This window comes from Sylvia atricapilla, chromosome 6 (assembly GCF_009819655.1).
Source record: "Sylvia atricapilla isolate bSylAtr1 chromosome 6, bSylAtr1.pri, whole genome shotgun sequence".
Classification (NCBI taxonomy): domain Eukaryota; kingdom Metazoa; phylum Chordata; class Aves; order Passeriformes; family Sylviidae; genus Sylvia; species Sylvia atricapilla.
In genome coordinates this window covers 33,526,675-33,595,024 of record NC_089145.1, presented here as the reverse complement: position 1 = coordinate 33,595,024, position 68,350 = coordinate 33,526,675, and the positions used below count along the sequence as shown (strand labels likewise).

Here is a 68,350-nt window from a genome sequence, read left to right as displayed (position 1 = left end):
CAAGGGGTTTGAAAACCACTAAACATATTCTTGGTTTACCTCCTGGTTCTGGAACTGTTGGGAGAATATAATTGGATACAAAAATGTCACTGCTACCAGAACAACTCATATGATATCATGAGAGATTAATTACTTAGCATGGAAAAATTCATATGAGATGGGTGAACTCTAAAAGGAAAACTGAATAAATTATCCTGGTTCTACTTAGTACCCTAGAAATTTGAGTTAGGGAAAAGAATGTTACAAATGGTAAATGCTGTGGGGTCCAAGTGGGATGTGAGGACCCAAGGGGGTGCACAAGACATTCCACTGGGGTGCAGGAGGAAAATATTCTTTGTACCATTAACAGATAACAGAAAAAAAAATTAAATTTGTGTCTGTTTCATCTTTATCTCATTCACTTTCTAATTATGTTTTTCAATATGTTTTATAGTGTACAGAATGTGTTACTAGAGCAGCACTCATACATTAGTTATACATTAATAAATATACATAGATTGGATGTGCCCATTCAAAATTTTTACTAATAGAGGTGTGCAATCAAAAAAGTTTGGAGACCACCAGCCCAGAACACTTAATGCTGGAGGCCCATTCCAACTAGGCAATAATAAAGAATAGGATGCAGTCCAAAATATGAACAAGGATGTCTGAACAAGAAAACTTAACAAAAACCCAAAACACAACAACAAAAAACAAAATGCAACAACCCCTTAAGACATACTCAGCAGAAGGAATTCTACGACTGTTATGTCAGGCATAAAAGCAGCTTTTTAAATATAAAAGGGACTTAAACAAAGTAAAGTTTGTGTAATGGAGTGTAATGAAGGAGGTAGAAAACATCATGAAGGAAAATAAAATCAATTAACAAAACCTCAAATGTAAAAAAAATATTAAAAATCTTACTGGGGAAAAAAAAGCGGATGCATATTACAGTGAACTAAACAAACCCCCAGCAAAAATAGGAGAAAACAGAGGAAAGAGATAAAGAGAATAAAGAGAATTAAGAGCGAGAGGGAAGGGAAAAGGATGGAGGTTATTCTGACATACATTCACATCTGTCTTGATTGGTGGGCTCCAAAACTCATTGCAATCCAAAAGTTTTTGAGCAATCATCTACTAATTTTTAATTTGAGAGAGATGGGGAGGGAAGAGCAAATTAAAGAGGTGCTCTTAGAGATCACTCAGCATTCTAATTCCCAGTGTACTTCTACAAATCCTCCTGGGAGTCTGGGCTACAGACTCAGCCTTGCCACGTTGTGGATGTGTGACAGAAGTGACATGAAGTGCCAACCAGCTAATGCTCCACTACTCCCAGGATGCACCTGCTTGGCTTGAGCAGTAACTCAAAAGATGTTTGTACATTGGAGGCTCCATTTTACCAGCTAGTACAATCACTGCTGGAAGTCACACAGCAACATTTATGACTGAGAAGGAAATCTAATTACAACATTGGTTTTTAGAAAGTGGATTTCTATGCAGAACAAAAATTAACCACATACAGATATTTCAAAATCAGCTTTCAACAAAAGATCTGATTTTTCAGAAGTTTTTTTTCAATTTTGTTTGATTATTATGGAGCTGTAAAAGAGAGAGAAAAGAGAAAATATCCAAGTCATTCAGTATGTGCCAAATAAGTTAAACAAAAAGTACACTTTCATTCCAGCACTTAGAAGCCAGTCTACAGGGAGTCCATCACATGAACCGCGTACTAAGTTTAGAGTTTGAGTTTGGGTGCATTTATTTCTCTTATTTTAATGTCATGAACACATACTGCACCCAATATAAATCTCACATTTCTACCTGATATATTAACATGAATGTTAGATGAATGCTTAATGTCTAAGTTTTATCTGTCTGCTCTGCCCTAGCAAAATTCACAGCTCCCATGTTAATACACAGGGGAAGTTAAATGTTTCAGAGAACAGAATCAGCAAAAAAAGTGAATCACCTCAGTCAGCATTGTCTTTTCTCTGATCCTATCCTCTAAAATATTAAATTTCTCCTGTGGATCATCACCCAGTTTAGCATAAGATGATGCTTGAAGGTTGAGGCTAAATGAGGACAAGGGTATTTCTGAAATACCATTCATCTTCAAAGCTTAGGTGCTCTCTTTTGCCAGTTTGGATTCACAGCCTGAAACCACTTTCTAAAGGCTCAAAAAATACATCAACTTTATTTTCCATTGGCTTTTTAAATTTCAGTAGCTTATTCATAAATAGTGTAAGTAATCCTCCTATGTTCTGACTGAGGTAGAAATACATATCACTACCTCTCAGAATTGAGTTAAAGGCAGTTCTGGACAGAAGATAATACAAGAGTAATTATGGGTAGCTATACACAGGATTGAATCTCTCACCATACCCTAATGATTAGGTGCATCCTCCAAAAGAGGAAATGAGAGGTAATTTGGGCTGGTTTCTCTATCTATTCTTCCCTTTCAGTACTTCATAAGTAACTGCATTACATAAGTACTGTAAACTGGCCTTGGAGATGGTTCTCTAAGCTGTAGGCTGGAGAAGATGGACTCTGGTTTCCTCAGGTATTTTCCCTTCTTCACCACAGAGTTTTCCAAGGGTCCTGCAGAACAAGATGATACATTAATCTCCACATATGAAAATCTCTGGAATAGGTTTGAATAAAATTAAAGTCCAAAGCATCACACCCAGAGCATGTCCCTGTAGTACCCAGAGTGATACTAAAATCCCTGCTGAAGAAAGTATATGCAGTCATTTAACTTCTACTTTATCAGTAACTATAAGAGAAACATTCCTGACTTCAGGTTCTTGACTTTACCAGCATGGTATACTTTCACTGAACTGTCTTTGCCCAAAGGGTTCAGGGAGATTTAAAAAAGGAAGTTGAAATTCAAATGTGATGTCATATAGCATCATAATGCTTTTTCTCCAGTGGGGCTTGTGCCTTTACTTTCACCAATATTACTGCCACAGGAGTAACAGGTTTCCACAACCATGTTGGAGAGAAGTATCATTCCTGGGTGCATTGTTTTCCTCTAAGTCTTTCAACATCAGCATCTCCTCAGCCCTATAACCTCATTCTTACATTCAAGTCTATCTCCACAATATAACCTTGCCTGCCCTATCCTCTTGTTCTCAATCTTTTCTAATTAATTAGGTTTTGACACTGAGTTCAAACCTTGTCAAATGCGTATATATCTACCTTTTCCAAGTAAGGTACCTTCTGTAAGTACAAGGTATCATAACTCATTTTCAGTGCAATATCTTCCACTGTACATATTCATATTTTAGGACACAATCCTCTGGATTATTAAGGTTTATGTGACATGCTCAAGAGCAATTCATGCAGTTAAAAAACGAGAAAACGTTGTTCAGACCTGAAAAACAAGGATTAACAGAGTAAACTATGAAATACAACAGCCTACAATTGAGAACTTGTCTGATGCAAAGCTGTCTCTGTTGCCTAGCACAGGAGCTTGCCACTGCATGCATTCTGAGCATGCTGCCTCCCCAGGCCCTTCAGTAACACTTGGCTTAATTCATCAGGTTCTACTGAAGCTGAGGGAGGAGAAAGAGATCCATAGAGGGCACACAAGGCTATGCCTAGGGGCCAGCCAAGAAACACCAGCACAATGAGGCAAAATAATCTCCACACCATGCTGTTGGAGTCTGCCATCTGAAACCACCGACATGGAAAAGAAGGGCTGATTTTGACTGCAAGTGTATATATATATATGTATATATATATATATATATATATATATATATAAACCTCTTTTGTTTGAATTGGTCTCTCTTTTTTTTTTTTTTTTTTTTTTTTGGGAGAGAGGTAGATATTTTCAGCCAAGAAAGATCTGTTTCCTCTATTTAACAAAAGTATGAGTTTAAAAATACCAAGTCACACATGCCTTCTGGGGTTTCTTCCTGAGGAAGAAAGGGAAATACCAGATTCACTTCAATGAGTAGCATTCTAGAGCAGAATGACTTAAATTTAAACTTTTAACACAGCTCTTCAGAGATAAGTTTCAATGTCCCTTCAATGCATGATAAAATATGGCTATAGATGAAGAATAAAATTAATGTTTGGAAGACAATACGTTTGGAATATAGTGGATTAATAAAATCCCAAGAACTAGACTATGGCTAATCCATAAAGCTGCAGAACATCTCAGGTTGACAACACTGCTTATTTTCTGGCTTAATGAGGAATAGCTTGCACACAACTAGTAGCAGGTTAATTGAGTTTGCATATCTGCTGGTTCTTTTCATTATCACCTACTCCCTGTGATGAGCTTTGAGACTATGTGCTTTATTTAACAGATCCATCAAGCCTATTATCCACCAAGACTATTAACAGCTATCTCCCCGATGACTGAGATGTGTTGTGAGCTGTCAGAGTATTTTATTTCTGCCTTGCTCATTCAGCAGACTGGAAAACTGCAGATACATTTATAAGTATGATAGCACCACACAATTGAAAACACAACCTGCCATTTTTTTGATGGTCTTGTGAGAAGTTCAACAACTAAATAAATCTAGAAAAAGGATGCAATGGAAAAATAAATCATCATATATAAAATACTGATATATTTCTCAATGTTTCATTTTTAATAATTCATAATTGACATTTTGTGGTAAAAATGCAAACTGCTCAGGAAATTCTTTTAAAATTAGAATCCGTGAACTCTCCGCACTCTTGGTTATCAGATGACTGCTGTCAACTAGTTGTATATACAAGATGATAAAGGCGTTAAACATCAAGGAGAGAGAAGGAGAAGCAAAAGTTGTGGTAGCAAAAAGCAGTATTACTCAGCCTAATGAGATAACTGGATATGGTACAGTGTTACTGAGTTAAACATATTGCTGTAATTCAGATGCTAATGAAATACATGACCAACACACAGGAGGCACCTCTTTAAAGTCATGACAAAGTAAACAATGACAAAAATAAGAATATCTCTGGGTGTATGGGAACATATACAGTTCCATTTCTTCAGACAAGTTCTGCTTACAAGGCATTTAAAGTACGATCCGTAAGAATGTTTTCTTGAACAGTATAACCTTACCTAGAGAGTGTTGCTCATGAACTAATTTTATAGTGATCACACGAGTCATACTAACACAATCACATGATCATACTAACATACTAATGCAGTTTTCATCGAGATAAGAAGGTGTGGATCAACTAGCTGAATTTTTACTGCCTTATGACATCATACTGCAAAGTACATAAATATATCCACTGTGAGTAAAACCGGAAAAATATATGGAAAACAGCCTTCCTTACCTTGACAGCACAGGTGTATGGCTTTTTAAATGATCATATTTTCTCCAGTGGGAACTCACCAAAGCAGGAAACCAAGGTGAATAAAATGATCAACACTAGCCTGTCTCCTCTTGTGTCACCTGAACACCACCAGCTACACTGTAGCCAAAACAGGGTCATGCCACAGTGACAGATGTGGTCTCAGCATGTGGCTCATGCCTCAGGAGGGCTGCAAGGAATGGAGGGACTTGTGTAGACAGCAAATGTCTTTGAGGAACTGAGGGGCTCCTGAACCTGACATTCCCCAACACTGACACCTGTAAACTGGAAACCATAGCAGGAAATACCTTTGGCTCATGGAATCCCATGGCTGGGCTATCTGGAGGTGCTGGGCGAGGACAGAAGTGTGTAGAGCACATCAGCATCAGCCAGAGACTGCACATCTCAAGAGGCATTGATGGCTGCCCTGGTAAGACCCTTGTATGTCACCCATTCTGAAGAGCTGAAGATGCAGCCTCAGCAATGGTTTGGTGGAAGCATTTTAGTGAATACGGCAAATTTCTTCTGATCTCAGCTACAGAAAAAACATGAGGCACGGAAACTAAAGACAGATACTAATGCATATGCATGCTGTGCTTTGGTTAGTGAAAACTTCTGGAGGAGAGACATAACACACCTGAAGATATTGAAAATTATTCCTTCCATTCCTTCCATGACAGGGATAGAAAAATAAGGTGGCCTAGAAAATTTTGCAGTGATTTTCCAGAAAACTCTGCTGTGATCACTGTGAAAGAGTATATTCTTCATGTCATTCACATGGCATGAGGCTGAATCAGGTGAGGTTTAGACTGGACATCAGGAAAAGGTTCTTCCCCCAGAAGGCGGTTGGGCACTGGAACAGGCTCCCCATGGGAGTGGTCACAGCACCAAACTGGACAGAGCTCAAGAAACATTTGGACACTGCTCTCAGGCACACGGTGTGACCCTTGGGGATGGTGCTGTGCAGGGCCAAGAGCTGGACTTGGCAATTCTTGTGGGACCCTTTCAACCCAAAATATTCTGCGTTTCTGTCATTTTGGTACAGGCATACCAAAGAAACAGGAAACAACCAGACAGGGAGGAAAACACATCCCAAAACATCTATGCAGAAATTCCTGCTTATATTCATTATACAAGCATTTCCTCAAATCTTCCAATTTCCTTGTCTTTGCCATCATTTTGCTAGATGACAGGACGTTCTATGACTTCCAGGGAATGTTCAGTGTGTATTTCTGTTAGTGCATTCTGTTAGTGCATTCTGTTAGTAATTTTTAAAAGGCATTTAACAAATGCTTTCATATAGACACCTTTTTTGCAATTCAACCATGTTTATGCTTCAGAAAATTCTGTTAAAATCCACTTAGACTATATAAAATCACATCAGAATGAAATGCTGTAAGACGTTCTAAGGAACTTTCTTCTTGTAGTGGTATTTCAAAGAAAGTCTCTGCCACAAAACAAGTTGAGCATTTAGTTTAACAAAACATCTTATAGTCAGTGTAAATATATGTTGATTTGAACTATGTCGACATTTTTTTTCACAGTGTATATGAAGAAGTGGGGTTTTTTCATAAATTTATTTCATCACTGAAGTTGCTAAACAAATATTTTGGTTGAAAATTAAAGTATAAGGATGTCATGATATTCACAGTTTTAATGCTGCTGCCAAGCTTGACAGCTTGACAGCTGAAATTTTAAACACTGAGTCAACTTCAGCAAAAGAACAAATTCAAATGAAGAAAATGCACAGGACATAACAAAATAGCTGCACTATATCTTCAGTCTCATATTTGCTGAACAGGCCCTTAACATTAATTTGGAGATGGTTTGAATTTTTTCTTCCAACAGAAAATAAAAAAAACCTTCACTCTTAACAAGTACCCACAGAAATAATATTGCAAATTAGTGCTTAATTTCTGATTGCCTTTCCTAAACAAACTAGTTAAATAGCTAATTAAATCTGTCTTCAAACTTCTCAATTACGAATATATTTAAGATGTCCCAAATCTGGCTTCAAGCTAGAACAAGACAAAAAAGTACAGTCTTTTTTGTCCTATTGGGTGAGGGAGTTCCCTATTTTAAGCAGATTTTACAAGGGTATGTGAAATGGTGATTGTCCAAAAATTTAATAAAAACACTATGAACACATTCAAGTCTTTTCTCTGAATTACCCAAAAGATTGTTATGAATAATTGTTCCTTGTCTTCAAGATTGCTAATTTGAAAAGATACTGATAACCATAGTGCATAGAGGCATATCTGAAAGAAAAAGACCCTACCCAACCCAAAACTTTCGTGGATACAACAGCACATAAACATCAAAAATCAAAACCCATAACCTGAAAGTCTGCCTAATGCCACAGGGCTGTGTGTCTCAGGAGAGACCTTGATGTACATGGCTGACATTGAGTCAGGCAGTGGCAGCTTGAGACTTTAGTGTTACAGTTACCCTTATAAGCCTTATACAGCTTTCTGCTTATGAGCACATTAACTGTTTTTCACATTATCTCTCAGATAGAAGGCTCACCTTGCAAGGTGAAGCTTAGATCTTTCCCTTCAACTGCGTGTTGAATGTGGCCATTTCTAGACTGCAAAAGCTGCAAAACTCATTCAGCAAAGTTTGCAAGCTGAGAAGTTCCTATCTATAGCAAACTGAGGCAGAAGGCAGAGGGTAGGGGAAGATTCCACTAAGGCTTTTCTGATTGGCTTGACGAAGAGAGCTTGGCTTTGCAGGCATCAGTGTGAGAACAGTAACAAACAGTTGCATCCCTTGCGTCTCAAAGGAGAAAAGTAGGCTAAGGTGGACAAAGGTGCCAACTGGGAAAATATTTTATCAAAGCAGATGTATTTATAGCTCATTTACAAGATCTTGCCAGAAGAAATATGGAACTGTTGTTACATTCATAAATTAAAGCTAAACCACTGAGGTACATATTTAGCTTACTGCTACACATTACTGGGCATCTCCTCATACTGTGCTCATGGTGTATTACCCACCCCTGATCTAATGGTCTGACCACTTTATACCTATTGCCTTCCTGATCCCAGTCACTTGCAGTCACACAATCCTTTACACAAAATTTGGGTAGCACTTTTTAGGACAAATTTATATGTGGGTAAATAGAGCATCTTTCTCTAAGGTCTAGGAGAACCAAAATAACTACTCTTGACCCAAAGCTTCATTAGCTTGTGTAAAACATGCTTTCCTTTAGTAGTCTCTGTTGCTGGCAGAATTCAGAAATATAAGAGAGCAATTGTATTCTCCACACTTCCTCCTCCTCCATGGCAGAGGAACATTAGCAATAACAATAATTTGCATTGGCCCTTTATTCCACTGTATTCATTTTGGAACACTCTAAAGCATAATTTCTAAATGTAATAAAATAAATGTAAATACGGTAACTTAAATTTGCAGGACAAATTCTTTCATGTTGTTTAAATTGAAAGGTTTTTTGCATATTTACATAGAAAGAAAGCATGAGTACATATTCATCCATAGTTCCTTATAATTAAATAGTATCAAAAACCTGGTTTAATAATTTACAAAATAGGCTTTACCTTATATTTATATAAAATCTCAGGCTTCATACTGACAAAACTAAACACGTTTGTGATTATAGTAAGAGATTCTCTTCAGAATCAGCTTGATACAAATTTACCATTACACAAGGTATGCATGTGTACTTCCACAGATATTTGTGTTTCAACAGATAAAAATTAACATATTATACCTGCTGTGTTTGCTCAGTATTTGTTTCCAATTTACAGTGATTGTTTCAGCTCAAAGTTACAGGAAGGTACTGAGCACCGAGATGAGTCAGGAGCAGCAGCTGTCCTCAGTGTCTCATCTCATTACGCAGCCCAGACTGACAGAACGCCAGTGGGTGAACACTGCAGGAGCAGGGAGCAATCTAGGACAACTGTCCCATCACTGAAGTATCTGTGTATGCAGGAACAAGATTAGTTCATAGTACATTAGAGATCAAATGAGATAAAGAACTGAGCCTGTGAAAATTTCTTAACATTTCTTAGCTCTGAGTAAAACCAGCAGGTGCCTCAAACATGGACAGCCTGAACAAGGAAAGAAAGAGAATGATGCTACTGCTTTTACCAGGACAGGAAGGCAAGGTATTTAGAACAATTCCAATAGCTTGAGCTTTATGAAGATTACAGTAAATCACCCACTTCTGCACAGAGGTAGGCCATTTTTCAAAACTGGAACTCAAGTGGTAGTGCAGCATCCAAACACGTTTGATCAGAGCTGGTAACAGTTTGATCTTTTCCTTTTATGTGAAACTCCAAATTTTTAAATCTTTTTCAGTGTTAATTGGATCAACAAACAAAACAAAACAACAGAAATTTTAAACAATCAAATATGTTGGGTATTTTTTTGGTGTGGGTGGGGTTTTTTGTTTGATTGGTTGATATTTTTGGTTTGGTTTGGTTTTGGTGTTTTTTAACAATGCAGCTTTTACTTTCTATTTCATCCCCTGACTTCCTAAAATGTATAATTCATGCCAGGGAAAAGTACATTACTAAAGGCAAGTGCTTGAACAGTTTTTATTTGTTGTTTGTTTTTAAAAAAGCAACCTACAAATTGCAACATCAATGTAACAGTTTGGGAAAAGCACTTCTCTGGAAAAATTATCATCATGTCTAGAGAACCCCATTATTTTCAAAAACAATATCCCACAGAAGTTTCCAAATAATGCAATTCTTTTTTTTGTTTGAAAACGCAAATTTAATCTTTTAAAGTTTATGTAAAACTTTGCTTTGCTGACAGGAAAACAGTTATGTAAAAACAGTTTATGTAAAACTGTTGCAATACTTTAGATACAAAATTATAATACAGAATTGGACTGGATGCCATGGGTTCTGGCCTTGTTCTCCACAAGATACCTCACTACTACACATCAACAGAGATAAGAGAATCCAGATCAATACACAGTAGGCTATCAGTAAAAAAAGTCTTGCAAAACAAGAACTCAAAATTTTCTTGAAGGTGAAAATGTAGCATTCTCCTCTAGAATCTGTATGAAGCCACAAAACTCCTAATAGACACTTTGTCTCAGTAAATATTTTAATCAAATAGTAATTTTCAGTATCTTTCTTATATGCAAAACCATTATCTCTTCTTAAATTTAGCCACTATTAAGTTTAATTCAGAGCTATACAGATGAAATACTTGGATTTGCATGGGTTCTCTTCAAACTTAGATCATACATTACATTGCTTAATTAAAACACAGCAGTTTTTAATTTAACCCTGATCACATTTCCAGGGGTTGTCAGTGACAGCCAGCCAGAAAACCTGTCCACAGCTGGACTTTTTTCACCCCAGTTAGTCCTGTTTCAATGTTCTTGAATGTGTCCTCAGCAGAGGAGGATTATCGGTGAGTTGATTTTTGCCCTCTCTGACTCAGCTTGCAAAACACGGTCTCATTTTAGAAAACAGGGTACTGCCCAATAGGACATGACTGCTGCTGCCAAAAATCACTCTGAGAAAATAGGGCAAGCCTAAACTGCTGTGGCTTGTGGTCAGAAACAGAATCTTTGTGCCTCTGTACTGAGCTTCTTGCTACCCACTTCTGCTGCCCCTGAACTACTTCCTTTCTTTCTTTACAGTAGTTAAGATACGTTCTGTCCTTAACGACTGTCCCATCTAAAAATAAGTGCTCTTGACACACAAGAGATGTCAGACTAGCACAGCAGGATGCTGAAGCGTCTCTAGATGCGTAGCAGGGCTTCTCTTACAGAGGGCTGCAGCAATTTAGGAATTCACACTTGATAAATGCAATAAGGGCGGCTTCTTTTTATCTCTTGCAAACGGTGCCAAGACTGATGTATTCCTGATCCTTATTTGGCAATCCAGCTTGCTTCTTTTATGCTGTTCTCTGGAATCACAAAATTCTAATGTCTGATTAAGCAAACATGCACTGTGATTTTATATAGCTTTTTTCACTGACATCTATAGGTGAACTATGTCATTGTCAATAGCTCAACCTTTTGTTTTGGTCTACATTTTCTTGAAACATACTTGTACAGACACATACTCTGCTCTAATAGTGTTTCTAAAGCAGAAAGATAATGCCTGAACTCTGGAAAGTTTCTCACCTATAGCTAAAACAACGCCTCTTCAGCTTCTTTTTGAATCTCTTTTTCCAGACATAGCGATACAGCAACACACTACTCTGTATTACACTTAATTAATGCTATTATTTAATTCAATTATCCTTGCCCTTGTTCCTTTCTCAAGGTGAAAGAAAACCATAATGGCAGCTAAATTAAACACACTTTCTTAATAGCAACATATTACATTATCCTTTATATTGGTTAAATTAAGCTAAAGCCCTGCCAGAACAAGGCTCGGAGAGACAATCTGTCCTTGTTACCTACAAGTTTGGGGGAAAAACTCACTTTCTTGTTACAGTAGTATTGTTTAGTCTGAAATACTACTATTTAGGAACTGAGAGGGACTAACTGCAGTAATTGTTTCTCTCTCTTCTATTCTTTTCAATGTAGCAATTTTCCAGAGGCTCATGTTTGCAAGTTTTGGAAATTTTAATACTGTACTTCTCCAGGTATCTCCCAAGAACTTAGGAAAATACATTACTTACAGAGGAGACTTAGCTGCAAATCTTTCAAGAACGTTCTTTTGCAATTTCCAATGGAAACTGTGTTCTTTGAAAACATTACAGCATATGAACATTACACTGTTATTGGGCTTTTCCAACAGATACCTATGCAACCAGCACTTCCAGAAAAAGGATTGTAAAAGAACTATGCTTGAGAAACCAAATAGCAAAGGAAACACTAAGGGCTGTAAAAACAGCTTCCAAAACTCCCACAAAAACATTCATTTTCGACTGATTATCTCTCCTGAGAGCATTACCATGTTTGGCAAAGGAAACTATGCTGCTATATATCTTAACAGCACTCACAGCTTCTTGACTGCTGTCAGCTGTAATTCATTTGTTGACCAGGATGTTCACTTTTGTCTGCTTACTACAAGGTTTCAAGTGTTACCTACTTCTTGTTTCAGTAGAATTGCATGTCACCATGTTTATCCAGCATGTGATCATCACCACCTCTAGGTCTTCTTTTAAAAGAATTCAGTGATTTCAGAAACCTGGTCGCTCTTGTCCTGTCAGCAAAGCAATTCTGTTAAAAAACACCTTAATTTCTACTCTTTGTGAGAATACTTTTGTTCAGGATTCATAGCCTTTTACAGAAAATGGCAAGATCCAAGAGGGAAGGGAAATTGCCAGTGCTTGCTTCCCTTCCAAAAGAAGCTAGGTTCCTTATTGAACACACAGAGCAGCACTCGGTGTCCATCTCTAAAGCAAAAACAGTGTAGGTTAGCAAAAAAGTAACGGCCTTTATATCTTACATTTATTTGTCCCTTCTTCTTGCCTTGGCAAAACTGCTCCTGAACGTTCTATTCCTGACTTTTGCATCACCTTTGCCAATCCCTTTCAAAATCCATACAGACTAAAGCAAAAGCAAACCATGCTCTGAGAGTTACCAAGGTATTTTCTTTGATAATATCAACTCCTGCACTTACTACATTATTTCAGCCACAGATGGAAACCACCCTGTATTTATACAGCATTATCTCAGCTATATATGGATGACAGAACCCAAAGTAAATTGCTCTTTCCCTTTCTTTTTCTGGCTATTACAGAAATGAACAGGATATTACCCTATTACATTAGCACTACATCAGCATCCAAGGGTTGAGCAGTTTCTAAACCAGTCTCTGAACAAGTCTGGAAAGTAGTAACTACGTTGCTTTACAGGCTTAGTGTAAGAGGAAAATGAGGCAATTCATTTAAGGGTTGGCTAAATAAATTTGAAGAAAAATCACTAATAGCTCTTTAGTTTCACTCAAATGTCCTTAATGGATTTCTTATTCTATAGCTTTGGAACAATAAAATAAAGCAATTTTATACCTTTTCCTCCAGTTCATATCCTTAGAGGATCTTGCCCTCAGAAAGAAATTTAATTTTGTTCACTAAGTTTTCATGCACTGCTATAATAATCTTTGCAATAACGTTTAAAAATAATTTTTAAAAGCTATTTTAATAATTATTTTGTTCATTTAAAGACTGTCTTTTTAAAGTGATTAAATTTGTGTGCATTTTTAAAAAATTTCAATACACTTAGTTTAATGACTGTATATTGTTGTTCACTTGAACAGAGATGATGTTTTCCAATTGCCATTAGAAAACATACCACATAGATAAAAATTACACTTTTAGACTCCTTCACTTCTCCCACCTAATCTTTCTTGAAAGCAAATGTAAATCAATCATAAAAAAACTGTTTTGGTGCAAAAGACAAAGTTTATCCTTTAACAAAAATTAAAAACAGAACTAAAAAGCTTTGTAAGTAAAACACTCCAAACCTGACCTCACACTCCAAAGCAAAGCCTCAAGAACTTTCCAACCACTGCTTGAACAAAGACATGATTTTCATAAATTGCTGAAAATGTATTCCCCCACGTCTCTGAAAAAAGTCAAGTTTAACATGTGGAAGATGGCATTAAGGATAATGAATGACCTGCTCTGCTCAAGTTACCTCAACCAAACCTTCCACTTTTTTTACAGGTGGTGCTTGGTGCCTTAGAAAACTGCACATTAACACTGTTCAAGCTTTTACAATTGTTTGCAGTTCAACTGCCTCTTCCTGCACTTTAGCTAGAAACAATCTCCACTGCAATTCCACTCACGATTTTAGGGCAACACTGAGATCTGTCTAGGAAAACTCTGCACTTGGCTGCTGCTCTACAAGGACTGAGCCGAAGTGACCAAACACACCTGGGGCCTGCACACAGATCACAGCATGGCATAGCCACGTGTGGACACTCCATGCAACCTGCACAACTCAAAAAGGTCTCTGCAGCCCCTTTCAGCTGCAACCTGCACAACTCAAAAAGGTCTCTGCAGCCCCTTTCAGCTTCGGGTGCTTGTTAAGTCATTCCGTCCCAATTTTTTTACAGAATCTCTGTCAGTTACGTTATTCATTTCAGAAAAAAAAAAAAAAAAAACCCCAAAAAAACTAACAACTGGAGAACCCTTTTCAATTCCTAAAATAATAAAGCAACTAAATGATTGTCAGACTCAGTATTTATAGAAAATTAGCTGGAAAACAAAGATGACAACCCTCAGCCAAGCAAGTTGCTTGTGGCCTGAAGGCTGAGTATTATTCAATTTTGCATGAACACGATTGGTACTGCATGAAACTTAACACCCATATGTTCAACACGATTCGTTCATCCAAGGCAGGTAATTCAGTAATAAACAGTACACTACCTTAAATCAAAACACACATGGACAGAACACAAATTCTACATTATTATTAGTTTCTTGTTTGAGAAAACTTCATTTCAGCAAAGGAAGAACATAAAACACCATTTATCAAAGGTAAGTACTTAGATTTGCTACTCCTGAGCTCCCCTCTGAGAGAGAGGAGAGAATGATTTCAGGGGGAGGAGAAGATGAGATCCCAGCATGCACAGATTGATATGCAATAGATGCATTTCATGGAGCTTGGCACATGTTTAACTCGATACCATTTCATGTTGTACTATACTTTAAATTAGAACATTAAAAAACTTCAATGCTGTTAAAAAAGCTTGGAAGTTAATTATTCTCTAATCATTCTATCAAGTCCATCTGGCAGCTTCACAACTGCAAAACTTGAAATCAGAGTTTTCCTTTTGCCAGCAAAAGGTGTTCCTATGGTTATTGCTGTGTTTGAAAATCTACTTGGAAATTCCTAACTCTCATTAAACCACTGACTAATTTGACATGATGGCAACTGCTCATAATGAATCAGGGATAAATCCTCTCTCTGACCACTTTATGAAATGTGCACACTTAGAAGTTACCCTAAAAAAAACCCCCACTCACCTATTTTGTCATTAATATGGATACTGTATCTTTTACATATCCTGCATTCAGGGAAATTAACTTTTCTTCCTCATATGGCTTTAGCCTAGGCAATTACTGTGTCTTCTTCAAGCAAAAGAAATTTATTTCAAAACACTAATTTAGAATCCAGTGCTGTTGAAAATCTGCATCTTTCCTTCTTCCGTAAAGAATAATAAATTAAAAATAACATCAGAAGTCAATGATGAGAAATTCCTACAAGTATGTGGGCTTTTGAAATCCTGAGGATCCACTAAGGTCAAAATTCAATAAAGCTTTTGATCACTTCTAAGTCCCATGACAATTCACATTTCTCAGATGCACAATCAAACACCTTACAGAACTTGATCCTTTGCCTAAAACACCAGCTCAGTGCATACAAGCCCAGCTCTGCATAAGGAATTCTCCATGGCAAAACGCTAAGAAAACTATAAAGCATGTCTGACTAATATTGAATAGCCTTAGTGAGGCTTAATGGGTGACTGAATTAGGAGTCAAATATTAAAAACTGGTATAAAAAGCATCTTTACTGAACAACTTATAAAAAGGAAAATGCACATAATTTGATGCCATTAAACAAATTACATTATCAACAGTGACAAGAACTCAGCAGAATGTTCACCAAACATCTTCCTTGTCCCCAAAGTATATTAAGTGAAAAATATACCAGATATTACACAAGCAACCATTTAATGAAAGTCAATATAAAAATAGCAATTATTTTTCTAGCTGCTTTTTTTTCCTGTCAATTTTCCAAAATGCATTAAGGACAAGGATTCCATCAATCACTTTTCAGTCTCATTCTCAGGTTCACTGTCTCCACTATCACTGTCTCTTCCAGGATGTTCTGGCATTTTTCGATGTTCATCCATTTCATCCACACTCAATTCTCCTTCCTTCATCATTTCTTCCACTACTTCATTTCCTTCTGCTGCATCTTCCTGCATGCCCTGACCTTCACCTTCTACTTCAGTCTCTCCAGTTTGTGTTGGTTCTGGTTCTTCAATCATGGCAGGTGGGGGCAGTAAATGCTGTATGATTGAAAAAGAAAGATTTTAAGTAGCTTGAACTGTTTATCTTATATTTAGGATTTTGCATTAGATAACAAGCTAACAACAAAAACTTAGAATTCAAAGCTGTCGTGATTTGTAAACACTTCACTCCTACATATGAAAAAAACTAGAATAATGGTCACAATATTGTAATCTTAGATACATTTTTCCTGAAAAAGAGGGTGTTAAAATCTCAGGACTTACAATTCAAGGACAGAAAGCACATTTCATTATCCCAAACACTCAGACAAGTAATAGGGTCATGGTAAATCCCTACTTTGAGCAATATGCATATTTCTACCCTAATCTCATCTGCTACCATTTCAAACTCCTAGATACGTTTAACTTGGTTTTTGATGAAAAAAACAAGGCCTGTTTTTGACAACTTATACCCATAATTCCCCCTTGCAACATTTTATAAAATACTGTGAATTTTATCTGTACTTAACACAAGTTTCATGCACAGCTGTAAATGTAGAACAATTCAAATTTCACTAACAGTTCAACAACACTTAAATATTTTCACACAATACTTCTGAAAAAGTAGTTTAATGTATTCAGAGTGTTCTGCTTACAACTAAAGTTGTAGTTTGCAAAACATTATAGGCTGGAATGGCAGCCAAGTAACACAACTGGACAAAAAATACCAGGACTACATTGAACTGAAGAATATGGATGAATGCAATACAACTAACTTCAGGCTGAACAAAAACACTCATACTTCTTGCAGCCTGATGTTATTTAATGACATGATAGTTATTTCTTTGAAGTATTTTGGATCCTTTTAACGAAATGCAATCTTGAAAAACTTGACGATTGTTTACCTTTGTTTTGCCCAAAAGGCAACTTTGTAGCACATGACAAATGAAGTGTTTAATTACAGTGGCATTTAACCTTCAATGAGATGTCACTAATATTACAAATTTGCATAGGCAAATCTACAAATCAGTTATGATTATCAGCAGTGATATAAAAAGCATTTTCTATAGACTTTGAAGTTATGGGGCTTGTCTCTATATCCATGTGCACAGGAAAGCGTAGTTCCAAACCAAAGACCTTACAAAAATACATTCTTGATGTATTAAGAAAGACTTCTGCGGCTTACTTCGATGCATGTTGTGCTTTGTGACAACTACTGTATAGACTAGTGTAAAAGAAAAGTTAAATAATAATATTGTACTGAATAGAATAAAAGAATGCCAGCTTTGGTTTTTTTTCAGTAGTTCACTTCTTGGCTTATCCTGCAAGGAGAATGTGATTCATTGTCACAGTAGGAAAACAGCAGTTTTGTAACTAATTTTAGCTAGCAATGGGTAAGATTAGTTTTTAGGTTGATTAAGCTGTCAAGCAAATGCTTTTTGGTAAAATTTAGATGATACTAGCATCTGTGTATATACTTCCCTGTTTTGACAGGGCTATTCATTTACACCTAAATGTGGCCAATCTACTGCACAATCTGCTAAGTCTTCATCCCATAACATTTTGCACAGATGAAAGTTCTCCAACTATATTAGACAAACTGGCTTCAAAACAAGTCTTGTCAGGTGCTCATAGGACTGGGTTTCTTAAACAGTGCGAGTTTACCTCATTACTACTAAAAAGAATTACAGTAAGAAGTCCTAGTAGCGTTCTCTTTGCAGATCCCCCTTTCTTTACAGAACACAGGTAATTACAGCATTTCTCCAAAATAGTGAGAAAGTATCCTCTTTGTCCCAACAGCCTGGAAAAGGCTTTTTCTGGAAAAAAAAATGCTTCAAATTTGTCTGAAGCTTTCTCTCAGAAATAAAAATAAAATCCAGAAGTCACTGGGTAAGAGCTGCAGTGAAAAAAAAATTATCAAAAAGTCTGACACTCAGTTAAAGTTTTGGGTTCTGATCTCTACTGATTACACTGTTCCATATTAGATGAAACATGGAAGTGAAAGAAGAAAAGGAAGAGGATGTGACAGAGACATCCTTGCATTAAAGAACAGAACCTAGATCTCTTAGACTATCTGCTCAAGGACAGTCATGTTCACACTCTCTTCCCACAGTCACCTATACACAGTAAGTAGTGTCCTTTTACATCAATTTTGTCCACTTTTGGAAATCTTTCAGAAGAGCAAAAACCAGTAAGGGAACTTCAGAGTACTACGACAGAATATAGGTAATTCAATATATAGGTATTATATATTATATGAAGGATAATATATAGGTAATATAAACATGACACACCCTAGAGACCGACTGAAACTTGATGCAGTTGAGGGGTAGCATTTAAAGCATTTCCTTTTGGTTTAACTACCTCTAGGCTTTACAGATCCAAGTATGCTGAATAAATGCAGCTTTCTGCTCTGATCTAAGCTACCTTAATGCTCCACTCACTTAGATGAGACTATAAAGACTTTCTGCTGTGTTGTGAATTCTGCTTCAGGGACTAAACACTGACAAAATTAAGTGCAGAAGTGTCTACAACTGCTTCCAAGCCCATGCAATTTTGCTTGATGCTGAAGTAGGAATGAAAAAAAATTGCTCCAGAACAAAAAACACTACAGCTGCAAACCAACCTCGATAATAGGGTGATTTAACAGGGTTAAAATGGTTTCAAGACATGATCTGGTCTTTCTCTTACAAAACATTTTTTACATCAGTGGTGTTATAATCCCACCAGCTGAAATCCCACACTTAGCTGAAATGTAACACACAAGTTTCCTTCAAATTAATACTGGACAAGCTAGTTCTTTAGTATTAATGAATAGTATTTTTGGCCCAGCAAGAGTCATCAATGCACTCCTCATCAATTACTGATAGGTTTGGGGCCTTAAATTGAGGCTTAAACCACTAAAAGACACAGCTTTTGCTGCTGCAACAACATTTTACAAGACCTCAATATTTTCACTTCCAGTCACATACACTTCTTAATTTTAAACATAACAGAAACAGACTCAATTTTCAACAGCTTCTCATGTCATTTTTACATGAAAAATGATTTTATTTTAAATTAATTTCAAAAATTAGAAGGTCCTTACCTGCTGATGGTGGCGTGTACTCTGTATCATGTGCATATACATATTGTACACAAAATTAGCCATTTGAGGCATGTTCTTAATAACATGTATTTGGTGAGCTGGTCTTTCTCCATTCTAAGGAAGGGGAAAAAAGTTGACAGTCAGCAAACAAAGAACAACAACCGTCATTCAAAGGTTATTTAACTATATAAGAAGTCAAAAGCCCAGCAAAATTAAATAATGCTTCTCAAAGAAAAAAAAAAAATGGTAAATTCTTTGGAAAGTTAGGAAGCATAGGTCTTACATTATGGGCAACTGGATTAATCATGATACTGCAGCCTGAAGAAGAAACTTCAAAAGGGGAAGCTGGGTTCTGATTCTTAGTCCATGAAGTACATTTTGAACTTGAGTAATTTAACATATTAAAGGCACAAACTGTTTATGATCAGATTAGGATTTGACTTCCTGCCTGTCACAGCCCAGCTCCTCGCTCACATTTACTGACCATGCTTGTTGCATTCTTGTTGCACAGTTGAACTGCAAGACTCAACTGAAAGGGCTCCTTCCCAAACTTGTCAACAGCACTTAAGACCAGGGAAAGATCTGTAACTGAATTTTAGCATCCCTTCTCAAAGCTTCAGGAAGCAGAGCAGATGTGCTCCCTTGTTTCTTCGTTAAGCGTCCTGCTCTGTGTGCCCTGTGCTTAGATCCTCAACACGAACCTTTCCTGAAACATCTAGTGCAATATTACGAATTAGGTTTTTGTACTTATGAACCTAGCTCAGCAGCAAAACTCTTGTGATACTGGAACCAATTTTAAGAGAAAAAAAATTAACTTGTAATCCTGAATTACATGATTACATGTAATTTTACCGCTTTAAATGAGAAATGAGTAGCTTTATGTAGCTTTGCTTGAGAAATAACATTATTTTGTTTCATAACAAGACCAAAAACACATAAAAACTAAAAAATTATTTTGATCACAAAAAAAAAAAAATACTGACTCATTCACACAAGCAGAACTCAGGAAAAAGCAGGCACAACAGTTACTGATACTTAAGTTATACTGATAATCAACTTTTGTGGAAACATGAATTAAAACCAGCTGGTGTGTATCACGACAAAAGATAACTCTAAGGAGTTATTTGTAGTCACTAAGGTAGGAAAAGACCTCTAATATCAACAAAATCCAATCATCAAGTGGCAATGTTGAGTTCACCACTAAACCATACCCTCAAGTGCCACATCCACACCTTTTTCTAAATACTTCTGGGGGTGGTGATTCCATCATTTCCCTGGGCAACCTGGTCCAATGCCAAGAAGCAAATGCACCAGTCTAGCAGAGGAAACAGTTTCATCTCTAACAGCCCACTCAAAAAAAGTGCGCAAACACAAACACTCACTACCAAAATCCAGAGCAGCTGTTCCTACCTGTCTTGCTGTTGGAAAGCATTCTGTGGGAACAATATGGAGGTGAAGTGGTCGAGCTGTGAGTTGGCTGAAAGCTGGAGTTAGTTCAAAACAGTTCTGAAATAGCGATACCCTTGCAAAGATATAAAGTCCAAGTCTGGCTCTTGACATTGCAACGACCAATCGTCGAACATCCCTTCAGAAAACAAAATCAATCATGTTCTTTTTCACCGACGACACACTTGCAATAAAAATAACTAGAAGTACACAGGAGTCTTAATAGAAAGAAATATAAAATCATCTCACAAAATACTATCTTGTCTTTAGTTTTTCCTCCCACATATTGTTTAAGTAACTAGGAAATCCTATACAGAATGACAAATACATTGGTTCATTGTACCAATTCCACCATGAAAAACCACCCTCTACTATTTTCCTGCGCCTCAGAAGTAAAGTTGAGAAAAAAATCCCAATAGCATTTCTGTATCTTAAATGAGTAAAGATAAATTTGATAACTCATCTACCTAAGGTTAGACAAGTCTTCCTCCATCACATCCCAAACCAAAAGTGCAAACATTTATAACTACACACAATAGTGCAACTTACGCAATGATCAAACACTTCTCATGCAAAATAAATAAAAATCTCTATTACAGGACAGGCCCTATGAGAAAATTTAAGCCTGTATTTGCTCAACAAATACTACAGTCCTATCATTATACTAGGGTGAAACCAAGGTCAGCCTATCTGCAGCAAAATAAACTAATTATAGGGTAAGAGCCATTACAAAAGGATAAAGTAGTTGAGAAGAGGGTACCAGACAGTTATAAACGGAAGTCTTTCTGAACTTCATTATATACATAACACTGAACTTCCTTTCTACTACATACTCATACAGCAGAATTTTTTTGTATAATGTACTAAAAACATTTATGTATCTGATACAGAGTACAAATACTGCTATGGCACTACAAGAAGATGTTCTTACATACCTAAGGTGGCCTACAGCTTTGGTACGCACTAGTGAAAGGAGAATATAATCGTTCTGTTGGCCCTGAAATCTGTCCACAGTTGTTACCTAGAGAATTAAAAAAGAAGAAAAAACCTCTACAAGTTAATCTTTGCCATTTCAATTAAAACATGACACCAAAATTTTAACATCAGCTTTGGACTGAGATTGCAGTAAACAAGAAGAGAAAACAAAATTCTTTAACTGATTTAGTTGGCCTCTAACAAAAAGCCTGGGTTTTTTCTGGAATATGTTGGGAGGAGTTTTTTTCTGACTGTATACTGTTTTTTTAAATTCTTCTTGTTTAAATTTGGACAGATAGAACTGGGGTGCTAACACCAAAAGATTATGGAAAGCCATTGGCTTTGTAATACAATTTTAACTTACAGAATTAGCACCAGACATTTATAACTATATTCTTGGTTTTTTTCTTCAGATTTGTGATCATATGTTCTATCAAATAATTTCCACTCTGGTGGTTCTTTCTAAAGATGTGATTTTGGGGAATGATGTTATTATTGAGAACAAATAAATGACAAAAAAAAATAGTCTGTCCCACATAGCCTGTAGTCTTTTCACCTTCACCGACTTCACTCTGTCAAATTATCAACAGACAAAAACAAGGGCACTAATCTATGAAATTCCACAGAATAGTTCATAAATATGTGGTTAAACAGGAAAGACTTCCACAGATAGCTATTTAAGCATAGCTTAAATTAGCCTGGTTTGCAATATGACAATTTAAAAACACAGAAACCAGAACTACTCCAATGACTAACATATTTTCAAAGTGACCTTGTTTGGCCGTCCAATCAGAGGATTGTTTCCACATCGCTGATTGATGACATCCCGGATCAGGTGTTTCTGTCCATTATATGTTGTCAGGATACTTATCCTGTCTGCAGGATAACCAAGCAAGCACATATACATGAAGACTGCCACAACATACTCTGCCTCACCAAGATTCTAAAGTTTAAAATAAGAGAAAAAGACACAAAGAAAAAGACAAAAAAAACGGTAACTAATCTTGTAAGGTTAGAAAGAATAACATCTCTGACACTGTCAGGTATTTAGACAAATATTTTAAGGCTGAGAAATGTCCCTAGATCTGCCGATTCTTTGCTCACTTCATACAAGCCATTTTGAAAGAATAAAAGAACCACAAGTAGGTTTAATACCTTCATTCTCATTCCTTTTCAGAGAACTGCTAAAAATATCTACATCAATATTATTGTGAGGTACTGATTGAAACTTTGCAATATTTACTCAGAAGTTCCAGTCAGCTGAAAAAGCTGCAATGACTCACTCCCCAGTAAACTGCAAGTAAGAACTAGTTGCACTAGTATAAATAAAGTCTTTTCAAGTATTAATCAGGAGACAGATATCTGGATTATCAAATCCAGTTATTTCCACTGCAGGCCATCCTATTCAATTACAAATTACCAGCTGTTATTTTGTATATTGTAACTTTCTCTCTGTCATTACTTTGTGAGTCTGTCCCAAAGTACCATTCTTCTGGCTACAGGAAGCTTTGTTCTATTTCCAGACTGAAGATATTCATAGCCTATTTAAATCCAGTTTCTGTCAACAAAAATTATCTTTCAGGTTAAAAAGTTGTTCTCAAATGCTGACATTTACTCCTGCTCTATTTATACAAGGAATTTTATCCCCACTTGGCGTATGTTTGAATAGGCTGGACATACCAGCCCCATTTATTTTTTCTTACTAAGTGGGCTCTGCATTACTTGGAAAATGCAGTTGCCAGGCATATCAAACACCTGTGGGTGTAAAGCTATTCTACAAATTTTAATCCCCTTTAACTCTGGAAAGAAAAGCCCAAATTCACAAAGAGAAATAATGCACGACAGCAGTCTATTATCTCATGAAAAACTATGAATGCAACCAACATACTCTGCTAAATATCATTCAATTATCAAGATCACAAAAAAACCCCCCGTAATGGTAGGAAGTATTACAAGAGTGTGCACATGAGAGTACTGATACAATGAGAAGTTGTTCTGTGTTCTTAATCTTCTTTAGCCAAAGAGTGGTCTAAAGCAGTGCTCACACTCTCCATTATCAGGCACTTCCTTTCAGCTGTTTGTGTTCCACTGGAAAACTTTTTACTACTTGTGTGCTACAGTTTCAAAAACAAATTCAAAATAATCTCTCCAAACAATTCTGTCCTCAGTCTAGCAGTGGGATAAAGTGGATTATGATTTACCATGGCTTTCTTCTCTAGCAGCACACTAATTTGTACTGAAAAAGTACTGAGAAGAGCCCCAGCAAAACCTATGAATATATTTTTCGTAACTTTTTAAAAACATAGATTCACATAAGTCTCAGTGATCTTCAGAGGGAAAACTGAACACGAATATTATCATCAAAAAGTATATTCTTTGTTTTCCATAAAATTAAACAAAATACAAGGTGTTAATTCCATGTTTGAAACTCCTTAACTTGCACATTGCTCCAGCCCCAACTTTTCCAAAGCCAAAGTTTGCTATTTTAGGCACCATAGTTTGTTTCACCAGTTTTTAAAACAAGAAAAATTAAACAACTGAAAATATAAGCATCTCATTATAAGTGTAAAATGTTTTCCTAATTTAAGAGAAATAGATAGAGACTGTTGTTGATGGTTTGATTTCAAAATTTAGTTGAGGGTTTGAAAACTTAGTTGAGAAACTCCAAAATTATGGTTTCTTGACAATTTACTTCATCCTCAATGTGCCTATGCCCCTTATGCATATTAATAGCAGTACTGTTTTATTCTTTTATGAATGGGCATTTTAAGCATTCCTACATATAGACCAAATCAACAAAGCGACTGTTCAAACTCATATGACCTGAGATTTTTTCTGTTCAGGGGAAGTGCTACTGTTTATTTCACTATCATGGCAGTACAGCTGAATTACGATGGACTTTAATTTGCCTTTAATTTGTCAAAATGACATTTTGAATTAAATTATAACAAGTCTCATCCCTCCCATAACAATGAGAGAACAGATATTAAAGACGTTCACTGAGCAAAAGCCCCAACATAATGTTTTCATTTTCAACATTCAAAACTCGTTAAAAGGAGGAAAAAAAATCATACACATGACTCAATTATCTGAGAACATGAATTCAATGTCATTGAATGTTTAGTGTCCTTGGTAGTCTGTCTTCATTGCAGATCTAACAAGCCCTGTTGAGGTTAATAAATTACAGATGTAGCATTTTCCTTACCTGATAGAAATAAGGATTGGGTTCAGACTCCCCTACACCATTAAAGTCTTCCACATTTATAAGCTGGAAGTCATACACAAAGCCAGCATTGGCTGTTCTGAACTCTGGCAGAAGCTGCACGTGTGGCAGGTTACCCAGGTTCTTGTAGCGCCAGTTGTAGAGGTTACACAAACTGTTCAAAACCACACAGACACAAACCACAAAGAGTGAGTTACAGCAGGCTCTTTAACTCATGCAAAATAGTTCAGATGCATATGAGATTAGTGCTTCTGTAGATTTCCAGTGAAAAGAATAATTTTGCTAGGCAGTCTGTACATATATAAATGAAAATACTCTAACAACCTATCCAACAATAATATTTTTAGGTTGTGATTCTGTTTTGCTCTTTATCACAGAAAACTTCACATGCCAGTCAGTGTGGCACACTCAGCTTTAAGTCCATTCCCCACAAATTTTGCCAGAATTCTAGTGAAAATTTTCATGGGTAACAAAACCTAAGGAATATTAATGCTTCTTTACAAACAGATGGAATAAGAAAAAAAGTATTTTCTGCATTAACTGTGGTAGATTCTTACAGTAAAACGAAATTGATTGCTGTATTTATTTTGTGTATTGCCTAGTATTAACAAGATATGAACTGAAACAAACAAAATCTACCTAATTCTGAATGGTTTTGATATTTATAGGGACAGTAATTCTAACAAAATGGCTCATTCACAAATGCACAACAATATCCAGACCAGATTAAGATGCAGATAGCTCATGGAGAAGCAACTATCTGTGATCAAAAAAGACAAAGCCTAAGAAGGCATGGACAAAAAAATTCCTTGATGAAGAAATTATTTTCAAAGTGAAGGACTTCTGGTCTCTTATCACTAAGAAGTTCACTAAGATTTTGTAAAACAGACTTTGTTTACCATGAGATTCGGTAAAATGCTAATTTTAAAAATCATACTGAACTGTCATTCATAAGACTAGAAAATAATATTCTAGATTCCCAACACCTTTCTACAAGAAAAAAATGACGTCATCCTTCATATTGTTCACTACATTTTATGCCTAAAATAATGATTTAAAACTAAACCTAGAGTAACAAGATTTTATATGGAGAAATTTTCTCTTATTTGGTTTTATTTTTGATTCTTAACATGACAACACAAATACGTGATTTACAAAATCAATAAATTTGTGAAATGACAAAAACATAGATAGAAAAGAAAAGCTATTACACTACAGAGTCACAGTATCTCCTTTAATATAAAAGAGGTTTTTTGTCCTTGCGTGGACAATCCGGTTGAGCCCAATCTCTGTATGCAGCTCTCCTGAAATACTACAGAAAAGCACCCTTTTACAGACTTCAAGGGAATTATTATACGTTCAACACTAAATAAAACAGATCTTTATTTAACTTTGAATATACTAAATGTTAGTTTAGAAAAAAAAAAGCTTCTGCAGAGTCTCGTTTGTAAAAAAACCCTAAACACTTAAGATGATTACATACCTTTGAATATAACTTTCATTAAAGCACTCATGCAACAGTGGAGTACTACTACATAAAAATAACAATGAAGATATTAATCTGATTCCATTTCAGAGAAGTAAAATCTGCCTTTCTAGTCCAAACTGAAATTAATGGCACAAAATAACTAAATTCCAGTTTTGCAAACTCCAGTCCTAACAATAAAAGACAGTTTCTGTAACTATATGTGCTCTTCTCTCATTTTTAACCTGTTACTTTCTTACAAGCTAGACAAAGGATTTTCTGCCTTACCTTGCTCTTGCTCTTCCTTGTGCATCCAAATCAACAGTTGGCACTCCAACACGAACAAACCGTGTAAAAAGAGACTGCTCCATGTTGGAGTATTTTTGAAAAGCCATGTTCTTAATGACTGGTGGCAACTGATGATGGTCACCAATCATAATCCACCGCTTCAAACGACTGAATCCATCCTGGGGGTTCTAGAATTGAAGAATTACACTATTGCAACTATTACAATATAATCAAGGCACTCAAAACACATTAACAATCAGATTGTCTGCCTTTGTCTAAGCCCTTCAACATTTGTTTTTAAGCTACAGGGAACTGCAGTCTTTTTTAAAGACTACTAGCTTCCATCCAATCAGAGAGTAGAATTGTAAATATACACGTATCTTTATCTACTAAAATTACTAGAGAAATATCAGAATAAATATAATATTATATTGCTTTGAAAGCCAAACCCCCAATTACTACACAGTAATAGCAGTTAGCCCAGAACTCTCCTCCGAACTTTATTTTTTGGATTCTGAGGTAGTGAATATGAAGCATCGGAAATGGTTTTTAGTATTCAGATGGCTGAGGCAAAACTGAATCTGCCTTTCAAGTGTCTCTGTAGTCATGTGCTTAATCTGTTTACTTCTGTAATTCTCAAACAGCCTCTTCCATGACCAGGATGTTCTCCTAACTAATACCCATCTTGGCTCTTGGACGGAATGCTCTTTACAATTAGCATCTTGTGTTAATTCCCTTTCCCCATGGGAACGCTATTTGAGAGACAACATAAAGTTCTTTTCCTGCCACTTGAAGTGTAAGAGCACTGAAGCTGTTTCTGATCAGACAGCAAGGAAAGAAAACTGAACTCTGCACTGTCCAATTCTTCAAGCCTGAAAAAGCCTTAATAAGAAAGTAAAAGGATGGAAATAATTTTTATTGGCAAGAATAAAAAACCCATAAAAAAACCAAAACTTTTTTTTTACCTGCTCCCAAAAGTTTCTGCTTTGGAGATGACCAAGCATTCTATACAGCTGCTCTGTATGTATCAGCCATTTCAATCTTGGACAAAGAGCCTCCCTCAAAAATTCTCTTCTTAAAAATTTCTCACTGAATTGCAAGTGAAGAAATCAAGTACTGCTAGTCTGGAAGGCTAGATCCTTAGGCTTTGTTAAAATAAAAACCACTTAATTTTCCAAGATTATTTGGATGCTTCACATAAATGAACTCACAGAATATCCCCCAGAATATGCCTCTGTGGTGAAATGGTCTACTCTAATTACAGAAGTCTTCAGTTTCTGTATTTCTCACATAAACCCATTTTCCCTCACCTGCCAAATGCATCTGGTTATTCAATGCTCATTTAAAAGTTTGAAAAAAAATGCAAGACATTTACTTCATTGAATAAAATAATTTATAATAAATGTGAAAGTTCTTACTAGCAAGTATCAGTTCTGGGTTACTTTCTGCACATGATATTTGTAATTTTAATATTCAATGTTGTTCAAGAACACATAGCCTTATTTAGCTTTTTTTTTTTTTTAAAGATCTTTTAGGTCTCAAGTCTAACCTGCAACAGGAGAGGTATGAAGGTTTCTATCTCCAGGATCTGAGCAGACTCTTCCATCAAGATGTTGTCATACTGAGAAAAAAAAAGTAAAGAGATGTCCATAAACATAGTAATACAAATGAACATATTTATTCAGCCTACCAAAAGAAAGCATCTATTACTCCTTCAGATTTTGCAGGGTGGGACAGTTACAGCAGGATTTCACTTTATAGGCAAAATATCAGCATTACCAAATACATGAAGTCCTACTACATCAATGGCAGATCTCTCTGTACCAGTTAGGGCTTATACCTAGAAGGAATCCATGACTGAATTGCATTACATGCTTCCTATACACCATAACCACAAGAGAAAAGCTTTGTGCAATGGAACAAACTAATTTTGTATCTCTGCACTGAAGCTGAAGAGGAGCCATTTTGTGATCCAATATAGTACATGATCAGTGAAAAATAATACTGGAAGAATTACTGGTGGCTGACTTTTGTCAAAAAAAAGACTGCACTATATTAATAGTTATAGTAACCTCTGCAGAGTGAGAAAAGCATTGCATCATAGTTCTTTTTCCTCAAATTGTTAATTTTTTAGGCAAACAAAGCTATAAAGGCCATGTTTTTCTACCCAGTCCTGCCTCTATTTTCCTGTCCTCTATAATCCTGTCACTGCTGTTTATCATGTAATATGGTAAAACTGACTTTTTTTAAAAAAATGCACTATGAAGCATTTTTTCTATATACAATAAATTAAAAGTGATTTAATCTTTTCCTTACAGAAGTCATATTTTTCTTCAGTAAAATTAAAAAATTGAAATATACAGGTAAAAAATGCAACCCTAAATAATCTAGCTACCTAGCTTTGGGGTAGATAAAAGATTCATATAGGGTGGGGGATAGGGGAGAACCAACACCAAAATCAAGTAGTACAGTAACTCTAGCATAATCATTACTTTGAAACCTAATTCAACCAGGTCACGTCGTTTCAGAGCAGCATGAGTACAAGTCATGGCAATGATCTTTGCTTCTTTCACCAACAGGTATTTGGATCTATCCAGGCCACTGCGGAGAAGTTCAAATGCTCTGAATTCCTATGGAGGACAAAAATAAGTCTTGAAAATTAGAATATGAAAAAGTATCACTCATAAAATTAACCCACTCAAACTATGTGGCCACCTCCTCAACATAATTAAACAAGAAAATTCTGAGGGTATGTACTGATAACAATCCCATTTGAAGAATTTGTTGTGGTTTCCAGGTTTAGCATATTTTGAAAAACAATCTTGTAAGAACCTATCAAAGAACTCTTCCAATCTACATGTACATACAAATTTGCAGACACATATTCCAATTCTGAGGAGCCCTCTCAGAATCCCCCCAATTTTTTTTTATTATATCTTCTTGTTTCCTACTTTACTGCATCATAACATCACATCAAATTCAGTAGTCAAAAGACCATTGCAGTTAATATGATCAAATGATACACAAATCACCCTTACTTTAACTTTTAATAGCCTCTTAAGCAATTCTGGCAAAACCAGAAGATAATCTGTTACTTTCAGGTTATTTGATTAAAGGCAATTCAGTGTAAATACAAAGAACCTGTGAGGATCAGAGAAGCAATGATAGGTGTACCAATCCTTGTTGCATCATGAGTAAAAAAACGGATGCAGAGTGGCTGCTTCCCACAATCCAACTAAAAGAGACCCTTGTCCCTACTGTGTAACACACCTATATTACTCAAACGTGGAAGTTCTCACCTTGCAAGGTAATGAAGCTGCCTAGATGTGTGTGTTTTTTCTAGGATGTAGGGAAAATGAATATTTTACAACCGTGTAAAGTTTTTCTACAGGATTAGCCAGATTCACTTGCCTTTTACAGTTACATGTCTTACCTCAAGCTGAGTGAATATTTTCTTAATATGCCTAAAACACCCTTCGGCAATTTCCATATCTTCCTCGTATGATTTGCCTTTGAAAACTGGTTGAGGAGCATTTGCAAAATACTGGTGAAAAGGAAAGAAGCTGGAGACATCTGCAACATCTGGTGATTTTCCACTTTTAACTTTCACTTTACTGATGTACTCCTCCCAACGAGACATTACCTATGACAAAGCAAAGTGGGTTTGTACCATAAGGTTGTTGGCAACATATAAGCTTGCACCATAGCATCATAAAATTATCACAAGAGTAAGGTACACTTAGGTAGCATTTGACATTGTGTCAGGATGACATTTTTGAAGTTGTAGTTGGTTGAGCTTGGCTGGCTGCCAGACTCACGCCCAGTTTCTTTCACTCCCCCTCTTCAACAGGGCAGGGGAAGAAAGATGGAAAAGCTTATGGGTTGAGATAAAGACAGGGAGATGACTTAGCAAGTAGCACCACAGGCAAAACGGAAAATTAAATTCATTTATTTCAAATTAAAAAAAGAGTAAGATGATGAGCAACAAAAGCAAAACTAAAATCACCTTTCTTCTTCACTCCTCCTTTTTTCCCAGGCTTAATTGTATTGTCAGTTTTTTTATCTCCTCCCCACTCTGAGCAGTATAGAAATAATGGTGCTGTCACTCAGGTTCACAAAACTACATCTCTGCCACCCCTCCCTACTCACATCTCCTCCCTGCTCCAGCATGGGATTTGGACAGGCTGCCTCTTCCTTCAGGATGTATCCACCTGCTCAGCATGGGGTACTCCATGGCCTGCAGTGCAGGTGCCTGCTCTGCCACAGCCTCTGCATTGGCTGCAGGTAGAAAACCTGCTTTACCATGGCTGCCTCCACAAGCTATGGGGAAGCTATTCTCTGATGCCTAGAGCACCTCCTGTCCTTTCATTTTCTTCTGAACTGAGTGTATGAGGTTGTTTCTCACACGCCCCTCTCTGCCTTCAGCTGCTGCTGGTTTTGGACCTCTTCTCAAAGAGGGTTTCACAGAGGCACCACCAGTGTCACTGTGGATTCAGCTATGGTCAGCAGTGGGTCTGCTGGAGCTGGCTGTGTCCAGCACAGGGCAGCCCCTAGCCTCTTCTCAGAGGTCATTCCTACAGCCACCTGCTACCCAAACCTTGCAACATAAACCCAGTACAGAAGTCAATTCCTTTGTTATCTCCATTTACACTACTGTGCTTTAAATACCAAGTGGGACTCATTTAGGAGGAAACTGAACCAGAAGAGGACCTCTAGCAGTGTTCCTCACACTCTTCAACATCTAATATCTGTTTAATGTTAAGGTCCACACTAAAGCTAGCCCAGAGTAACTTCTGTAATAACATACACAGTATGTGCATTCAGTCCTAAGTACCACTCTCTAAGTCTCTTTATGCAACACAAATTGCAAATGTAGACTACATCACTGAAAAGTACATGGACAAGAAATGAGGGACACGCAAAATACCATTTTGTACACTGTACATTTGATTTCACATTGGCATTTAATACTATAAAAGCCTCCTATCAGGACCATCAAGTAGCTATTCTAATGTTTATCCGAATTATAAAGCAGCCCACACGTTTTCCTATCTGAAGGAGAAGCTTCAGGTTAGAATCTTTGCCAGCATTCATGAAGGGTAGAATCTTTGCCAGCATTCAATGGCTTGGTGAGTCAGCAGGCAGGATTTAAAACAATGGCAACACAAGCAAGTCATGCTGCAATTTTAACTTTAGCTGTTACTGTATTGTGAATCACCAAAGAAAATGCTTTTTGTTTTTCTCTCAACTCTGAAAAATTCACTGCCAGTTTTACAAAGTGTTTTGTAACATATTTAGGTCATAGAGTCTATCTCCAAAAGTATTTCAGTCCTTACTTGGTATAAGAAAAAGTGGCCAGCTGTTTCACAAGTGTAAGAAACATCTCCTGGGACTCCAAGACTCTCTTGTAATCGCCCAACTTCTCGCAGAAGTTCAAGTCTTCGAGCCAGCACATAATTAACTCTCCCATACCTACAAAATGGATTACATGTAATTTTTATTAAACTCAAAATAGTATCTAAGTATCACAATGAGAGACCACAAAAAATCCCAGCACCCTGCAAAAAAAAACCCACAACTACAACCCTGTTTCAAAGCCTAAGAATTTGCTACATTCTGACCATTTCTACCGTTGAGCCCTAACAATTCACAAAGCCAAGCTTATGAGAAATAAAGATCTCACAGTAGTGCAGCCCACCCTCAGATATATTCTTCAACCTCTACCCCTCCCTCTTGAACTGCCAGAACCCATACTGCTTGCAGAAATATTCCATAGGTCTGGAGTTACCTTGAGAAAGTGTGAAAATAGACAATGTCTTAAAGAAAACTCCTTTTAATGATGAACAATACAGTTCAAGGAATATATTAAACTATGGATACTACTAAATAAGTATCTGCTATGGCATCATTTCAGTAAGTTTTTTTGCTATCAAATTTCTGGAATAGTTTGACTATGTTAAAGCATTCAATTTAAAAGAAAAAATCACAAGGTATTTATTTTGCTAAATACTGAACTATGTACATGTGGGTAGCTTCTAGTGACTATATATAATTTTTACTACAGCTTTTGAAGTCAAAGTATTGCTATGATAATCCAGTACTGGACAGTTCAGATATTTCCAGTGCACGACCATTATACCCTGCTTACATTTATGAATGTGTGCAATCCTGCTGACGTCAATTGGACTAACACATGACAAACATACAAATATTTAGCAGAACAGGTTCTTAAGTCTTTGTACTGATACAGAGCTGATAGCTTTCTTTATGCATGTGTACTTCAAAATGTGTTATCAATGAAATAAGCAACTTTGAGGTTAAGCAGTACCTGAAGAAGTCAAAGCAGAAAGTTTAATTGCATGTTTATTCATGCAAAAATCACCATGATAGTAGAAGTGATATCCTATTTGTTCAAAAACACCATAACTCCAAGAATCTGCCTTATTATTCTAGTTTCTCTTGCAGATTAATTGTACGAAAGGTATAAGGGTTCGAAAAAAATTTAAATTATCTACTATTCAAGCAGTTGAGTTTGTGAACAAGCCACTGACTGATTCTGCCTTTAGATGCTCAAGGGAGCACAGCTTCTGTACAGAATAAGAACCAAAATTACTAAATCTTGTACTGAAAAATAGTGCACTCTGTGTTACTGGGATTCAATAATATGAGAAGGGTAAAACTTGTCCAACACAGCTCCTTTGCTTGGGAGGTAGAGTGGATTCAACAGAGACATCTTGCTGCCATGTTTATACAAGAGAGTTTATGATTAGCATCTCCTTTCTCACCTGCTGAAATCTTTCTCTGTCTCTAATTCCTCCTCTCCATGACCCAGACGCAGAAGGTGACGCTCATCAATGTCTAGAGCCATGATTTTTTCGAACAGCTGGTTCAAAGCCTAAAGATTGACAAGAACAGGAGAAAAGGTAGTTTTTAGAAGTTCAGAGGCTCTTGCAGGGGAAAACTGAGGAATTGCTAGTAAGTAAAGTAGGAGATTAGGCCTATTTTAGTATAAATGGAAGCCAAACCAAACAAAAGTTAATTTTAACAAAACAAAGTTAATATTGAAACTCTTAATCTTAACAACAAGGAAATTAGCTTACGAACACCCTTTTATTTGCATAGTTTATATACCAATGACATTTGATTTTACAATTTAAAAATTTAATTCTATCGCATAGTTAACTTACTTGATAAAGCTATCAATTTACAAAACTGTCACACAAACACCAGTTTTTGTATGATGACATTAAACAATTCAACTTCTACTGTACATTAGAGAAGTATGATCTGGTACTGACTGTCAAGTACTGTGACTCTATTGTATTTTGAATAATTGAATTTTGTTCAACTAAACTAGCTGTGCTACATCTTCTGCCTTAAACTCTTCAGTTCTCTAGCGGCTTACTATCAACTAACTTAATGTATTTCAAGGACGCAAGCTTGTAAGCACTGGATCATCAAGTTTTGAAAATAAGAATAAACACAAGCTAGCTCCACTTGCAGTTGCAAGTCACGTAAACATCTTTAAGTGCAGCATCAAGGCATGGGTAACCTACACTGCTGAGATACAGTTAATTTCCCAGGGTACCATTTCAAGTTAATGTTCTCATGAAAGTCTTGTCTGGTAAGAAGAGTATTCTATCTGCCTCAAAGTATTTCCTTCTTTTTCTCCTCAATGGACATGTTCTCAACCCTTTCTCCCAACTTTAACGTGCCACTCTCCTGCAACCCATTGCAGACTGGCCTGTATTATTCCAGGCTGTAACTCCTCACCAAAACAATACCTCCTCAACCATTCTCTCATCTTGCTTTGATGAAAAATTATGAAATGTTTTTCAATTGTATGTTCAGTTAAAATAACTCATAACTGAAATGCAACCGGCTAATCAGGGAGACCAGGAAACAGCTGACCTTGGTTTCCAAACAAATAATTCCAAATCAGATGCAGATTTAATAGAATCATAAAATATGCTGAGTTGGAAGGACCCATAAGGGTCTCCTGGCCTTGCACAGGACACCCCAAGAGTCACACCATGTGCCTGAGAGCATTTTCCAAATGCCTCCTGAGCTCTGTCAGAATGGTGCTGTGACCACTGCCCTGGGGAGCCTTTCAGTGCCCAACCACTCTCTGGGTGAAGAACCTTTTCCTAATATCTAACCTACACCTTCCCTGACATAACTTCAGGCCATTCCCTCTGGTATTGTCACTGTACACCACAGAGAATAGATGCCTGCCCCTCCTCTTCCCCTCAGCTGAAGACCACAATGAGGTCTCCCCTCAGCCTCCTCCATGCTGAACAGACCAAGTGACCTCAGCTTCTCCTCATACAGCTGCCCCTCAAGGTCCTACAGCATCTTTGTTGCCCTTCTTTCAACACTCTCTATTAGCTTTATGTTTCTTGTATATTGTGGCACCCAAAACTGCACACACGACTCAAGGTGAAGCTGCACCAGTGCATAGTAAAGTGGGAAAATTAGGAGTAAGACTCTTAAAAACTTAACATTATTATTTTTTTTTATTTCATATATGCCTGAGAATCAGCAGTTAGACTCCATCTCTTATGAATGGGAAGCAAATATTCAGCTGAAGAGGGCTTCCATTAGGAGCATAAAGCACAGAGCAACCAGTGTCTGAGAGAGCTAATTAGCAAAAACCTGGCATGCATGCAATACATGTGCAACTATAAAAACCAAGCAGAGACTTTTTCAAAATATTTTCTTATTTTTGACCTCCAACCAATTAAACACACTGAAAACTTCAGATAAATAGTTTAAAACTACACACCTGAAATTCAAAAATTTAATTTCGCATTATGAAACCGGCAAAACTGCACACAAGCCGACTCAAGCTTTCATTGTTAGGAGATAAATGCTATTCCCAAACTATTGATCTCAGCATCTACTGTTCTTCTACATTGTAATTACAGGAAAACTCCACACATGATTGACACTTTACCTGATTAGAGTGGGTAACTATTAGAGTTCGTTGTTCTGGGAAATTATGATAAAGATTGGATATTATCTGGACTGCTACATCAGTTTTTCCAGTACCAGGTGGACCCACTACCTAACAACATACAGACAAAAATAAAACCAAACAAAAATCAATACACAATTTATCAGAATACTTCACCTTAAAAAAGCAGAGTCAGCTGGGGAAGACAAAAGCCAGAAGAATCTCACAAGACACAGAGATTATGCATTGTTCCTGGCAATAAATTTTCACTGAATAACTTTCTCTTTTGGTGAACTTCCAGATACAACATATTATAAAAGACTCCTTCAGACTACTTTAACAGATTCCTGACTAAAAGGAATATGGTAATCCAGCAGAGGAAGTACTAATATGAAAACAGACATCCTCAGAGAAAAAAGGGAGTGTAGCCTCAGAACAGGCTAAACAAGGTGGAAACAGTGAAAAGAGAACTAAGACATACAGCTGAAAAAGAGTAAGGTGAAACAGACATAAAGAACAGTAAAAATTAAAAAAAAAGAGTTTGTTCTTTCTATGATGATACAGACATATAGTAAGAGTTAAGGTTTTCATAGGCTCAATTCCACAAACACTCCAAAATTGACACATCAGACATTTTAAAGGTAACCAAGTATTATGAAGCATTTCAAAATACTTTATTCAGGATTAAGACACACCGAATAGCAGTTTCCATAAGCATCTACACATAAAATTACAAATTGATATAAAATCAATCTTGCTTTATTTAAAGACTCTCCAACCACTGCAAAAGCAAATTCAGTTGCTGTGGAAAGCCTTCAGCCACTGAAACACAGGATACAGAGATATGTGTTGCCATATGATTTGGTGAGGACTGGACAATGTTGAACCTTCAAATGTTAATTTTTTGTATCTTTAAACTATTAATAGACATTACCTCAGCAAGGCCACAGAAAGGGGCATTACTAGTACTTCACTGAAAGTACGTAAGGCCAGAATTAAATAAATAAGAGTACAGAATCCTTAAAAACATTCTTACCATAGTTAGCCCAGGCTGCATTCCTGCACGGATGGCTTCAATCTGAGTATGGGTAAATTGAATAGTATTGCTGTAACAAAGCAAAATAAGATTAGATAATTGATATATTTTGCCAACAGTTTTGATAAAAGCAATTGTTTTAATAGGTTTCATTTCAATTAACTGTTTATATCTTTCCTAAACTACACACTTGTAAACTTTTGCACAAATTAAATCTGCATTACAACAATCTTTTTTACAGACACAACAGTCTCATAATTTCTAAACAAGGCAGTAAATCATGTTGTCCATGTGACAACAAACTCATTTCATTTAAAAGACTGATTCTCTTTAGTTATTATTTGCAGAGAATGTTGTAAAATTATTAAGGTATTACTTTCCTAATATTCGAATTCCTGAAACAAAAACCACTGGAAGATAGTATTTCTCACTGTTCTTCAAGGGACTTCTTTAACAGATGGGGGACAACAGAATATTTTGATTTAAATGTAAAACAAACCAGTCTCATTTCTGAAAGTGCACTGCTATGCATTGTGTTACCATTTGAAAATAAGTTCCCATCAATTTTTTACCGTTTTGGTTGATTATATGGGTATGGTCCCCTGTTTGGAATAACATGAGGCTCGACAATCAGTGTTTTAGCTTCTTCAGGGTTTTCTTCATTTCCATCCTCTTTTCTTTTTGTTCCTTTACCTCCCTTCATTGGGAAAGTTATCCTGTAACAAATAAGTTAAGGTTACAGTTCAACATGTTCACTACGACATAGATTGTCTTGGAAGGTGAGAAAGATTTTTTTTCTCACCATTAAGACAAACTTTCATATAACAGGGAAACAAATGCTGCAAATGACAAAGTTTTAAGAAGAATAAAGAAAATAAAAGACAAATAAATTGATGAAGCTGATTAAACAAAAAATATGTCAAAAGCACACTTCATAACTAGAAGAGTCAGGAGTAGTGCTGAGAGCCAGCAGGAAAAACACTGAAGACAAAAAGGTTGTATGTGAAAATGGAACGGACAGGAGAAAAGTTATCATAGAACATAAGCTGTGTCAGTGTCCTAAACTATTCCAACAGATTAAGTCTTCATCCTCACACTTCAAATTTTTTACAGCCTTCTGTATGTATTAGCAAGCTTCTCTAATTCAGAAACAGATCACGGGTGAAGGAATCCCAAAGCCTATCCAAATATCTCAAGACAAAAATACAGATAACTGTAACAATAATAATCTCTTACAGGACAAATGTAGCAGTAGAAAGAGCAACAGCTCTTCATAAAGAGCAGAATCTCTCTTAATACAGGAATTGAAACTGAATAGGTCATTGAGAAAAACTGTGTGTGAGATCTTTTCCTGATACCTTCTGACTATTTTTATATCATTATATAGTGTTAGTGCCTTCTCCACACAAATTCTCCATGCAGTGTTTCCAAAAAAAGCTTGGGAGATTACCTCCCTACTTTTCAAGATTCAATTTAGCCATGATAAAAGCTGACTGATGCAGGGGAAAGGCATCTTTTCCCTCCTCAAATTTATTCCTTCACAAGGAAAATATGTAGTTTCTTCAGCTGAAGGAACTGTTCTCCAATACTATGCACCGTGAATCTCAGTTGTCAAAATTCAAAGAAGTGCACCAGGAGGGACAAAATTGTCAAGTCTAAAAAAGCTGGACAACAGCACCACTGAAACAAAATGAGTAAATCTCATTTAGCTGCCAAGAAGGTAGGCATCCTATTTCAGGAATCATTTCTAAAAATAAGCAATATGGGATTTCAGACTTAATCCTCTGTGTTGATTGAATGGTATTTCCAAAAGCTCAGATTTTAACTGATGTTGAAATTGCTGTTCTTAGCTTGCTATAATGAGACAGGTAAGGAAACTTTTAATTAAAATTCTCTAGGCTGATCTTGAGGAGGCAGAAGAGAGTATTATGTGTCTTGGTTCTATCCCATACATTTTTTTTCCCATATATTCTGTTGTTGATCTACAAGCAATGCTCTGATGCATTTCTGTACAGAATAGAACAGAAGCTGGTTCTGCGTCTAACTGTTGTACAGTTAACTCTATCATGTAACTATCTAAATCTTTAAATATCCCCATCTTTTCTTAAAAGGAAAAGCATCTCCCTTCAATCCCTTAACATAACTCCACCTGAAAACACATTTCAGCAAGAATACCAGACCAGAAGTACTTGAAATATTGAGATCACCTGAAGGGAGGTACATGCAGATCTGGATTGTCAACAGTGACTTTAACATTGTACCCAGGAAAGCTCGCTTTTAAGTGATCAATGGACAGGAAAGTGTCATTAAAATCCAGAGATGCAATCTGATTTGGCATTTTTGAATAGTGTGCACTACTTGGGTCTCCATATCCAAGAATGATGTCATGCAACCAGTCAGGAACCACACAATCTGTGTTCATCAAATTCCTAATAGTCTCCAGAAGAGCCTGTAAATAAGAAAAAGCAGAAAAAATAGGATTGAAGAGACTGACTTTTTTTTAAGTAAAAATCATACTGAAGATCAATCAAATCTGTTCTAAGATGATAGAATGTAACTTTTTAATTGACATCGTTTGGTTAGATTGAGTCAATAGGGGGACAGTGTACATATACAACGTAACAACAGTATCAAGGCACAGAATTCTTAAACTAAGAGCTAGCAAAGATGACCATAATCATCTGTAAAGTTTTCATTCCAGAACACTCACAGCAGGGGAAAAATGCATAGATCTTTATGCAGTCTATGGTTTCCTTTTACATGCCTATAAATTTCATCCCTGCAGTTAGCTTAAGCTTTCCTTCAATCATTTGTTCTTCACCCATAAATTAATTTATCTAATAATCTGTGGTTATATAAGTTTTCTGTCCTTTCTCCTCTTGTGAAAACATCAATGTTCCAGACCCTAGACTTGTACAGAGGGTGTGCTTTCTAACTAAGAGGTAGCTGAACTTTAGCCTTCCTGTTAAAGGGCTACTTCAGTGGCAGGTCTTGAAGAATCATTTCACTGGAAACTTGGCATTGGTACATCATGTATCTGCTCCTCAGCAGCAGCAGGAGCACAGGACACCAGACCTGCACTGATTTCCAGATCCTCGGACTTCCCATGCCACCAAACATGGACACGAATGGCAAACACAGTGCACGAGCTGTCCACACCCAGAATATAATACAGAACCTCCAAATGCCAATCTTGTAAAAGAATAATCATAAGTACAGATCAAAGTACAGAATTTTATTCTGATACTCTACATTTACATATCCATCTCCAAAGGGTAGGATTTTCTTTTCTTGCTTGTGTTGTATCATTCAAGGAGTCAAGTAATGTAATCACCATCCCTGCTTAGTCAACCTCTATTAAGGTCCTAATTCTTCCCCACTACTAAAGCATGGGTGAAACCACACCTGGAGTGCTGTGTCCAGTGCTGGGCTCCTCAGGACAAGAGACACAGACACACTGGAATGAGTCCAGCAAAGAGCCACTAAGATGATAAGGGACTGGAGAATCTGCTGTATGAGAAGCTGAGAGAGCTGGGATTGTTTAGCCTCAAGAATACAAAACTCAAGGAGCATTGGAGAATTGGATCGACTTGTATAAAAAAACTGTAATGGGAGTAAGTAAGGTCAGTGGAATGAGAGTCCACTCAGTAGTGCCCTGCAAAAGGAAAAGAGGCAATGGACACAAGTTGAGATATAGTAAATGTCACCTAAGTGCAGAAAAATATTTTTACTGCAGCAGTAATGCAACACTGGAACAGGTTGTCTAGACTGGTCTCCATCACTGGACATATCCAATTCCAACTGCACAAAGTCACAAGATCTTGAGCAACTTGCTCTAGCTGACTCTGCTTTAAACAGGCCTTGGATGAAATAATCGCCAAAGCTCTCTCTAACCTCAACCATTCTCTGAATCTGTTCCTTCCAATCACAATCATGCTGTGTATTCTATGACAGACCTGTAAAGCTTAGCACTTCTGAAGCCTGGAGGTCCTGCAACTACTTCAAAGATATATGGATGGACAAGTCCCATATTAACTAAGAATTTTATATTTTTGTTGCAAATATAGAGCAAGTACTTCTGGCTCAAGCATATATTAAGCAAAGCATAATATGTTTGTGCTAAGAAAAGCACAAAGAAATCAGACAATGTCACATCTTCAGGTAGTATTTCTAAACCCAGTTATCAGTTTCTAAGAGGAACCAAGAAATATGTTCCTAACAGCTAATATGCTGCTTTTACATCACAAGAACTTTGCTTCAGCTTTTCAAAAAGTAATTTCTACACATGTAAAAATAATAAGATTCATTCTTGTAAGAATTAATATAGCTGACCAACCGTAGTGACACAGTGGTGTCACCTCCAGCAAACACATCATATTTGCACTTTCTCTGCTGTCTCATCTACTTAACTTACAAGGACTGCACAAGAGTTCTCTTGTCTTCTCTCCTACAAGCTCAGCTTCAAACTTCAGGCTACCTTCTATCTGCTGCATAAACTGTCTACACTAGCCACAGCATCATCTTGTTTTCTTTTCTCCAGTTGAAGTTAGAAAGGTTTGTAAATGACATGGAATGCATGCACCTAAACTGGTAGCAATGTAATACATGTGGGAATACCTTAGATTGCCTTGAAAAATAAATGTACGAGACTTTAGTAAATGCCAGCATAGAATAGCTTGCATGGGGATTTACCTGTAAATTAGCTGCAAGAACACAGTACAAATGTGAAAACTACACTCACATTTAACTGCAATGCTGAACAAACTTAAGCATTCACTGCAGAACTTTCCCTCTCACTACATGGAAGTGCATATACATGTGAATGAAAAAATATGTCTACATGCTTGTACACTAGGAGGGTTTGGCAGATACCATTTGTATTTATAATGTGAAAGAAACCTGCCACAGACACACAACATAAACAATCAGTTCTGACGGTTCTTTTGAATGTCTTTATAAAGGACTCTATGAAGTACTTTCAGTGTACCAACCCACAGGTGGATGGCATCACAACGGTCTATGCAGGCTGCAAGCTACTGCTTCACACCACAGGTATTTTTCGAGACACAGAAAAAAAAAAAAAAGTCCATGTCTTCCTGCCTATCTCTTTATCCATTTACACAGAACTTGCTACAGAATCCTTTAAAGTGAAAATCACTTCAATTATGCAGTGCATGACTTTAAGGCACCAAAAGAAATGTAGTTTTTCATTCATGTTGCATTTTCATAATGGAAAACTCAAGGAATATTAATGATTCAAGGGTCTAAAAAAGCAAAGAAGCTGGGTAAGAAATATTTTTAGGTGTACAAAATTATGCATCCTCACAGTGAAAAGGCCAACAGCACCTTGTGCTACAACACAAATTTGCCCAGCAAGTCAAGGGAAGTGGCTCCTTCCTTTCTGCTCAGCACTGTTGAGGCTGACTCATATAGTGGTTTTGGCTGAAATGAACCTTTAAAGGTCATCTAGTCCACCCTCACTGGACTGCAATGAGCAGGGCCATCTTCAACCAGACCAGGTTTCTCAGAGCCCGGCCCAACCTGACCTTGAAAACTTCCAGGGATGGAGCATCTACCAACTGTCTGGGTAACCTGTTCCAGCATTTCACCACCCTCATCATAAAGTATTTCTTTCTTCTATCTGGTCTGCATCTGCCATCTTTTAGTTTATAAAAATTATCCCTTGTATTATCACTATTAGAAAGTTTGTCCTCAACTTATAAGCCCTCTTACTGAAAGGGTGCAGTCATATCTCCCTGCAATCCTCTTTCCTCCAGACTAAACAACTCCAACCATCTCAGGCTTTCCCTGTAGTAGAGGCATTCCATCCCTCTGATTATCTTCCTGTCATTCCTCTGGACTTGTTCCAACAGGTCTTTCTTGTGTAGAGGAGCCCAGAGCTGGATGCAGCACTCCAGGTGAGGTCTTACCAGAGCAGAGCAGAAGGGAGGAAGCATCTCCTGTGACCTGCTGGCTGCCCTGCTTTTGATGCAGACCAGGAGGCAGCTGGATTTCTGGACTGAGTGCACACTGTAGGCTCATATCAAGCTTATCATCCACCAGTACATCCAAGTGCTTCTCAGCAGGGCTGCTCTTGATCTGACACACTCCAAAGCACAATAAGAAACTGATCCAGTGATCTTCCCAAAAGCAAACAGGTTCCTCTGATTCTCACATTTTCACTGGTTACTCCTTTTGTTACAGTTCACTATTACATTAGGTAACAAAAACAGTCTACATACTCCCTTAACCCGAAAGTCCAAATCTGTAGACTTCCTATTAAAAGACTGGAAATACAAACGAATGATTTATTATGTACTCAAGCAAAGTAGTAGTGTTTTGATTTTCAGTGTAAGAGTTATCTGCAGGGGAAAGTTATAAACAACTGACATAATCTAGCTTCCTGCAGAGAAAGCCTACTTTCTCTAGCCTACTAGTTGGCTTTGCTAACCAAAAAAACTAAATCACAATAACAAAGAAGTCTCAGTACTGACAGCATATGAGCAACTACCTTACCTTGAAATTGTTTTCTTTTGGTTTTCTTCTCATTATTATATTAAATGTCTCATAGACATCTTCTGCTCCATTTTGGATTGTATTGGTCATGTCCTGCTGATACTGGTTTGGGTCCAGAAATACTCTGTATGTTCTGCAATCACCTTTAAGTCTTGGTTTCGGTTCAGGTCCTGCCCATAATGAAACAGCAAGGTTAGAATTTGACTCAGTGCTAAAAGCAAATTATCATTCAAATAAGTGATCCATAATTGTTCCTCACATGAAATTTAGATAAATTCATATGATGGAATTAATTTCTGCATAACAATAGAAACATTTTCATTGCATTATTCTAATAAGTTTTTGAATAGAATCTATTTAACTCCTTAACCCAGCATACTGGATTTATTCTGCATCAGATTTTACCAGAGGAAACTAGTTAACCTTTCTCAGGCTGCTTATGGAATTGGCTTGTTTTTTTCCAAGTATGTAACTAACTCAAAGAGAATTCGTTAAAAGAGAGGAAAATCATCAGTTAGGATGTTAAAAATAAAAAATAGAGCGAGAAAAAAAAAGATAAATCTCTTGAACAAATTTTGTTACATCATACCCTCTTCAATAACACGCCCCTTCTCGTCCAGCATGCCCTGAATTTCACAGCCTCTGACATACACCAGGCCAGTCTGCTCCACAAAAGGCTGTCTCCTGTCAAACTTGGTGCCGTAAGGTTGCATGGGCCGCACTGTGATCAAGAAGCAGACGTCGTGCTTACGCAGACCTGACCCCCAAAAGGAACAGTCAGTGATTTGATTGAATGGCATTTTTCTCATCAATTCCCTAGCACACATGCAAAACAATGCAGGAGAATTTCTTTTAAATAAAATCCCACCTGTATAGAGTATGTTTTGTTTTGCTTCAAAATACACCTTTAACTTAGAAAATACAAAAGCACAGGCCACTGTGATATAATAAATATAAAAAGTAGAAGCTGAATGCTTTTTTCATAAGAACAGACATTATTTCATGATTATTCTGCTCCCAATAATCTTACTCCAGTCACGCAACCTAGTTATTTTCCATCAACTCTAAAGAAGCGTGGCATTAATCCCTTATTCTCATTGCTTCCCTCCTGACAAACCTCCAAATCCTTTTTTTTTTTTCCCTTTTTTTTTACAACAATTTAAGTGCAATGCCTAGAACCAGGCACAAAATCCTAAACCAAGTTACTTTAGATATCTATTTAATAGAGTAAAAGGTAACTTAACTAAGTTACTCGTTTACTGTTACTTTCCAGTTTAAAAATTCCAATATAACTTGAGGGTTGTTTTTTTTTTCCCTCAGCACTTACACAATGCTGGGGAACCCCATTCACTTGTGATCAATGATTACCTCCAGTCTTTCCATTCTGCAGAGGTACTGCCTGATAAGTTACTCCCCCAACATGCATTTGTACAGTGACTTGTTCTTGCATAATCATCATCCCTGTTGAACTACATTCTACTTTTAAAATACTGCTTTTCCAATTCACTAACATAATTCCGAACATTAAATCTTCTCTCTAGTATACCTCCAGACTCTCAGAGATCTAAGACAGCTTCAAAGTTCAGAAAACATGCTGTATTTTTCATGAGACAAATAATCCCTCATGAAGCACCATGTATTATTCAACAGAAGGCAGTTTCATCAAGATCCTGTTACGTCAGGCAATGATGCTTGAGTTCTCATCTCAGTATTGATTTAGTTAAAACACGATTTTTTTATACATCATAAAGTATTTTATAAATACTATCTTAGTATTTAAAAAGCTAGGTGCACCACTATATAGGTACCTTCAGTATAGTGAATTCTCTGCCATCCTCCTAGATTTTCCACTTTTACAGAAATCTACAACCCCAAACTGGAATCTGCTCATTTATCACATAGTCCAGCCTTAGCATTTGTGCTATGTGACCTGTAATCACACTACACAGCTCCAGCACATTTATCAGGTTTCTCTAACAAAAGAGAAAGGAGTGACATTTACTGATAATACAAGTGCATGCTTCTATGTCACTTGCCAACACGGTCAACTAAAGTTCAAATCCCCAAGCAAAAGAAGTGTCCCCTGTGGGTACTTATAAGAAACAGTATTTGTTACAGTCAGCACTTCATAACATTCAGACATACTGAAAACTACTGAAATGCACTGGTTTGAATTAAATGAAAATCTGTCCTCTCCACTTGTGTACAAGACAGATATCACATTCCCCATACTTTTCAGTATGACATCTTTAGCATACACATTATTTAAAATGCTGAATTAACTTTCCCCAGTCCCTGTAAAGGACAGCATTTTACAATTGGTCACTGAATGACATCAGTCTGAAGTAATAAACATTCTGTTCCTAATGAACATCTTAAGTACTTCAATTATTTCAAACTTCACTTCATGAAAATATAAACTTCTTAAACTTGGAATTTGAGTAACTGACTTCTAAACAGAGTATTGACAAATCTATATCATTGATTAAAACTACTTCTTACACATAAGATTATCTTGTTATAAAATAAGTATTTTGATGAGCACCTATTTTGAGCACTTTATTTCAAAGCATGTTAAGTACCTTCCCATTCATCTTTGATGTTATCTCGGACATTCAAATTAATTGTAACATCTGCTCTCACTCGCATGGGCCAGTTTTCACCAATGTTGGGCTTGGCCACCTCCACCACTGTGAAAGAGACAATGGGTTGTGCCATCCTAGCCCATCCACCGAAGACCACACCTCCATATTCTGATAACCTAAGGAATAAACCCCAAAGTTCTGTTAGTCATTAGCTGGTAACAGATTCAATTCTTTTTTAAACTATGAAAATTTTTATCACACAGTAAGTTTTAAGACAAAAGAAGAATTCTTAACTTTACATGCTACAGAATTAGATTTATGTAATCTTGCATATTAGAATCAAAGCACAACATGAACTGACTTATGTTTCAAAAACCAAACGCAACTTATGCTAGCATTATTAAAAAAAACCCTCACAGAAAGAGAAGATAAAGGAAAGGTAACAAAAAGCAACTAATGAATATAAAAGATATTACACCAAATAAACCTGCTAAATCAAAAGAGGATTAAAATGTGGCAGATGGCAAATTCAAGAATACTCAGTAACATCCCTCACAAACAGAGGAGTTCATGATGTTTGCATATTTTGTAACGTCAGCCAGGGCTTAGTACTCATGGAAAATTAACTCATCCATCTTAACACAACAAAGGCTCTTTGTTAGAATCCAACACAATGCCTTGAACACACCTACATATCCACAAACCCGTAAAACATCAAGGTGTTGCCTTGGGATGGCAACATCTTATGGAAGGGGCAAGTATAAACCACAGTATCTATGTAACAATTCTAAATGCACTTGTTACTATGTATTTAGTATACACACACACTATCAATTTTTGATTCTTAAATACACTTAGATTAGAAGTGAACTGACTGGTTTGTACCAGCTGATGAATATTACCATGGTTTCATCCTACTGACACTATCTTCGATGTCCTGTCTGATCTCATAGGTGGACTCCAAGCGGAAAAGATTGAAGTTCCTCAGCAGGTAGTCATGGAGAGTCAGAAACTGTAGATTCAACTTGGGCAGTGCAAGACAGCCTAAGAGTTTAAGGGCAGAAGGAAAGAGGTATTTGAGGGATAAACAAAAAAGTGATGAATTAATATACTGTTTCTATGAACTCATACATATATACACACTTAACTTTACAACTGTCATAGCTGTTATCTGTGGAGATTCAAAAAACTACCCCTTTTGTCAATACACACCTCTAAAAAGCATGCATTTTTCAGGTTCTCTCTAAAAGAATCTGCACAGGATTGCAGGAATTTTCATCCTTCTAGCAAAAAAACAGTGAACTACTTAAATATTAAATTCATCAATGAATTCATACTATAACAAAATTGAGTTTAGGAAAATCAAATGCACAGAAAAGTAATGGTCTTTGGAAATGCAACAATTAAGTTAGCATTAAATAATGATGAAAAAGGCTCATAAACTAATAAAAACCATGCACCATCCAACAATTCCCCTATTCCCATGCTTTATGTTTATTAGATGCCATGAAAACCATTTATGTAGAAAAAAGCTTTAATTCAAGAAACTAAATTTTAACACTCATCTCTAAAGTTTCTGTTACTGGTTTGTTTTTTAAGTGAGAATGAAAACCATAGAAAGATTAGATCCTATTACACAAGGAGTATTAGAACTCCTAGACAGAACTCCTAGACAAAGCTTCTTCCTTTGTTTTAGGATTGTCTTAAATGCGAATTTTGCATAATTAAAATTCCTATAAGTTACTCATCTAACATCAGTATACTACTATTCCAGTTTGATACCTATGTTTAAGACCTGTGAAAGCACCTTGCTTTTGAAACCTTTCTCTGGAATAGGTACTACATATTGACTTTCACATGCACTGAGATACAACAGCAGTGAAGAAAGGTGGCAGAGCACAGTAATTTCTATCATGGAAAGCCTGATGTTGATAAAATATTTTAACACATTTCACAACACCAAGTAAGAAACCCTGTCCTGTAAAGCTAGTTATATGCACAAAGGGCATGGTGTGAAGCAACACCTCTTTAAGGCTGCACGCTATTCATCAGAGAGATATTCTTCTTTCCTTTTCTAAAAGGAAACAGAAACAATACTCATAACATTCTTACATTAAACTACTCTTAAATAAATTTTAGACCAAACTTATTTAGTTACTTTTAAGAACACAAAAAAAAACCCTTAAAAGACCACAAAACCAGCACTATCTTGTTTGAAAACAGGACAGGAGAATACATGGAGATGAAAAACAGAAAGTGTAAACTAAACTAAGAGAAGCGAAATAGAAAAAAATACCTGTAACAGTCTGACAGCAAAAGAAATACTTCACAACAGCACCATCAATAACATAATTCCAAAAGCATTCACCATGGGAGGAAATGTTTCCACTAGCAACCAGTGTTACTTGACAGAATTACACTTCATCATTAACAAAATTTCTTTAATGAATTATTAAAAAGTCACAATGATGAGCTACTTTCTCCTCCTGCCCCCTCCTTCCCTCCCCCACTGTAACTTATATTGCCATTAATTTATTTGGCTAACCAAACATAACCACATAGCACACAGAAGTCAACCTCCCAATACAGGATGAATGACAGTAGAGCTGCCTAGACCTGAATTTAAGAACCTGAATGTTTCAAAGCATTAGAGCAACCTATGTGCTGTTCACTGAAACAAAAAAGAAAATTACAAAGAAGACTTGGTTTATATAATAATTTCCTAGAGATTACAGCAATCTCCTGGTTCAGGGGTTTGCTCCTTTGTTTTGGTTTGGGTTTTTTTCAGAGAAAGAGGGGCAGTCTCTTTTTTCTTGCCTTTTTTTTTTTAAACATCATTATCAGAAGAATCTGAATCAGCTTTTAACAAACTGCATCATACTAAAGAATGAATACATATAATAGTAAAGAATACATACATTTTTTCCTCTTTTGGGGCAGATCTCTAGATGACATTGGTATCCTATCTTGCTGAGAAAAGGTCTTTGCTGCCTTATTATAACCCTGTCTATCTAAAGAGGGTCATCTCTTTCTTCTCATTAATACTTGTTTCACAGCGAATTCATCCAAACAGACTACTTTATGCTAAGCAGATGAACCTACAGCTTATACCTATGCAAAAAAAAACCCCTTTAAATCAAAACTACATGGAGAAGGGTATGGAATACTGGCTGCTAAAATCCGAAACAAACTTTGTACTAGTCTCTGAAGAAATACTTATTTGAAATTGTCACATTCCAAGTTAAATTTTTCACATTTCTAATAAAATCTCTCATGATCTACATTAAAACAACAGTTTTTAAAAGTAGCTAAACAAAAACATATGCTGTCTATTGCAAACCTTGAAATTACATGATTCCTGTTTGCAATACCAGCAGTTTGCTTCCTTGATCATGAGCACATTAGGTTCTCAAAGTAGTCACTTTTCAGTGACTACATGTACTTTTACCTTGAAATAGAAGTAAGATAAGCAGTGCTAATTTCCCATTATCACCTTTCCTCCTTTTTTAGAAAGGCTTTCTTGAACATACTTCAGCACAAAACACAGACAACAGCTTTTCTGTTGCTGTTTCCAGCCTTTTTCACTTTACCTGTGCCTCAGCTGGTAGTACAGCACATCTGTTATCCAGAAGCAAATAAACACCTTTGTGTAAAAATAGATTCTTCTTTAAATCCACTATATATTTGCTAACAATTTTAACTCAAGAGTTTCTGATTCATAACTGAAACCCCCCCTTGATCTTGTTCTAAGATACTGGAAGATGTCAGAGTATCATGTGTAAGTTTCTTGGACAGAAGAAACGCAATACATGAAAACTCCTTTTTTTTTTTTTTTTATTGCAGCATTTACTGCTCTGTTCAGCATTTACTGAACTACTAATCATACCTTCTCCAGAGTAATATTCAGTTGGTACAATATTTTCATCCCAAATAATCTTCTCTGTGGGATAGAGAGGCATCTGGTTGAGTTGCTGAATTTGAGATATTCGTCGCTCATGACGGGAAACCTGAAAAAAGGAATCATTTCAAACCTAAGTCAAAAAGGAACAATAAAGATACTTCGAAACATAGACAATAATTCATAAGGTGGTCACTTGCATCTTCTCCATCAATATTTTTCTAATTAAATATTTTAATATAACTAAATGCACACGGTGACACCAGAAGATGAACAAACACATAGTCCAACTGTTGGTCAAAGTACTAGAACCAAACAATCATTTGACTATTCAGCAGACCAAAACCGGCACCATAGAAATGAAAATACTCAGCCAAGGCTCAGCAGAAAATCAATTTCAAATAAAACTAATCTTGCTTTCCATTAAAAATATGGTTGGTACCTAACTAACACTGCATGTTCAGCAACAGTTAGTCTTTATTTCCTCTTTGGGACACAAAAAAAAATCTATCCAATACTATAATATGGCATCCACAGGCATCATATCACCACCCTATGAATCTTAGAAAACTACATGAACAATTTTTTAAGAAACCAACAACCACAAAACAAACTTATGAAAGAGATTCAAAAAAAAAAAAAAAAGCAGCTATGCTATTCTAATACTGTTATCAGATTAGAACCCTGCAGTAATATTGGCAGACCTTGAATATCCAAACAGCCATGATGTGCATCAAACAATATTTCAAATTGGTTTGAGGTCCAAATAGGTACTGAATATCTAGATCTACTTTAGCAGATTTTTTTGTTTTCAAATGGAATAAAATAAAAATCTTATAAAAACAACTCAAAACCCTTTCCAAGACTCTCCTTATTTACCAAAAAAACCATACATTAGTTTCTCATGGAAACTATATTTATGAATAGACATTTTCAAATACTTAATTTATATGGTTTAATACCCCATCCTAACATGCCAACTACTGCTGTAACACTGCTGTGGTTCACAGGTGGTTCACAAAAAGCTCTAAATGACTACTGTATTGGAGTGTAGTTGCTGGATGTAGCTATGCTTTGAGTTTTCAATAGAAGAAGTGCACTAAGCACGTTTGTACCAGCAGTTCCAGCAGAAACTCCTTCTCGTGGCTCGTGTCCTCCCCCTCGGCCAGCGGCGGCAGCAGGCACAGATACGACGCCACCTGGTGGAGAACGTTGGAGCTGCACGGCGAAAGAAAAAAAGAAGCCTCGGTCACACAGAAACCAGAGACAGCGCTGACTGCAGCTGCTTTTTCCTTAAAGGAAATTTCAACTGTCTCATTTGACCAGACACAAACAATTACGGGTCAGGCTTTTAACTGAAACTTGTGTGTAAGGCATAAGCTGAACCTCTCACCTACAAAAAACATGGCAAGGGGCGAATACTTTTTATTGTTTCAAGACCTGACATGGAACAAAACAACAAAGCACACACTACCTTTGTCAAAATACATACTGCTAGCCTTTTACTCACAACATTTACAATATAGCACAGTGAATATAGTGACATGCTTTCACGATTTCTGTTGTAGTTTTTCTACAGAAGAGAGTTAAAAATATAAACTAAAGTTAAAGGTTAACTACTGGTTATGCACAGGAGAAATCAGAAGGAAAAAAAGGCTGGAAATTTGTTAAATTTAATCACATTGAGAACCAAGAATTTCAATTTCAATTTGATAACTTACCTAAGAGGTCCAAATAACTTCACCAGGGCATCACGAGTATCTACTGCAGCTACATTTGAGAGTGCAAAGTCATATAACTCTGGGAAATGTGCAAACGCTGCTCTCTACAAAAGATCCATGCATGAAAACTGGATGTCAGCATATTAATGAAATTATTTAATAACAGTTTCAATACTAAACAAAAAAGCATAGCTTCTTCTCAGGCATAACATGAACCACTCTATTGACCCTACCAAGACAGAAATAGAAGCCATATTAAATGTCCGATTTTCTAACACCATCTATTTGTTACTCCTCCACTTCTGACACAGTATCTTTCTTACACACCCTTCTATCAGCATTTGTTCTCACTAAAATAAAATGTAAGGGAACAGACATGTAGCTTTGCAGGCAACTAAGAAAAGTAAGGAACAAGTTTAACTTAACCATGCTTCTTTGATTGTTCTGTTAAAACTGATAGGAATAATTCTAAAAAGTGTGTGTGAATTTGTCCGTTTTGTATAAGGGACCACTGCAGGCACGCTTGCACACTGATCTTGAGGAAATGCTGCCACCTACTGCATCACCACAGGGTCCTACAGCATCCTGCTTTCCCTTCTCAACAGACTTAACAGAAACAGTCCATTTTGGTAACAAAGTCCAAAATGCTGATGTTTTGCTAGAGCATGTTATTCAGTCATAGTCACATCCACCACACTGAAGCATTACATGTCTTCAAGCTAAAGCTATTCCTGTAACTCGACAGGGAACAAAAGGGGTTTGATGTAGAAAATAACCTCATGCCTATTCCAGACACAAATTAGACTAGAACGGCAGAGTCTCCTCTATCTCTCATAAGCACTTCATCCTCTGCTTACCTGTAGAGAAGTAATTCTGTCATAGTGAATTGTAGTCATCTCATTCTCTGTTAAAGCATTTCCAGTCTGATCATTGATTTCAAAGCCAGTGTAGAATTTAAGCATATCTAAAAGCTGAGACATCATAAGTATAAATTAGTGAATTAATAGTAGCAGACACCCTACTACAAACAAAACCACAATTCAAGAGGACAAATTTACAAACAAGAACAACTCAGAGTTCTAGAAGAACTAGACTAAGGAGTGGTATCTAAATTTTTTACTTGGCTGATGCACAAAATAGTTTTTGTTAGATATCTCATTTGCAAGCCATCAAAATTCCAGTATAGTCCACATGCAATAGGGTTTCTTGATATACTAGAACATGAAACTGAAACAGATCAGTAAGGCAATCTAGCCAGAGGCTGTCACTGTACCCAACTTACAGCTTCCTGCTGCCAAATGGGAGAGGTCTTGTGCCCTTCTGCCCTCTCTCATGGCAGCTCTGAAGTTCATCCTGCCTTTCAATGAGATTATTTAAACTTGAAGGAATAAAATTATTCAGATGTGTTGCTGGCTTTGTGTTCCATCAGTACTGACCCTCAGAGAAAATGAACAAGTGCCAGAGATGGAGGACAGCAAGCAGCAGGAAAAGCAGCTGAGGTGCAGGAAAGGGGACAGATCTTCAGATCCTGCCATAAAAAAACCAATATGCTAGCTATGAGTGAGTAAATTGAAGGACAGGAGTGAAAAACAGCTGCAATTCAGAACAGTGTGAAGTCAAAATGAACAAGAGAAGAATGCAGTGGTGACAACTTCTGCTATGTGTGTGGTAAAGCATTCTAGAAGCTGCACTGCTTTCTAGCTTGTACTTTTAAGAACATCTCAAAAACAGCAGCAGAAATATTAATCTGCTCTTGTGAAACCTCATCTGGAGTAAGTAGTGTGCCCAGCTCTGGGGTGCCCCAACACAAAAAACCCCATAGACTTGTTGGAAAATGTCCAGAGGAGTTTACTATAGGGCTGAAGCACCTCTTCTGTAACAACAGGCTGAGAGTTAAGACTGTTCAGCCTGGAGAAGAGGAGGATCCAGGGAGAACCCACAGCTCCCTCTGCAGAACTTAAAGGGAGCTACAAGGAGGATGAGGAAGGACTTTTCACAAGACATGTAGTGGTAGGAAAAGAGAGAATGGCCTTAAACTGAATGAGGGCAGGTTTAGATATTAGGATAACACTTTTTACATTGAAGATGGTGAGGCACTGGAACAGGTTGCCCACAGAGGCTCTGGATGCTCCATCCCTGGAGGTGTTCATGACCAGGTTGGATGGGACTGAGTAACCTGATCTAGAGGAAGGTATCTCTGTCCATGGCAGAGGGGTGGGAAGTGGATGATCTTTAAGGTCTGTTCCAACCCAAGCCATCCTGTGACTCCAGGAAATGTAAGAGCAGTCACTGTGTTCATTATTCCATGAAATGCAAGAGAAGAACTACTGCGTGAAAGATTCAAATAAACATGTAGTTTTCATCCAAACAAAAGCCTATCTTTAATAAAAAATAAAAAACAAAACACCTGCAGCATTCAGAAACAAAGGGAATGAAAAAGTTCTTTTCAGGAACTTTGTCTCTCACCTGGCAGAAGAGATGACCCTCTTTCTCTCTTTTAGCAAGACTAGACAGGTAACAGTGAACAACAAGATGGGAGTCATCCAGCACTGTATTAAACCAGCGCCGTGTGGGAAGCAAAGCCTGTGTTAAATAACATCATGTTAATACAAACAACTCTTTAAAACATAAGAACTCCTGGCTTCTTCGAATTTTCCGCTTCATGAAGGCATATTAAGATAGATTGCCGCAGTTATTTGCATATCTAATACCCTCATAGAGGTAGTAAAGCAGTATTTATGTACGCCAAGACATGGGGCTTATGCAGGTAAGCTGCTATGAGCACAGTCCTTTATGTAACAGGGAGCATGGCATGAACTTCCCATGAGTGAGAATTCACTCTGTCAGTAAAAAAGTAAATTAAATAAAGCAATTGTTTTACTAATAAATGTCTGCATAATGATTGTGTGCTACAAATGATATGTCAAACTGCTTCAGCATTGTTTTAAATGACTGTTTTCTACACTAATTTAATGAATTTTAAGCTCCTCTTCCTTAAAATTGCCAACTCTTTCTTTTAAATATGATACGGTATCTTCTTTGCAAAATACTGAAGTATTTTTCAAATCTCCAGTAACAACAAAATAGAGTTTTTCTCTTTTCAATGTAAATAGATTAAGCTGCTATATGTAGCAACAGTAAAAGATTACAACAATTAAAGAGAAAAATTAGCTGCTCTCTACAGACTGAACTTAGAAGGCAAAAAAGCATCAGCATGATGTTTAGAACTAAGATGAAGAAAATAAAAGAATCTGTAGTAGAAAATGTTGATTGTTCTGCACAATAATTACAAAAACAAATTCATAAAACCATAAGAACTCTCCATTGAATCATTACTTTCAAATTACCACATCGCTAGTTTTGATGGCAGCGTATGCACTGTAATATGAAACGGTAATATTCTGAAAAAGGCTTTAACACATGTAAAAAGAGCCCATTAACACAGTACATGCTACAAAGGCAAAAAGACTTGGATTTACAGCTAATTTCTCCTTTGGTTGGTTGTTCCAGTCACTTAAACAGGCTTTATAACCTGTCTGAATTCTAATCTTTCTCTAATACCTAGAGAGAACCAATATTAAATGTGCTGCTTCTAAGCATTTTAAGTCAGACTCAGTTCCAACATATTTTCTCTTACCAGAGTATATTACATACACTACAAGCTCAAATTTAAATTATTCAATCTATTTCAACTACAAGCACAGACTACCTCAGTGATTTAACAGAGTCAGCCTGCAGAAATCCACCACAAAGCCATTTTATAATTCCCTGTGATACTGTTTCAGAAAGCTCTGTATTACTTCACAATGCCTTCTGAATCTGAAGTTACTCTAAACAAATAGTTACTCACGCAAGAAATTGTAAATTAATGCCTTCTACCTTTAGTACTGGTACTGTAGGGCTTAAAATTGTCTCACTTCCTCAGTATCTGCTGAAAAATTTCACAAAACCTCGCTCCACACCTTATGATTCCAACAAACTGCAGTTCACCAGACTTGGTACTTCTAAACAATGAACTCTAGTCAAACAGGAATAGTCTGCATTTCAGACTACTGCTGCTTTCTGGGGTTTAACTCAACAACACAAATATGACTTTAAGCGACCTGTTATGCACTGGGAAGAATAATTCTGAATTATGCCTACCAGATTAAAGCATCACACATTTTCAGAAATTGCCAGTATTATTACCACTATTCCAATTAAATCCTCTGCATTGAGCACTTTAGGATTCTAGCTTTGTCTAAGAATTCAGCTGGCTTATTAACATTGCTGGTCAGTTCCCAATATGGATGCAATGCTACAATCTCTTATTTACAGATGGAAAATCACTATTAAACAACCATATGCACAGTTGTGCCATAATCTCCTATTTGCAATAAGGCTGTAATAATTACTTTATGCACTTAAACCCTAGAAAAGTACACTTGGAAACTGGCTGAAGTAATTTAAAAACTTACCTCAAGGTCTAGCATGAGTTCAATAAACCTCTCACAATAATGAACTTTGTCCATAGAAATAGGGCCTAGATAAAAACAAAAGTTTAAATTGATCCACATCACAATATACAATATTACACTTGAACAATTCCTCAAAAAAAAATAAAGAAATGCTACAAATATTAATTTTAATCATGTTAAAAACTAATTAAAACATTATCCTCTTTTTAAAATAATCCTTCCTTATATTAAAAATTCTTCTGGCTAGCAAGAAAACAGTAACAGAACCAGAATTTCAGGAGTGATTTCATCAGCTTTGAAAAATCTTGAATGTAACATGAAAAAATGCTCACTTTCATAAGATATCACTCGTCCATTATGTTAGTTAAGAACTTTTAATGCCAGGTACTCAAAAATACATTTTTAAAAGCTGCAAACAAGATTTGTGCAAAAGGCCTTGACCATGTTCAAAGGTACTCAGTGGTGATTACTAAGGGGCCTGTAAAAACACACCAAGTCTCCTTTAATGACTTTCTAATTTTTACAGCCTCCAAAGAACTGTTAAAGTAAATCTTCCTAAAACAGGTCTAGCATAATTAGGTAACAGAGGGGACAAGTATCCTTTCTGAGGAAGCCACATTACAAAATTTACCCTTACAGTTCAGAGAAGAGCTGAAGTTTGCTAAGAGTTTAACAGCAAAAGCAAAACTCTGGGAACTGATTTCACCCAAATTGTGCTGTGCTTAGAGCATAATAATAACCCTTTTCTGTTAAAAAGCTAACACCTTCCTCTACAAACACTTTTCCTTTCTAAATCAGGCAAGGAGATAATTTTGCTTGTCACAATGACTCAAGAGCAGTCAAATCTTACAGAATTTCACTTCACTTAGGCTTTTGTTCTTACTGTAAATCAACAGGATGAACAGACAGAGCCTTATGATATCCATTTATACCACCTATTTAACAAGGCACCTAAGTATGTATGAAATGCTTTAATGCTTGAAGGCTTTAAGCACACAATAAAGAATATCAGTTCCAGAAACACTGTCTTTTACTAAGTACACACTGAACAGAAGGAGATTGAAAGTAGCTTTTTGCTGTTTCATTTTTAAAGTATATACAGATTTGAATATTAATTTTGATAAGAAATCCATGCAGACAGGCATGGATTTCACTACAAGCCCCAACTGAAAAAAGTCCCCAACCTCAGGCTGATATCCTAAGGACTAGTTGCTTCAGCAACACAAAAAGCTTTTCACACAGATTACCAGATAACAAAGTAACATAAGAATCACAGTTACCTGAGACAGGTATTGACTTTAGAACCGAAATGAATTTCTGAATGAGCTGTGAAAGAAATCTTCTCTCTCGATATGCTCTAAAATTGGACATATGACAAAAGAATTAATACTCCTTAAATGCAAACCAGAAGTATGTTGTAGCTTTCACTAATACAAAGTTGCTTCAAAATTCATAAATGGTAGTAGGTTGCTTTGAAACACACCTAAACTGTTTAGATGATAACTTCTCTCTCTGCACTCAAGCAGACCAATTAGCAGCCTACATTTTTAGGCATAGAAAAAGGATTAACATCCTTCTTACTGTGTCAAGGAGAATAAGTCTCCTCCTACGCCTTACCACATTCCAACACAAAGGCATTAGAACATTTAATTTTGGTGAGATAGACACAGATTTATTGAAATACTTGCATAAGCTATATGCCTAAGAGCTAAACATTTGTTAAACGGAGCGAAAAAAAGTGAGTTGCCACATGAATATTCTTCTATGCTTTCATACTTTTGTTTTAAGATTTGATATGACAATTTCACTGACCAAATAAAGTATAAAGTTCTATAAGAGTATTTTGCATAAAGACTACTGAAAAACAGAACAGCTTCCAGGAGGCCATGTATGATCAATCCTCATTTACCACACAAAAACATCTTTTTCATAGAAACTATTTATTTTAGCTGAAACACAGTGAATGCATTAAGGAAAAAAGGGCTCTGTACATACTGCATTCTTGACTCTTCATCCATTTTTGCATCATTTTTCTTAATTAGATTCCAGAATTTTCTTAGTTTTGGTGTCTTTTTCAACTCTTGTTCCAATCGATTCTGAAATGTTAAAACGAATATTCAGTCACCAAGTAACCTTGTTTTCATGAGATACAAATACAGTCCAGTCTTTTTATTAAAGAAGAAAAAATATATAACAAACTGAAATAAAGAGCTGTCTCTGGCTATTCTCAGTAAGTATCACTGTAAAGCAAAAATGTAATAATGCTAGAGAGTCCAGCCACAACTAGATATCAACACCATTCCCTGTGACCTCATGGCCTTGTCTATACATTATAGCTTGAGGAAGATATAAACAACAAAGCTCAGGTTTCTGAAAAATTACATGAAAACATTATTACATGGAAATTTGCAACAAACAAGAAAGAATTTAGCAAAGCGCACAAAAATACAATTCCATAGCAATGCTGTAGAGTTCCTTAACAGTATTCCACGAGAGTTTACTTAACAGGAATAGAAGAGTTCTGCCAGTTAACAGTGTTATGCTTACGGGTTGTAGAGCCATCCACATTGGTAAGGAAATGAGCTGCTGCACCTGACCTCTGATCAAATCCACTTCCTGTTAAAAAGTTACAGATGACAAAAATTGTTAGAAGATTTTTAAAACATTTTTATGTTTTCTGATATGTCTGTCTTACAAAACACAGCAATGTACATTACCATCTGACAAAAATATTTATATTGTTCTATTAGATTTAACAATTCCTTAACAGGAAACTGCACTATAACCCTACCTAGTGACACCTCTGTATTTTAGGCTCTTTTCATGGAGTCAATCAAGTCTTTATACTTCACCAAGGGCCCCATGCATGCAAGTATTTTTAGCACAAAAGCAGCTGAGAACAGATGCTCCTTCTTCAGTCATTTCTCATTCTTGAACTCACCTACCATGCTTTCTCTACGAGTTTTTAAGATGTTCTTTGTCTCCTGAAGCCCTTAATTTATCGAGTTTCTCTCACTTCTACACTCTTCCCATCGTCTGATACAAGTAATTTTCTCCAAGTCAGCTCAAATGTGCTCTCTCCAACTATACCTGTGATCTGGATCCACAAAGTTTTCGTTCTTTCCTGAACTACTGAAAAATTGCAACTAACATCTTAAGTATGACTTCATGGACAAATACTCCATTCCCAGCATTCTGAAGCTTCAGATTTTTCAGAGTTTTAACTCTACTGTGACTATTCCATTTGGCCTTTCACAAAGAAGAGAAACTTCTAATAACAGTGTGCTTTCACAGGCACATTTTCACCAGCTTCCCTAGCATGTTGTATTAGAAATATGCTCCACAAGGATTCTGTAGTCGCCATCAAACTATTTAAAATGAAGATGCGTTGTATCATGGCCACTACAGAAAAATACTATCTCAATAAACTATATGTATAAAGGTCAAGATGGTTGCTGGCTCCCAAAGTCATTCCTAATCCCAAAATCAAATAATACACTTTCTCTGTTGTTTTGTCTGAGAGATCATTTTGTTATTTGTGCAGACCCTGACTTTGAATAATACACTCCACATGCAATGAACTAAGGAAAAAGTCCAGCAGCAAGAGAGGTTAGACAGCACTGCCTCATACAATAGTTTGCTATTTAGGATCTTTAACTCTGTTTTAACTACAGACTGAGAACACAAATTCGTCTAAGGCTTTCTTAAAACTAACTCAGGACAACTGCAGATAAAAATCGTATCTAAACCTGGTATCAGAAGTGAAAAAAGCCTCACTGTCTTTCTCAATAGTTATTGGAAATAATTTTTGTGCTATTTCCGAGGGAAACTAAAATGAGCACAGTAGTAACTGATCTGTTTTAAATGTAAAGCACCTTTTGAAATATAAATACATAAATTTTAAAGTACCATTTTTAATACAAGAATTTATATGAAATCCTATCCTTTAATTGTCTAACTGCCAATCCTCCAGTTTCAAGTCTCATCTATGACCTTGTGTCAGAGAAAAACAGATGTGATGACAGAGATAAAGGAAGAGTCAAAACAGAGGGTAGAAGCCCTCTGGTAGAGTGTTTTCCTTAAATGGGAATTTTGCTTCACCTGTCTTGTAAAAAGAAATTGCTCAGACTAAACTGGTATTAACACAGAACAGCATAAACACACTGAAAATACTTAGTTACTTTTAACATACCAAACTATTGAAGCAGTGATCAAGGAAAAGCAGCAGGACTGTCTGTTCATGCAGAGAGTACTCACTCTCATCTTCAACCAGCGATGCTTCTAGTATGCGTTTGAAAAAAAAAGGAAAATGCTCTGGCCTTTTTTTGAATGTCTAGGAATAAAAGAGGAAGGTAATTTTGAGTCAGGCTGATCCAAATAATTTCAATCTTCATTCACATAACATAGCTTAAGTTCTCTAAAGCCATTTAAATCTATAAAAGAAGGGATTAGTTTTTCTCATTTTTATTTATTCTGACCAGGGAGCACAAGCAAAACAGACTAATGATATCCTCCTGTCAAGGGATCCTCCCCCTATACCTTCTGCATAGTCTAACAGGTGATGTGCAGGACAAACTAAACAAGAAGCACAAGTGAAGCCTTGTGGGGATGTTCACCTGGTGACTGCACAGAAATACTCTAAAATCTCCCAGGTAGAAGATAAATGGCAGGTTTTTTGGCCAAAGTTATGGCAGCTCTAAGTGACATGCAAAAAGTGAGCAAGTAAAAACCACCAGAGATGAATTATAGTCCTGGAACTCCCATTCAGCTACCTGAGCAGGAATAAGATACACTGAATAATCATCAAGATAAAAGAGTTCCTTTACAAGGACAGTCATGTACCAAATAAATTGAACTAAGCTGCTTGGAACATTGCATGTACCTGTCATTTTACTTCCAGTACATATGCCAGAAGAAAAGCACACAGACAACATATGAGCAAGTTATTAATCCTTTGTGCTTTGCCAGCACTCAAGTAATGGCACACATACTGAAGTAAGTGTGCTTCTGAAATCATGTCTGCATAAAATGTGTGACTAGACTTCCATTGTTGAGATAGCCTGTAAAACCTGGATTGTTTGTAGAAACCTTAAATAATTTCTAAACCTATTATTACTCAAAAAAACCTACCAAAACCCAAAACAAAAAGCCCAAAAAAACACCCCCAACCAACCAAACAATACACACAAAAGAAGAATAAGACATTATTTTTGTATAAAGCAAAAAAGGTAGAAACCAATAGTCACATGTTGTAAGCAAGACATTATTGGTTAATATGTTAGATTTCCTGTGGTGCCTTCTTGTATATACAGATATATAAATCCTGCTTTTTCTTTCAATATCAGAGCAGGGATTTCTTTGTAAATATCCAACCTCTTTCAACTGCCAAAAAAGCAAAAGCTGGTCATAATGTTTAGCAACCTCACAGCAGAACCAAGGACTTTAACACCAGAAGGAATCAAGCAATTTTTCAACTGTCCATTCCTTTCTCCAAAAAAGAACACAAACTTTAAAACACCATATGAGATATTCTAGCTGAGGCACCATTTCGTTTTAACACAAGCTCTTCTACCTTCTGTCACTGTAAGTGAGCACACCATAAAAGCTGCAACTTGCAGATCAAAGTCAATTCTAGCTGCAATTGAAATCAGTTACCTCCCACGCAGGGACATTCTCTCTGAACTTCTCATTCACCATACAGCAGATTGACATTAAATATGCCTTACTGGACACCTCTGGAGAATAATTCATCCATAGGTAATTTTCAAGGTACTGACTGTGAAGAGATAAAGAGTATTTCATTAGTTGCAGCCACCCACATAATCTGTCACTCATTTAAAAAAGCAGTTATCCACAAGGATTTTTTTTCCTCCTTCCCCTGAAAGCCATCTTCATAGTTTGTGAGCAGTTCCTCAAGTTACCTCTCATCTAGGTCACTGAAGCAAAACTTGTTAAGGCTTAGTAACTGATGACATTAACAATGTTCACAGAAAGGATAGGAATCTCTAACCCTGTGCTACTGCTGACATAAAAATTCCAGATGTACATTGCATGCCATTTGTTAGTGTCAAACCCTTAACCACAATTTACATTCTGTCTTCCACACTTTTTCTAATTAAGATGCAAAAAACCGAGGGAAGTTCGTCCTTTTGTAGTTACTGGTACTAACTTATGGACTTGAGCCTTTTTGAAACAAAGAATTCACCTCAAACAGAAAAGCACCTCATATTTTTTCTTAGGAATTGAGAGATAAAATAACAAAACAGAACATAAAATATTGTGGGTTTAAATACATATGGCAAATATTTATTTTACATCTTTTTAGACATACTCTCTAAGTTCTTCCAGGAAAGTCTGGAAGATGTTCTGAAAGGAAGACTGAAACTACATTTGAAAGATATTTCCATTCTTATTCAAGAGAAGAAAATGTTAATGATGCTGCTGCAGCACAGTTCATTTTTAAAGTCATAGTGAGAGACATAATCAAAAAACTTCTCTAATTTCAATGAGTTCTGATTTAAGGTTTAATGACACATTCCAAATTACAGAACCAAGTTTTTCACTTATTTTATTCATACTCTCTCTCGGTGCTCCACTTACACTAAAAATTTAGAATCATAAAACGAGACACTCTGAGATGTTACTTACATTTACAGAATTATTTCCTCTTTGTATTAAGCTCTCCTCAGCCAATTTTCCTGAGTACACAATTCACGGCCTTATTAAGTATGAACAAATACATTGCCTTCAAACTGTCTTACTGCCCTGCATTTGCTTCTCACCTTTACAGGTTCCTATGAAAAAATAACTCCAAATTTCATTCCCATTAGCTTACCTGAATTCAAGAAGCATTATCTTCCTAATTGCAAACCTAAAAAAAAAAAATTAATCAATTAACACAGGAAAGAAAGCCTCCCACACACAGCTGCATGGAAAATGGCTGTATTTTCCCTTATTTCATTATATAAGGAAACTTGCAGAAACACTCAGGAATTATTTCTGTCCTGACATTCCCATGCAATAGCAACCACTTGAATGCAGAAGCAACTGCTGTAACACTGCGGAAACTGAAGTTCATCGAGATTCATTAAGCAATTAGATTCACATTGTAAAGAAATTCATGTAGATCTTTAAACACGAAGACACCACTTCCAATAGCCTTGATACAAACTGCTAGCAGCTGAGAGTGTCTCCTGGAAAACTACAATTATATATTTAATCTGTTCATAATGGTATTTTTTCTTAGTGACTGGAAATGGAAGTTTGCTTTGATTCCATAAGAAATTCTTAGATTGCTTTCATACACGAATAATACAGAGAATTCTCTGCAGAGCTCAGTCGTCCCCAAAAAGCTCCAGCTACAATTACACCTCTCTTCTGCACAGAGAGCTGCAGGATACAGTGTATCTTGAATTTGCGTCCTCCATGTAACAGCACAATTCATTGAACTAGACTTTCCCTTCACGAATCTGGTAACAGCAGCCAGAACACAGAAAGAAACTAGAGGCAGTGCACTCTGCAACAGTTTCTTTTTCTTTACATTCCTTAGTGACAAAAGAAGAGATCAGCCCTCTATAATCACCACAACCAAACCAACATAAAAGACCACCACGTAAAGGGTCTCAATTAACTCCAACCATCACATTTTAAGGTTTAAGGGCTTAGGAACTCTCTTGTTACCACATTCAGACTTTGAAATACCATAATGATTAAACTACTTAAACACGCTTCAGTAATTTTCATCTGCTTTCAACATACAGATGAGTTCCAAATTATTCTATCAAACATTAGAAACAACTCCAATGAAGATAATGGTGGAATGGTAGTGAATAAGAGAAAGCAACTAGTGTACTTACTTCGACCGGACAATTTCTTTTGTATATACATCTTCAATGACCTATGGAAAAAAAAATTAAGAGAATTTTATATACCCATTAACATGATTCAAAAGGCATTAAGACATTTTACTCTGAATTAGTTACTCCCTGCTTACTACTATTAAAATACTTGCAATAAATTTTCCCAACAAGAATGAAAGAATCTGCACTATAAGTTGCAACAGGCACAGTTTGACATCACACAACACAGAGATGCAGTTCAGCTGTTTAAGTACATCCTAACAATCTACAGTTCTAACAATCACAGACTATTCTATCAAAAATACTACAAAAAAACCTGAGGCTAAACAGAGAGATTTAGGCGAACATCCACAAAAAACTCCACCCTTTTAACATTTAAGTACCCTGCAGTACACAAAACCAAACATACCATGCCCAATTTTTACACATTCAAAATGCACATATCCACCAGAACAGCAATAAAGTGGTCTGATGGAAGCTCACTGAAGAAGCTTTGAGAAAGAACGCAGTTCAGAAATACCTGCATCTTTCATCCCTGTTTGATCTCAAAAATTAGAACCTCCTCAAGTATCTTTTAACCTCAAAGGAAATGCTCAAGTCTTTTGCCCCTATAAATTCTTGGCCAAAATAAACTGAATAGCATACAAAGTAACCGCATGCTACAGCACACCTTTCTAATAGTGCCTACATTTGCAAACTACAAGTGCATAGCAAATTACAATGTCTCAAGCAATAGTTGTCATTCCAAGCAGTCTCCTACAATCTCATAAAAATAAGCAACATTAAATATTGGAACATCATGGAATGGTTGATCCTCATTCTTTTACACCTCCCAATAAAATTCCAGTAGAAGTAATTACCTTTACATCAAAAGACAATGTTTTTTTCACATGTGGAGCCCAGTATTTATTTGCTAACTGCACAAGGAAAAAAAAAAAAGAAAGAAAGAAAGGTTAAATACATACGTTTTCATGTCAATGATACAACACTTCTACAACATATCCCATCCTCAAAATTTATTTCACTAATTAATGCTAAATTTCAGCTTATACTAACTACAAGTAACAAAATTATGTTTTCTAACAGCAATGTTTATCAACCATTTAAGACTTTCATGCCTAAACCTCTTCCAACAGAAATGCAATTATTTCGAAGAATTTCAGATGCACAGACTGCTACCTAACGAACATTTTTTATTCTTAAGTTAAGTCTAACAAATCCTTAAAAAATAAACCAAGATCTTTCGGGAACTGCAAACCCAAATGGCAAGTCATTATGCTTCCTTGAGGAATCTGACATGTAACTGGAGGCCACATACAAAAGTTTAGCACTTTAAGGCTCTTTGCTGCAGCCATCACTTCAATAATCCTGAGCCATGATGACAAGAGCTTCCTATGCAACTTTACTCAAGCTTCTTTATGCTCTGGAAGAGGAAGGAGCACAGATTACCAAGAAAAAAAAATAAAAAAGAAATTAAGACGACTTGTAGAAAATCACTTAAAACTTTCACCAACAAGGAGCTCTCGGCGGCTCTCACACGTTCAAACATGCCCTACAGCGATGCACCGTGTACTGCACTGCTGCGTTTGGCAGCGCTGCTTTGTACATCCCGCCGCTCTGATGGAAGCGCGGGGGAGTCACCCTCTCGTACATGACAGAGGCGAACATCTCTCGTCAATTACGACCAAGCAAGGCCCTTTCCTCCATCATCCACGGCCTACAAAGGCTATTTAAACACAGATGCGCCGTCGCCGCCAGAACGTCCCTTCGAGCCCCGGCCGCGGCCCTACCTGTGTCACGTACTCCGCGTTGATCTGCGACACCGTGGGCGCCACGATCTTCTTCGGCGGGGCCGAGGCCGCCGCAGGGGCCGTGGCCGCCGCCATGGTGCCGCCGCTGGAGCCGCGGGGCACAGGCCTGTGTCCGCCGGCGCCGCCAGCCCGGGCCAGGCCCAGGGAGGGATGTCCGGGCCGGGAGCAGCGGAGCCGGGAGCGCTTCCGGGGCCGGCAGGGCTGGAGCGGCCGTGGGGCGGGCGGGCGCCCTCTGCTGCTCCCGCCGCGCCGCTGCCGCTGCCGCCCGGCCGCCCGTCGGTGCTGGGAGGCTGAGGGGAAACGGGGCCGCGGCTGGCTGCGCCCGGGGCTGCTGCCGCGGTCAGCCTTCCAGCGCTCGGTGAATCCGCTTAGGGCGACTCCTGTTTTCTGTAGCACTTAGAGCGCAGCTTTCTGGCCATCTAACGTGGAAAAAACACACTCTTTAAACATCAAACAATTGTCACCGACTCCTGAGCGTGGCTGAGCGCTCTGTCCGATGCACAGGCCCCTAATTAAGGCCATTACTTAAGAGCTGGACAGGATGATCCTTATGTGGGCTTTTCCAATTCAGATTACATCGTGGATCTCTTGAAATGTATGGAGGAAAGGCAAAGGTACAAGGGGAAAATTGCATGCTCAAGGAGGTAAACTGTTTGGTAATGTTTTGGAATGGTTTGCAATTAACTTACTCTATTTTGTACAGAGATTAATTAAGGAGGAAATTAACAGACTCCCCAGGGAAGTTACTGTGCTTTGTTTCTGGGCTCATTATCCATCACCTGCCGCTTGAGTCCTTTAAACTTCCAGGCAGGTCCTATCAAAGTCTGTTTGAATATGACCTCCTTTGTTTTCATACCAAGGTGATCTCCATTTCATTTCTTCAAGCAGAGGTCAAACTAAATATTCTTTTTGAAGTTGAATTAGAATGTACAATGTCAATGGGAAAAGTAATGACAGTACCTTGAATAGGATCAGACAGTGGCTGCATTCCAATAAATAAGCCTACTCCATGCCTTTACTTTAGAAGATCCAGAAGGATGCAAACAAGTAAAATTTAGGAGTTACAAAAGTACCAGAAGCAAATTTTGTAAATAACAACAACAACAACAACAACAAAAACCCTCAAACTTCCTTCCATGTGTTGTCAAAGTTCTGAAACCTCAAGGAGGAATCCACGTTTACCTAACTTTTGGCATTTAGGTGTCCCAGTGAGGAGGTCGGTTGACTTCGACCTCACAACAGTTGATGTGGCAACAGAGGTCCTTCCAAAAGGCAAATCAGAACTAATCTAAGTGCCATCATTCTCTGCAGGAGCTTCTGATATCAGAAACGAATATTAGATGCCTAATGTTAGGCAATATGATTGCATCCCTCAGTGAAAATGTCAAATAAAGTGACAAACATCCCCTCCCTATAAATTACATATTAAATTTTTCACTATACAGGGTATTGTTTATTAAGAGAGTGCTGGGACAGTAGGAGTACAAATGAATAGCAAAAGTATAAATTAGTACTTTGGAAAATACATTGCTTTCATCCTCAAGAGCAGGGAAAGCTTTAAAGAATTGTGGTGAGACCAAGCATAATGACACCGAGTGTTGTACCTTTGTCTCTATCTGTGAATCTCACCTCAGCTCACAACTGTCTATTAAGACTGGTCTCTTGAATTCCTATGCTCAGTTTCCCCCAGAGTAGAGGCACATCTGACACTTTCCACTCCAAACTCCTTTGTAAATGAGGAGAAATAAAACCCTGTACCCCATCATTCCAGCAGCCTTCTGTGAAGTTCTCCATCTCTCTATACTCATTGGCTTTACATGTCAAGAAAATCAATTATTCCTTTCAAAAACCTGTTAATTCATTCATGAAGACATGTATTATTTAAAAGTCACATATTTGAGTAGATGCAGTTTTCAAGACTATTATTCACTTCTAGGCTGCTTGCAGTCCTGGTCAATTTATATTCCATGCTGCTTTCTTGCTTAATTAGCTCCTCTTGTTTTGGATGCTTCCCCTTCTATATTATTGTAACCAGGAAAAATGGACTTTTCTCCTTTTCTTTGTAAACCGTGTAAGCCAAGGGAATCAGTAAGCTGGCCATTGCTTTTATTTCAGTTATACTTTTCTGAGCACAGTTCCACCAGAACAGGAAGTACCTAGTTAATAAATCAGCAGAGATTGAGTCTATTTTCTCTGTTTTTAACCTTTTAGATTATTTTAGATTCTATCTAGAGTCACAGAAAATATTAATTCCTAGCACTGAAAACTCCAGACAATTCATACATAAAGATTTCAAACATTGATTTTGCTTATTACTGTTTTAAGGTCATTAGGGAGACATGACCAGTGAATTCAGCAGATTCAGCAGGGCCATACTTCTAATATAAACACTGTTGTACTTTTGACTGTTTGTCTAGCACACAGAGATTTAGACTTCAGCTTTTTAGACAAATAAGCTTTACACTAAGATGCAGACTCTGTATGGATACCATCTTGCACCTTTGTATACTCTGGTGGGAAAGTTTGGTTCCAAGCAGGAAAAAATACCAGCACTGCACTCAGCATGCAAAATGGCATTATTTTACCCATTCTAGTCATCACTTTTTTTCAAAATTATAAACGGGCATCTTGTCTGGTGGACAGCTGACTTGTTCTCCTCCAAGGAAGCATTTTGCTGGGACAGATGATTCCCCATGTTCCTCAGCCTGGTCACTGCAGCACAGCAGCAGAGAATATTCCTGGCTCTTTGCTCCGGAATGATGAGGTGGCTATTATCACAACTCTCCTGTCACCTGTCCAGGTGGCCAGGGGAGCAGAACAAACATTCCCTGACATAAGATGGAAT

The 68,350-nt window shown here is 36.9% G+C and overlaps 1 protein-coding gene across 1 annotated transcript; it reads right to left on the bottom strand.

Annotated features, from left to right (window-relative positions):
- Positions 1-15,719: 15,719 nt before the first annotated feature.
- AQR (aquarius intron-binding spliceosomal factor) lies at positions 15,720-65,630 on the bottom strand. The gene is made up of 35 exons (XM_066321447.1): positions 65,485-65,630; positions 64,555-64,611; positions 63,692-63,732; positions 62,671-62,706; positions 61,491-61,611; positions 60,028-60,168; positions 58,383-58,451; positions 57,831-57,931; positions 57,116-57,192; positions 55,836-55,900; positions 53,845-53,961; positions 52,236-52,349; positions 51,379-51,482; positions 50,773-50,875; positions 49,646-49,766; positions 46,662-46,803; positions 45,757-45,935; positions 43,764-43,931; positions 43,175-43,344; positions 38,866-39,107; positions 37,231-37,374; positions 36,659-36,728; positions 35,623-35,733; positions 33,452-33,561; positions 32,003-32,138; positions 30,100-30,309; positions 29,159-29,296; positions 28,216-28,287; positions 26,667-26,854; positions 24,896-25,067; positions 22,463-22,633; positions 21,651-21,736; positions 20,680-20,854; positions 19,270-19,383; positions 15,720-16,241 (listed from the first exon to the last, which is right to left on the bottom strand). Exons 1-35 carry the CDS (start codon positions 65,578-65,580, stop codon positions 15,996-15,998), a joined length of 4,407 nt encoding a protein of 1,468 aa, XP_066177544.1. The 5' UTR covers positions 65,581-65,630; the 3' UTR covers positions 15,720-15,995.
- Positions 65,631-68,350: the final 2,720 nt, after the last annotated feature.

Bases quoted from the DNA above. Each gene is read 5' to 3' on its own strand.
- AQR (XM_066321447.1), bottom strand. From the start codon at position 65,580: ATGGCGGCGGCCACGGCCCCTGCGGCGGCCTCGGCCCCGCCGAAGAAG. The intron at 57,193-57,830 runs GTATGTACAGAG...GTCCAATTTTAG, and splicing joins GATGAAGAGTCAAGAATGCA to AGCATATCGAGAGAGAAGAT. The intron at 28,288-29,158 runs GTAATGATTATG...TTTTTTTCTCAG, and splicing joins TGGTTGAATTAGGTTTCAAA to TATGACAACATCTTGATGGA.